Source organism: Lathyrus oleraceus, chromosome 4 (genome assembly GCF_024323335.1).
Source record: "Lathyrus oleraceus cultivar Zhongwan6 chromosome 4, CAAS_Psat_ZW6_1.0, whole genome shotgun sequence".
NCBI lineage: Eukaryota > Viridiplantae > Streptophyta > Magnoliopsida > Fabales > Fabaceae > Lathyrus > Lathyrus oleraceus.
Window position 1 is genome coordinate 161,353,110 of NC_066582.1, and position 72,089 is coordinate 161,425,198.

A 72,089-nucleotide genomic window follows, 5' to 3' on the forward strand; every position below is an offset into this window, starting at 1 on the left:
ACCATTCGGAATTCCAAACTTGACTCCTGCGGCCTGTCCTTTACGCCTTCTTCCCGGGTTAATGAAGCTCATAACTTTCTTGTCTTTCTTCTTTTCGAGCAAAAGAGCTTTCAGTTCCTCCTGCCCTTTGGATAAGCTCAAGATCAACTCCTGGAATTGAGCATTCTGAGTTTGGAGATCTTTGACAGTTTGTTCGAGGTCCATTTTTCTGTTGCCAATGAAGACCGTGAGAACATTGAACTTGTAGAATACCTGTTATGCAGTGTTATGCTATGCGATGTATGAAATGTTTTCAAGGACTTTTGGAATTTAACTTTGCGTAAATCACCAATAAGAGAGAAATGTTTATTTCTAATTTCTTTGATCAATGTTCATTACAAAAGGAATAATAATAAAAATACAATGAAAGCTCAAGTCTCCCAGGGGCGACTTCTTTTTGGGCGAAGATATGTATTGAGTCTTCGTTCCTCATTAAGCTAACTGGTAAGTTCTAATACTTTCTTCCTTTCTGCAACGAACTGAGTCTCAAAAGTATCCCTTTCTTCTCTCAACTGGATCCAGGATCTCTTTAGTTCTTCAACATTGGTAGGCATATCTGGATAAGGAATGATCTGAGGAGTACCTCCTTCGGCTTCGGGTTCGACAATCTGCGGTCCGATTGCAAGATATGGCATGACAAGTTCACGAGCTCTGGCGCGTACCCATCTGAGATAAGGTTCCATAGGAATAGAGTTTTTCTGTCCTAAAGTGCTTCTTTTCACCATGTCCCAAGCTCGTACAAACCTTTGGCGGAGACCTTGGGGATCGTTGTCATAGTCAAACACAGTACCTTGAATAATTCTTTCATGTGGACCGTCTCTTCGAGCATAACCAAACTGGCGTAGGGCTAAAGCTGGGTTATAAGTAATACCTCCTCTTATCCCCAAGAGCGGTACATTAGAGAATTCTCCACAACGGTCGATGAGGATAACATCTTCTTGGAGATGAGGACACCAACGGATGTCTGAATGGGAGAGCGACATTATCCTTTGAGACCATTTCAAATTTTGCTCATTCTTCAAGACTGATTGAGGAAGGTGCGAAATAAACCACCTAGACAATAAAGGTATGCAGCACATGAGAGTCCCTTGCCTTTTCATAGTACGAGTGTGAAGGGAATGCAAAATGTCTCCCAGCAAGGTAGGCACAGGGTTATGAGTGAGGAATATCTTAATAGCATTCATATCTACGAATTGGTCTGGATTAGGAAATAACACCAAACCATAGATCAGTAATGCTAGAACGTCTTCGAAAGCATGGACATTCATAACCTTTAAGAATTCTCGGGCCTTATTTATCATAAACTTGGCAAGTAAACCCTTAACTCCACTTCTCGTTACCCAATCGGTTTCGATGTCTGACTTTGTCATGTGCAAAGCTGCGGCAACTTCTTCAGACTTCGGAATCTTTTCTAAACTACTGAAAGGTGTTTGATCAAGAATAGGTATCCCAAGCAGCCTGGAAAATTCTTCTAATGTGGGTACCAACTGATAATCTGGGAATGTGAAGCAACGATGTTTAGGATCGAAGAACTGGAATAGGACCCTCATCATATCCTCTCTGAAACCAGTGGAAACCAAATTGAGGAGAGAACCATGTTTCTTGATGAACTGAGTCTGATCAGGAAGTTCTGACACTAAATCCCTGAGTTGAGGAGAGATCGCTACAAGATTAATCCGGATGGTCTTCCTGGAAGCCATAGCCTTACGAAACAGAGCAAAGTTAAATCCCTAAGTCCTTGAAATGGTTATAATGTTATGATGTTATGATGTTATGATGTTATGATGTTATGATGTTATGTAAGCAAACACAAACAAGTCACACAACAATCATCCCTAAGTTTTAAGGCTTGCATGAGTTCCATAGGTAAGTACCCTCCCCACTGAAGTTTGGTTGGTTCAACCTGTCCTAGAATAGTAACCGGGTTCTAGAAGGATCTCCAATCATTGACCTTCCCTTAAGTCCACTTCAGTGCAACGCCAAGTGGTTGACCAAAGCTTCCCTAAAGTCCAATCTCAAAGAGTGTAGTATCGAGTATCAACCAACCCCAGTCGAAACCGAAGTCAGTTATCTCACTACTTTCTAATGGCTAGGATGAGTCAATTAGGGTTCTAAAGGTCTGGTTAATGCTTTGATGACACCACGCGGAAGCCAAATTTTTCCTCAAGTAAACATGAGGAACATCAGGACATCCAAAGTGTCACATTAACCGTAACCATCATTTTAACCACTCCAGTATACGCCGGATAGTCGCGATGATCTATTGCTACTTACCTAAGGTACACTAGATCCGGGTGTAGGATCTTTCACTCAAAAATACCCAAGCAATCCCTTAAAAGTAAATCAGACAATTTGGAATAAGTGATCTTGTTTTTATGGTAACCTCTCTTTTTAAGGGTCCCCAGCAGAGTCGCCAGTTCTGTCATACGGTGAACTGACTTGGGGTGTTTTGCTTTTAATCGCAATGTCGCGGATAACAAGAGTCGCCACCGACTTTTCTTTTATCCAATAAGGAAAGGTGGAAAAGAACAGAAAAGACCTTAATAGATTTTGGGTTCGGGAGATACATTATACAAAGGGAAGGTATTAGCACCCTTTGTATCCATGGTTATCCATGGGCTCTTAATTGCTGGACCACTTAGGTTTGTCTGAAAAAAAGTGTTTGTGAATTGCTTAAAAATGTTTTTGAAAAGAGAGTTTAACTTTGTAATGATTCTTGTACGAATGTATACAAAGTGTTTATCTCGTTTAATTTTGAAAGCGGTTTAGAAAAATATAACTCAGTAATGATTCTAGTATGAATGTATACCAAGTGGTGATTTTCTAGTATTTGTGAAGTGTGAAAAGTATTCTTAAATTGTGAGTAAGCAATTAAGAGTTATACCTACCCAAGGTCTTTATGGGTATTTCCTATCCTTATGAGGGTAAAATTGTCCTTACCATTGAGGAGTAAGTAGTCTTATCCTTTGGATGTAAAAGGGTCATCGTAGGGTCATCGATTGGTCCTTGAAGGCAACACTTGTAAGGATACCTTAGCATTCGAAGGGACGATCATCATTTAACCGTAGGCTACACCGAAGGGTCATCGAGGGACAAAATCATATATTCGAAGGCAACATCCGAGGGACTATGATTTATTTTATGATGATTTAATCGAAGGGTCTTTGCTAAGTATATCCCCACATTCGCGGGACATGACCGTAATACCGTAATATCGTAGGGTAACAAAGAGAGGTCCAAGATCACTTATTTAAAGGCAAAGTTTTAAAGTTAATTAGGTAATTAGGATGAATCTCCACATTAAAATCAATACATTAAAAATAATACATTAAAATTACTACATTAAAATTAATTAAGCAATTTAGGGTAGATCTTCACAAGGGTATCCCACAAATAAAGTGGAAGACCTACACAACAATCTTTTCCTGGGGTGTGTGAACCTTTGCAACATTCAGCAAACGGGTTAGAATACCAAATCAGGGTGCAATCGAGGATCACACCGCAAAACGAACACAGCAGTATGCATGTCAAGCAAACAACGCAGAATTAACATAGAATAGATCAGATAAGCATAGGACATAACAACCAAAATATTAGCGACTGTCACGTTCGCCTCTGCCTCGCCTAGCGAAGGCCTAGCGAATATTCGCTACATGCTCGCTTAGCGATGTGCTAGCGAGCGGCTGCGGGTTTTGAATTTCAGAACAGTATAATCTCAGCATGCTGCAAGCCTTATGGTATTCAATTACAAAAATAATATGGTCAAACATTCAGGATAGGCAGGCATACTTAAACTCACATGCAAAATCTAACTACATATCCAAAAATTCGATTATGATGCATTATGTATTTAGAGATTACGACTTGGAAGCATAAAACAATAGTGATGCGCAAACCTGTTGCAGCGGAATTGTAACACTGAACTGGCCGATCGCTTTTGGTATCGGGTGGAGTTGGACGGCGGTAACTTCGGTGCGGATGAGCGACCGTCAGGGTTTCTTTACTTCGACCTCTCTGGACTAGTCTTTAGGGTTTCTATGCCAGGGTTTCCGTCCGTCGTCGTCCGTTTTTGTTCTCCTTTTTTCTGACTGAAGCTTGGCTATTTATAATGCTCTTGTTGTGACCATATGGGCTCAGGATGAAGCCCGAAAATTCTGTTATTCGCAAGCTTCGCTAGGCGAGCTGTATAGCGAAGGGTTCGCTAGGCGAAGGAATTGCTCGCCTAGCGAGCAAGCTAGTTTGGGCCTTTTCTGGATTGGGCCTGTTGTGAGCTGGGCTTTGTTCCTTTAAGGTCAATGCCTTGAAAAATAAGTTGGAGTGCCTAAGAGATGCCTTGTAATATTAATAGGAAAATTTTGGGCTATGACAGAGGCCTATACTTTTTTAAGTATTTTCCATTTACCCTCAAGATTCGCCTATCTAGTGCCAACTCTTCGACCTCGTAGGCGTTATTAGAGAAAATTTGCAAAACCTTAAACGGTCCTTCCCAATTTGGGGACCATTTGCCCAAAACTCTATAATTTCTATCCATAGGCAAGATCACTCTCCAAACTAAATCGTCGACAGCGAACATTTTGCCTTTCACCTTCTTATTGTAGGCTCTGACGACTTTTTCTTTCTGCCTTTGTAGTGAATCCAAGGCTAACATTCTCTCCTCATCCAAATCGACCAGTTCGTCTGCCATCATGCTCCAATAATCTTCAGAAGGTATTTCGTATTGCCTCTGGATTCTGACTGCATGAACCTGAATCTCGACTGGTAACACTGCGTCGTGCCCATATACCAGTCAAAATGGAGTTGTTCCGGTTGCTTCTTTTGGCGACGTTCGACATGCCCACAAAGCTTGATCTAACGTCTTATGACAATTTCTTGGCTTCTTGCCTACATGTTTCTTTATTAAGCTAATGATCACTTTATTGGCCGCTTCGACTTGGCCATTTGCCTGTGCGTAATAAGGGGTAGAAGTCAATAATTTGATTCCCATCTCTTTTGTAAAATCTTTCACTTTTCGACTAGTAAAGACTGACCCTTGGTCGGTTGTAATTGTTTCTGGGATACCAAATCTGCAGATGATGTGACTTTGGATAAAGTCTATCACAACCTCTTGATCCACATTTGTCAATGCTACGGCTTCGACCCATTTTGTGAAATAGTCGATACCGACCAAACGTACCTTTGTTGTTTCAACGAAGCTGGTTTTATTTCTCCAATCACATCCAATGCCCACCCTCGAAAAGGCCAGGGCTTCACAATTGTATGCAACTCGCTTGCAGGCACATGCTGTATGCCCCCATGCAATTGGCATTCCTGACAGCTTTTAGCAAATTCAATGCAATCTTTCAACATTGAAGGCCAATAAACTCCTGAGCGCATCAAAATCCATTTCATCTTCAGTCCCGCTTGATGCGCCCCACACGCTCCATTATGTACATTAGACACAACCACATATGCCTCACTTTCTCCCAGGCATTTTAGCAAAACTCCTTCAGCTGTCTTTTTGAATAATTCATCATTCACCAGGACATAGCTGAGGGGCCTATATTTTACCTTTCGATCTGTCGACCCTATAGGATTACGTAAATAATCGACTAACAGTTTACGCCAATCATTTTCTCCCTCGTCGTCGACGGTCAGAATTTCAAAATGATATCTATATACAACTCCTAACTTTATAATCGACAAATCTGATGGTGATAACAATGTCGCTCGTACCTTCTCTCTTACTCGGACCTCTTCTTCATCCTGGTCTTTCGACGCTTTGTACCCTGAAGCTTCCTGCGCCAAATCATTTGCTCTCTGGTTCTCTTTCCATGGTATATGCTGGAGGCTTACTTACTCAAACCTCTTGAGTAATCTGATGGTGATCACCAAATACATGATTAAATTTTCTTTGACACACCTGTATTCTTTTGATACCTGTTTAATTACTAACTCAAAATCTCCCATAATTTCGACATTCCGTGCCCCCAATTCCAGCAGAAGTTCAAGTCCTGTGATCAACGATTCATATTCTGCTTCATTGTTTGTGCATACTCCTTCAATTCTGTATTTGAACTCTGCTGGAATTCAATCTGGAAAAATTATGACTCCCTCCATCCCAGATCCGTTCTTATGCCTTGAACCGTCGAAGTAAAATCTCCATGGCACTATGTCTACATAACTTTGAGCCATTTCGACCATTGAATGGTCGACAAGGAAATCTGCCACCACTTGCCCTTTCATCGCTTTTAAAGGCACGTACGTCAGAGAATACTCAGTTAATGCTAAAACCCATTTACCAATTCGACTATGCAAAATTGGTTTAGACAACATGTGCTTAATGATATCAAAGTGAGAAGATACATACACATCAACAGGCTTAATATATTGCTTTAGTTTCATACAAGAAAAATACAGGCATATACATAGTTTTTCTAAATCATTATACCTAGTTTCAGGATCATTAAACATTCGACAAAGGTAATACACAGGTCTTTCGACACATTTTTCATCCTCTTGGACTAACATACTTCCTATAGTCGATTCTGAAGCTACAATATACAACCTCATTGGCATATTCCTAACAGGAGGGGCCAGTACTGGAGTCTTAGTCAAATATTCTTTAATTTTGTCGAAAGCCTCTTGGTGCTCTTCTTGCCACTTAAAATCCTCATTCTTCAGTTGAAGGAGTGGTGAAAAGGCTTTAGTTTTACCACTTAAATTTGATATAAATCTTCTAAGAAAATTTATTTTGCCCAACAAAGATTGCAGTTCCTTTTTGGTCGACGGAGGCTTGACGTCCATAATGACTTTTGTTTTGCTTTGGTTTACTTCAATACCTTTTTTATGCACCACAAAGCCAAGGAAATCACCCGCCTGCACACAAAAAGCACACTTTAATGGATTCATTTTCAATCCATATTTCCTCATCCTTAAAAAGGCCTTTCAGAGATGTTCGACATGAGTAAGTCGACCATTTGACTTTATCACAATATCATCAATGTATACTTGCATGAAATATTCAATAAAATCACGCAACATTGAGTTCATTACCCTCTGATACGTCGCTCCGGCATTTTTCAGGCCGAATGGCATGACAACCCACTCATATGTACCTAAGGCTCATGGGCATCGAAACGCCGTCTTCGGCACATCTTCCTCTGCAATAAAAATTTGGTTATATCCAGAATAACCATCTAACATACTTAAATATTCAAAACCAGTGGCAGAATCGACCAACATTTCTGCTATGGGCATGGCATACTCATCTTTGGGGGTAACAACATTTAGATCTCTAAAGTCAATACATACTCTTAAAGACCCTTTTTTTTAATTACTGGAACAATATGGGTCAACCATTCAACATACTTTGCAGTTTGTATAAACTTGCTTTTGAGGAGCCTTTCTATCTCAACTTTTATCTTTGCCACGATCTCTGGTGCGAAACGCCTAGGCGTCTGCTTTACTGGCTTTCTTCCAGCGTTTATTGGCAGTTTTAGCTCTACCAAATCCCTACTTAAACCAAACATTTCGTTATAATCCCAAGCAAAACAATCCTTAAATTCTTTAAGTAGAGATATTACCTCAGATTTTAACTCTTTGTCGATGCTGGCACTAATGTATGTTGGCCTTGTGTCGCCATTTTCGCCAAGGTCGACTTCTTCTAAGGGGTCTTTTGGTCGCATCTTTTCTGGCGCCTTTGGATCTTTTTCAAACCCTAAAGGTTCATCGTCATAAATGCAGTCCAAATGCTGCATGTTGACGTTTCCTTTAGCCAAAACTGGCTTATCTGGAGGCCATGGCTCAATATCCAAATTTCCTTCTTTCTTTAACACATAGGCTTCAACAACCATGTTTTCTTCAGCCTCTAGGGCCGGTTTCATTTTGTTCTCGGCAACGTATGCCGAAATCCTTTTTAGAGCCTCTAGCTCAGTCATCATCAATGACATCCCCCCAGCCTGTCGGCCGGATATCTGCATAGGGTGGATCATCTAAATGTTCCACATCCCAAATGAAGCCATGAGTCTCGTGCAAAGTTAGAGAAACAAAAGCTTCACTCAGATTAGCATACACATCTTCAGCTGGAAAACAAGGAGAAATATTGGTCAACTTTCTCTCGAATTCCTTCTTGCCGACATTGTTCACGTCAGCCATGAAGTAACCTTGATCAGCTTCGATATTTTCGACCACTCCATCTTCTCTCCAAATCACCCATCTTTGATGTGCTGAAGATGGTACAACTCTGACACCATGGAGCCATTCTCCGCCGACTAGCAAATTGTAACTTGGCTTGGCATCTATTACCATAAACAATGTCTGCCTAGTTATTGAACCAACAGTGATATTTACCATTATCACACCCATGGTGCTTTTTGTTTTGCCCCCATAGTCAGACAAGACCACGTTGTTGGATCTAACATCAGTATCATGCTTGCCAATCTTCCTCAGAATATGGTGTGGCATGATGTTAACAGTGGCGCCACAATCTACCAACACTTTGTTGATAGTCACACCTTCCACTTTGGCCCTAATCAACAAAGGTTTCAAATGACTTTTCATAATCATCGTGGGCCTCTCAAAAACTGCTTCTTAGCTCTCGGCAGAACCATCATTCAACACAAAGTAGCATCTTGGCTGGTGTAAAGCCATTTCTTCAGCGTCGACATCATCTACCGACTCTTCTACCTCAGTAGCGCAATTATATTCTTGTGGTAAAATTGACACCACGTTGACTAAGATGTCCAAACTTGCTTCTGATTCTGAATTGAAGTCATCACTAACCTCATCAGAACATTTTTCAATTGGTCGACAGACATACTCCCTGATCCGTTCTTTTGCTGTCGTGTCGACCTTCACAACAACTTTCTTTCTAGAATTCGCCCCACTAGCCATGCCTTTTCCAGCTATTCCCCTAGCAGTCTCTCTTTCAGCCTGCTTGCGACGCTGAAAACGTCTCCATTGAGTTCTGGACATGGGGTTCTTCCCCAAATAATTTTCAGAAACATGAGTCCTTTTCTCAGACTTGAACTCACGTCTGTAGTTAATTGCTAGACCTCCTCTGGCAGCAACAACACCTTGTGGGGTGTCTTGTTTTCCATGAGGCTTAATCCAGGTGCCTCTAGGAGCACTTGTCGATGGTACGAAGCTCCTAGGCCTCGCTTGAGCATTTTCCACAGCCTTCTTTGGGACTCTTTCATTCTGAAGCTCTATGTTCAGCCCACTTCTTTTGCTTTTACCCAATTGTAGCTTCTGGAAATTCTCAAAAGCTACTTTGTCGGTGAAAGAACCACATTGTAAGACCCTAATTTTGACCCTACGGTTCCCCATGGCATCATAACATTGCTCACTTGCATTTGCCTCAAGGATCATAGCATCTTAGCTCCTTAACCCTTGGGTTGAGACTTGTGTGAGTTGGTTTGAGACCACCAAGCATGCTTGAATTGTATATTATTGCTTTTTTTATTTTGTTTACTAACCAAAAGCACAAAATATGTCACTAACTTGTTTGTTTTGAAGCTCAAGCAGTCATGTGATCCAAGGCTCCTAGGAGGCCCCTATGCTCAAAGAAATGGCCAGATGAAGATGAAAGCAAGCATGACAATGGTTCCCAAAGCTCTCAATCATCATATATGCCTCTCAAGGAAACCCTAATTCAACTCTGCATTGATTGTGCCTTGCTCATGAAGCAACCTCAACCTATGGTCAAATAAAATAAAGGGAAGTTATTTCATTCATCATTTTATGCATATATGAGCCTATGTGAGTATCCTCAATCATCAATTCATCAAGTTTTGAAGTTTGGACTTGAGAAGTTGATCAGTCAATTCATCTGACTATTTTGAAATCCACTGAGACCTAACTTTTGATGTGTTTTTCAAATGAAGATGAACCCAAGAGAAAAATGTTCTTAAGAACAATATGAACAACTTTCATGTTCATACAAAATTCATTTGAAACTTTGAAGGTCATCATTCATTTCAAAACATTATAGGTCATTTTGACTGAAACCCTAATTTTAGGTCAACTTCCCAAGGACCTAACTCCTTCATTGTTTATGATTTGGAGGTGAGACCAATTTCATTGGAAATTTTAAGATGTCTACTTCAATTTTTATGTTGGACAAACTTTGATAATCCTAAAAGAAGTACATGTGATAATACAAAACATTATAGGTCACTTTGGACCAAAGCCATTGAATCTTGAAAAAGTACAACTTCAACTGCCAATAACTTTCTCATTAAAAATCCAAATGATGCAAATTTAAGTCCAAATTTATTTTCTTTAAAATATCTACAACTTTTATGTTGTAGGTGTTTCCATTTAAGGCTTGCATAATTGAAACAGAAGGGCTTGAAGTTAGTCATTTTTGGCAAATTTTTCAAATACATGTTTTGTACCTTGAACTTCATGGCCAGTTTTCACAATTTTCCAAACTCCAAATAGATTTTTGTTCAACAAAGATTTTGTTCCTTATGTCAAGACCTTTCCAACCATTACTCACATGCCTATGTTTGGATTTTCCAAATGGGACTTTCGAAGAGATGAACAATTGTGACCATTTGTGCATTTCATGTTAAATCTTGATACACAAGCTATTGCCTTGCAAACTGCACATCCAATTCAAATTGGTTGATGTTCAACATTCATTTGCAATTGATTTTGGGCCTCACATGCGCCTGTACAGGCCCATGCATGGAGGACCCAATTTCATGTACACGGTTTTCATCACACATTCCTTGCAGCTGTGGCTATAAATAGAATGCTTGCCTCACTCAAATCACAACTTGAAGGCGCCTGAATCCCCACTAAATTCATTTCCCAACCTCTCACCAAAGGAATTCTGAAATTTCACTTCTCTTTTCAAGCTTGATTTGCAACTTCCCTGATTGATCTTCAGCTTCTAATTCCTAAGCCTTGCTTCATTGTCACTTCAAGACCAAGTTACAATCAAGAATTGGATTGGATTTTGCTCATAAAAGCTGCACTACAAAGGTTTATACCTCCACTATTTTGCTTCGAATCTCACTGAATATTGTGCATAGCTTGTGTTGGTTTGCATTTCTGAAGTCCTCATGTGAGAGGCAAGCCAATGGTGGCTTTAATTTTGTGAATTGGTTAATTTCAGATTGAACACCTAATTTTTCAACCTCAGATTTCTTCTTCCATAAGGATCTTTAGTGAAAACTAAGGTTACAGGGGTGATGTACATCACCCCAGCTTTAATTTGGTGTATGGATCGTGAGTTTTGGTTGAGGTTGTAAAACCTGCAACTAGTGGCCGGATTATTGAGATCGCCGGAGAAGACGGTGGTTTCCACCACCGTCCCTTACGTGGAAGCTTCATGTCCATTGGATCCATTAGTTATGATCTAATCTTGGCCACGTGTTTTGCTTACTTTTTTTAATTCAATGTGTGGTGATATTGACCAAGGAACATAATGCACGCGCGTCTCATGACCTTTTGATCAGCCACGTCAATTAATGAGCTCTGATCAGACGCCTGTGATTTTTTCTAATTTCTCAATTTCTGTTTTAATTTCTTTTATTCCATTTATTTTCAAAAATTCATAACTTCTTTATTTGGAATCACAAAAATATGGGACCAATTGCAAAAAAAAATCTCTTAAATTCTAGTTTCATAAAATGATTTTTAATTATTTTTGTGATTCCATTTAATAATTTTTGTGAATTTATTCATTTCTGTTTGTTTTTAATTCATTTAAAATACCATTTGATATTCAAAAATGCCAAAAATATTTTCTTAACATCCTTGGATGATGATGAATCTATGAAAAATATTCTCATCAATTTTTTATTGATTTGAGATTTATTTGAGATTTTAGTCCAATTATGTTATTTTTCTTCATTTTTAATTGTTTAAAATTAGTTTCTGTTTTCAAAAAATGTTGAGAAAATTTGTCAAACCTTGTTTGACCATGTTAGACTTATGATGATCCAATTGGACTTATCCAAGTTGATTTGAATTGGATTTGAAGTTTGACCTTTATTTGTTCATTTTATTTTATGCATTATTTTAATTCCAAAAAATACCAAAAATATGTTTAACCTCTCTTGACTTCTAATCTTCATTTCACTTCTGTTTACCATTGATTGATGTTGATTCCATTCATGTTTGATCAATGTGTTTTGGTTATGTCATTTGAATTTCCATTTTGTACATTCTATCTTCATCTTCTCTCTTCATCTTTTTCTTTTGACCAATGAGTTAATGATTTGTGGTTAGCCTTGATGTATGAGAGGCTTAACCTTCTTTGATCCAAGTCAAATTCATCTTGATCAAAGATCAAGTGAATTGCTTTGTGTCCAAGATAGGTTGCTTCTTGGTCAAGCAAAGAACCTGAAATCCATACAAGGTCATTCTTCTTTTCTTTTGGCATGACAAGTTGTAGGAGCTTGGCTTACTAGTCATGATCTTTAACTTGTGTTTATTTGCCTATAGTTTTATTGACCGGCCTCAGATAGGTGTGACTACTACATTAGTCCACTTACGATTGCTTAAAATAGCGCTAAATTGCCTTATGGCACACTAACACTAACTACTAATTACTAACTTTTAATTCAAGCATTTAATTCTTGCAATTTACTTTAATGCAATTTAATTTCTCACTCATTTATTCATATTACCTTTTTCTTTTGCTCACTTGAGCTCATGTTTATGTTTATGCCATTTGCCTTTTGCTCACTTGAGCACATTATTGTGTGAATATACTTTTGCCTTGTGTTTGTTTTGTTTTTGTTTGTGTGAACCAATGCAAAAAGGAGAAAGGACTTATGAAATTCTGGTATCAGATATAAGATGTCGAAGGTAATGTTACGACACTAATATCTGAGAACATAAACAGGATAAAGATGCAGAATGGTAAAACAAATGACACAAGCAATTGTTAACCCAGTTCGGTGCAACTCACCTACGTCTGGGGGCTACCAAGCCAGGAAGGAAATTCACTAAAATAGAATCAGTTCAAAGACTCTCCGTACACTTCAATAAGTTACAGTCTTTCTCACCTAATCACTACCCGTGCAATTTCTACCTAAGGACTCTTAGATATGAGAACCCATTCACTTCCCTACAATCACACCTGTGATCTTAAACAACAATCCCTTGAGAAAAGAAAACACTTTTCAATAACACACTCTTGATTTTACTTCATAGTTTCAATCAAGAAGACACACACTTGATCTTGCTTCACAACTTTGATCAAGTAGACATACAATTGATCTTGCTTCATAGCTTTGATCAAGTAGACACACACTCTTGCTTAACAATTTTAGAGTGACAAATTACAACCACAAATCAGTCCAATTCAATCATCAAAAGATGACTTGAATGGCTTACAAGTCTTATAACTAAACAAGACACAAACCCTAGCTCTCTCTCTATATTTCGCTCAGCATTGGTTGTGTTGTTAAACAGGTTTTCCAAGTCCCTTTTTATAGAAACTTTGAGCTGGGCTTGGACATCTTGAAAACCCTAAATCTATTTTCTAATTAAATCTTTTCATAACAGCTGGTTAGATCTCCTTGGAAAATAAGTAAATTAGGTTGTAATCCATGATTGAATGCGCCTGCAAATCAGATCTTCAATCATACATAGATTGCCATTAATTGTGCAATCATTCACACTGAATGTTCTGTGTACAGGATGTCATGACATCAGGTCTGACATCCTGGAAAAATCCTGCATAATTCCATAATTCCTTTTATAACTTCCAGCAGGTACACAAACATCAGATGCCATGACATCGTGTATGACATCCTGATACACTCCTGCATAATTATGTTTTTCCATTTCAACTCCAGCAGGAACACATTATCAAAAGCCATGACATTGTGTATGACATTCTGAAACAATCCTACATGGTCATGTTCTTGAACTCCAACAGGTACATAGGATATCTTATGTTAAGACATCACACATAATATCTTGTGAACTCTCTTTGTTTTACCAAAATTGCTGCCAACACTTAGAAACAACAAACTCCCCCTTTGGCAAATTTTGGCTAAAACATATATCTGTCCTTTTTGTTCACAAGAAAACTATCAGCAGTTAAACAACAGTTTAAACAGCAGCAGAAGCAACACAATTACTAACTATAGCTACTAGTAATACACACATGCACAAGGGTACTTCTCCTCCCCCTAAATTTGTGCAACAGAAATAGAATTACTAGTTATGGATGCAACTAGTAAGACACACAAATGCACAAGTACTCCTTCTCCCCCTAAATCTGTGCATACACCAAACATCTTCCATAAAAATAACAACACCTGTAACCATAACACCTGTAACAGTCAGAACAACATTCTGACATCTGCTTCAACATCAACATCAACACCTGTGCACCACCACATCAGACATCTTCTTTGACATCTGTAAACAGAACAACATTCTGTTTTACAACAAGCACATCTCTTTCAATAATAGTTGTCAATCTATTCAGCTACATACATCTCCTCATAGCTCCACTGCTTCCACATCTACACTTCTCCCCCTTTTTAGTCAAAATTGACCAAAGGTGACCAATTAGACAAAATAAATGTCAATTAGCCTAGCAGAGAATGTCAGATCAGATGTTATAACATTATAATTGTTCAGGAGATACAAACCATCATCATACACAGCTGTAATAGCTGAGATAATGAACAAATCCATGGAACTCATTAAGAGCCCAAAATATTACAAACATGCATAAATAAGAACTGCCACAAATTACACATTTAAACAGAAAACAATAAAAACTTCAGCTTCCAAACGTCTGCCACAACAGCCACACCAAGAACGTTCTTCAAACACAGCACACCTCACACAGTCAGAAATATCCTCTGGGATATTAACCACAAACTCCTTTGCTTGCTATAGGTTCTCATGAACACAGATCCCCAACTTCCCCCTTAAACATTCAAATTGATTGGCATCCAAAGCTTTAGTGAAAATGTCAGCTAATTGCTTTTCAGTAGTAACATGCTCCAGAGCTATGATCTTCTCTTCTACAGGTTCTCTAATGAAGTGATGACGAATGTCAATGTGCTTTATCCTGCTATGCTGAATAGGATTTTTGGAAATATTTATAGCACTCAGGTTGTCACAGTATAATGTCATGACTTCTTGTGTGACATTGTATTTAGACAACATTTGCTTCATCCAGACCAGTTGAGAACAGCTACTCCCAGCTGCTATGTAGTCAGCTTCAGCAGTGGATAGAGATACACAGTTTTGTTTCTTGCTGAACCATGAAATCAGATTGTTCCCCAAAAAGAAACATCCTCAAGATGTGCTCTCCCTATCATCAGCACTTCCAGCCCAGTCAGCATCACAGTAACCAGTCAGCATAGATCCAGATCCATGAGTATACAACATCCCATAGTCACTGGTGCCATTGACATATTTCATTATTCTCTTCACTTGGTTTATGTGACTGACATTTGGTTCAGCTTGATACCTAGCACAAACACCTACAACAAATGCAATGTCAGGTTTGCTTGCTGTGATATATAGCAGAATACCTATCATGCTTCTGTATAGACTCTGATCTACACTGACACCACTTTCATCTTTGGAGATTTTCACATGAGTAGGAGCAGGTGTCCTTTTATGGCTTGCATTTTCCATGCCAAACTTCTTCACAATGTTCTTGGCATACTTGCTTTGAGATAGAAAGATAGAGTCTTCCATCTGTTTGACTTGTAGCCCAAGAAAGTAGGTCAGTTCTCCAACAAGGCTCATCTCAAACTCAGATTGCATTTGTCTAACAAAATGTTCAACCATCTGATCTGATATCCCACCAAATACAATGTCATCTACATATATTTGTGCCACCATGAGCTTCCCTCATTCATTCTTCACAAATAGAGTTTTGTCAATACCTCCTTTCCTGTATCCATTGTCAGTGAGGAACACTGTGAGTCTCTCATACCAAGCCTTGGGAGCTTGCTTCAACCCATAAAGGGCTTTCTTCAATCTGTACACATGTTGTGGAAGATTTGGATCTGTGAATCCTTTAGGTTGTTCAACATATACTTCTTCATTTAAGTAGCCATTCATGAAGGCACTTTTTACATCCATTTGAAACAGTTTGAATTTCAGAATACATGTCACTCCAAGCAACAATCTAATGGACTCAAGGCGAGCTACAGGAGCAAATGTTTCATCAAAGTCTACTCCTTCAACTTGAGTATATCCTTGAGCTACTAATCTAGCTTTGTTTTTAGTAACAACCCCCTGTTCATCAGATTTATTCTTATATACCCACTTTGTACCTATGACATTTACTCCTTCAGGTCTAGGAACCAATTCCCATACTTCATTCCTCTTGAATTTTCCTAACTCCTCCTGCATGGAGTTGATCCAGAACTCACCAGTCAAGGCTTCCTTGACATTTCTGGGTTCAATCTTTGACACAAAGCAGCCATGTGAGATCATTTCCCTTGATCTAGTAGTGACTCCTTTATCTGGATCTCCTATGATAAGATCTTTGGGATGATCCTTCTGAATTCTGATAGAGGGTCCCTTGTTGATTTTGTCATCTTCAGGTTCAGCTTGAGGAGGTTCTCCTTCCTTATTTTTGTCTGAGAAGTCAGTTGGAGAATCATTCAGAGATGTGTCAACATCGTCTGTGACATCAGTCTGTTGGTCATCAACCACAACATTAATGGATTCCATCAATACATTAGTTATGGAATTAAAGACCCCATAAGCTCTGTTGTTTGTTGAATAACCCAGAAATATTCCCTCATCACTTTTCGGATCCATCTTCCTTCTTTGCTCACGATCAGCAAAGATATAGCATTTGCTACCAAATACCTGGAAGTATTTGACTGTAGGTCTTCTTCCTTTCCAGAATTCATATAGGGTTGGGGGAGTCCCTTCTTCAATGTCACTCTGTTGTGAACAGAACAAGCTGTGTTCATGGCTTCAGCCCAAAAATGGTAGGGCAATTTCTTAGCATGAATCATAGCTCTGGCTGATTCTTGAAGAGTCCTATTTTTTCTTTCCACCACACCATTTTGCTGGGGAGTGATGGCAGATGAGAACTCATGATGAATTCCTTCTGAAGAGCAGAATTCAGCAAATTTGTTGTTCTCAAATTCCTTCCCATGATCACTTCTAATTTTGATAACAGGACTTTCTTTTTCTCTTTGAAGTTTTAGATAAAGCTCCTTAAAGACTTCAAAAACATTAGATTTTTCTCTTATAAAATTGATCCAGGTGTATCTGGAGAAATCATCCACCACCACATATGCATACTTCTTCCCACCAAGGCTTTCTACTTGCATGGTGTCGCAACCTGAAAAATACAGTGCGCAAAAAAACAACCGGCGAAAGAAAAAAGACAGAAGAGTCGCCACCGTGCGTTATTCATCCCAAAGGAGGGAAAGGAAACGCTCGAAGTAAACCTGAAAAAGGAAAGGACAAGACGGGGTCTCGCAACCAAATCCTGGGTTCGGGAGTCGGTTATGCGAAGGGAAGGTATTAGCACCCCTACGCATCCGTAGTACTCTACGGGATCCACTTTTGTAGTTTTCGTCTAAAGGGTGTGAGTTTATCTTGTGCTGTTTACAAAAAAAAAGGGTTAAATGAAAATGACTCGCGCGGATGTCGCATCCACTGCATACGTATCTCATCTGAATATGAGAATCAGAGTCTTCGTAGCTCGGCTGACCTATGGGTTGGGGGATGTGTGCTCGCTAAGACATCGCGTCTTATGCCTACGTATCTCATCTGGAATGAGAATCAGAGCAAGCCGTAGTTCGGCTAACTACGGGGTTATGGATTGGGTTTTGGACGAACAACGTCACTACGCAATCTACCGGATGCTCGACCTTTGGAGACTTACTCTCCTGTAGTAGAAGGAGTAAACGTGTGTTATGGAGAAGAAAAATCAATGGAGGGTTTGTTTGCATTGTAGGAACGCGCATGCAAAAGGGTAATGAGGATAAGACCTCATAGCTCTTAACCCTGGACAAAGGAACCTGCATAAAGTAAACACAAAAAAATTGCCTCCTATCGAGGTCTTCCAGCTAGGAAAGCAGTAAAATGCGGGAAAAATGTAAAAGTACCACGCAGATAAAGATCCGAAGTAACAACAATTAGAGGAATGGGAAACCCTGAGATCCTTCCAAGCTAACATCATCAAAGAAAGTGGGTCAGTACAGGTAATCGGAATGAACCTCCAGGGGTTATCCCACAAATAAAGTGGGAAACCACGCAAGTTATCCCTGCAAAAGTCATGTGAGCCCTCACAAAAACTCAACAAAAGGGTTAGTGAAACACCATAAGCATTTTTTTCATGGATAACAGTATGGTTTCAGAAACCTCAAACCCTGTGGCATACACTTCAGAAATCATGTGATTAAACATTCAAGGCATAGGTTTCACCCATTCATAATACATCACACATTTAAAACATTCAAATTGAAGGCGTAAAATAATGGGAATAGGGCAAACCTGATTGGAGAGCTTGATTGAAATTGAGTTGCACCCGTGAGGCCCTTCAGGGTTTGGAGGCTGCTCTGAATTCTCTGTCAGGTTTCTCTTCAGGTTTTATCCAGGGTTTTGTTCCAAGGAAACCTCAGAGTATTTTGCTTCTCTCCCTTTTTCTCAAGTGAAGCCTTGGTATTTATAGACTGAATTTCATGGTTTTGTGGGCTCAAATGAGAGAGACCCAAGTCCAATTTTTTTTATTATATATATATATATATATATATATATTTTTTATTATTATTTTTTTTTTTCGGATCTAATTCTAATTGACATGATGAAATGCAATATGAAATGCTAAATGAATGCATGAATGAGGAGGGCAAATTTTGGGGTGTTACAGCTGCCCCTATTCAATCATCAGCTAAACCGAGTAGGATGAAAGCGAACAGCTTATCAGACAAACGGGGTGAGCTGTGATTGAATACCAAAGACAGACCGAAAATTTGCGCTCCGAGAACACCACAAAAACGTGGAAATACACCGTGCTATTTATTTTTCTTCCGATCCTCTAGCTTAATCTGGAGTTTCGATCCTCTGGCTGAACCTATACTCAATTTAGTCCTCTGGTTGGATATTAATTTTGATCCTCGGGCTGGATATGATTTTGATCTTCTGGCTAGATCTTCTTCGATCTTCTGGCTAGATCTCCTCCGTTTCGATTCTCTGGCTGAATCTATTTCCTTTGATTCTCTGGCTGAATCTACTTCGATCTTCTGGCTAGATCTGAATTGTTGCGATTTTCGATCTTCTGGCTAGATCTTCTTTGTTTCGATTCTCTGGCTGAATCTACTTCGATCTTCTGGCTAGATCTGGATTGTTTTGATGATAAATTCCCGTCATTAGGATCCCGCATCTGAGGCATGCGCTGATTGACCCTCTTTTGAAATCTACACCCAACCTTCATATTAGATATGCAGCTTCGAGAATATTCCACTTTTGGGCTTCGTACATATTCTTCGGGCTAGAACATGTTGTAACACTCCTCAATTAGACTTGGGCTTGCTGGGGAAATAAAGCTTGTAGGCGACTTCACTGGGGAATCTTTAAATTGAGCCTTAGGCTGGCTTACTGGAACACGATTCTCAGGCTGAATCTTCGAAATGACCCTCAGGCTGGATCACTGGAACACGATTCTCAGGCTGAATCTTTGAAATGACCCTCAGGCTGGATCACTGGAACACGATTCTCAGGCTGAATCTTCGAAATGGACCCTCAGGCTGGATCACTAGAACACGATTCTCAGGCTGAATCTTCAAAATGACCCTCAGGCTGGATCACTGGAAAACGATTCTCAGGCTGAATCTTCAAAACGACCCTCAGGCTGGATCACTCACGCTTGATCCTCTGGCTGGATCTCATGACCTTGGTTGTAAAGTAATTCTTCAGTCTGCTTGGAAGAACCTGTTTATCAGCTTATGTGTATGCTTGATATAATATGCATGCAAATGCAAATGTTATACATGGTGTAAAAAGAAATCTGCTTGGGGAAGCAAACTCCGGTAGGGAACAGATCGTTGTATCAATCCTTGAATGCTCTGTGGGGAATGATCCGTCTGCAGGGACCAATGAGCCACCAAAAATAAATTGGCTGCTTGAAAAGTTGACCTTGCGGGGGGAGTATCAACTATGGAAACTTTGTTCGGCGAGGCTCTGTGAGGAGAGTCTGTGGGGAAAACACTTCTTGGGGAAATGTCGTAGGAAACGGCCTTTGCTGGGGATATGAACTTGCTAATCGCCCTCAAGCTGGGGATTAACAAATCTGTTAAAAATAATCTGCTGGGGAATGAGATGAACACTGGGAACGCCACCCTCTCATCTGTTGGTTATGCAACCACTCCGCTGTTGCTAGGAAGATACAGTCTGACACTGTCAACTCCACTGGGGATATATAGTCTGGATACTGTCAACTCTACTGGGGATAGACAGTCTGGATACTGTCAACTCTGTTGGGGAACATGCTCTGCTGAGGAGAGACTTTGTCAACCGCTTGGGGATGAGGATTCATGACTTGGCATCCGGTTCCTGTGACCTGCAACCAAAAATACACGTATGCCTCGGGGGAATTACTCGGTTTGAATTCACCGTCCGGGATTAACCACATTCAAAGCAATTTTAAATGTTTTCCTGTGCAAATCATCTGCAAAAGCCACCATTATGTTCATATGCAATATGTTTTATCAAAAATTCGGACATTTTTGCAAACAAACTGATAAATGAAAAATAAAGAGGCTCTTTAACTGAATTATTCGACTCTTAATGGGGAGAAAATTTTTGCCAGGAATAGGCGAGGGTATCAGGAAGCTGATCCCTGAAAAGAGGTGATCGCTATAAAAAAGAGAACTATCCTAATGACAACGGGGATACGGGGTCCCACTGAGTTTCGACTCTGCTATGACTCGTATGTCCTCAAGACGCTCTGCTCATCTTGCTTTCTGAAGTGGATGATTAGTCGATCTTTAACCTTCGAAGATTTCCGGATTGAATGAAACGGTGATATAACACTGATGAACTCAGATCACAATCATTCGCTTATTCCCTAACTTTTGCCTGGATCGCCCCCTTTTCGGGTTTTCAATCCACCGGGATACCCATTTTTGCCTGAGCCGCCCTTTTGGGTTTTCGACTCACCGGGTGTACTCTTTTTTTATATCCCTAATTTTTGCCCGAACCTCTTTATTCTTTTTTTTTTGGTTCGTCGGGATGCCCTTTTTTTTTGCCTGGACTATTCTTTTTATCGTCCAGCGGGTCTATTTTATGCGAAGTATTTTTTTTAACTGCGTCTGAGTTAATAGGGGACGGGAATCCTTCGCCATCCATGGTTGTTAGCATCAAAGCTCCGCCATAGAAAATCCTTTTAACCACGTACGGACCCTCATAGTTCGGTGTCCATTTGCCCCTATGATCTGTGTTGGGAGGAAGAAATATTTTGAGTACCAATTCACCGACTTGATACCCCCGAGGGTGCACTTTCTGACCAAATGCTTTCTTCATTCGTCTCTGACCGAGATACGTCAATTCTGGGTACGCAGTTCCAGCATAGCACCATTTCCCGTTGGTTCGATTGATGACCAAAGCTGAATCCCCGTATACATCCAGGGTTTTAATCTATATATTGACGGCTTCCTCAAGTCTTAGGATACAAGCTTCGTATTCGGCTTCATTGTTGGTGCAGAGAAAAGTTATTCTGGCACCAAATGGCATATGAACCCCCTTCCGGTGTGATCAACACTATACCAACTCCGCGACCATTGACGTGGACCGCCCCATCAAACATCATAACCCATTTGGATTCAGGGTCAGGCCCCTCCTCCGGGAGTGGTTCCTCTCAATCTTTCGATTTGAGAAACATGATGTCCTCATCAGGAAAGTCAAACCTCATAGGTTGGTAATCATCAATCGGTTGCTCTGCAAGATAGTCTGACAAGACACTTCCCTTGATGGCTTTTTGTGAAGTGTATTGGATGTCATACTCTGTCAGTATCATTTGTCACCTAGTAACCTTTCCGGTAAGTGATGGCTTTTCAAAAATATACTTGACTGGATCCATTTTTGATATCAATAGAGTCGTGTGAGTCAACATATACTGTCTTAGTCGGCGAGCAGCCCATGCCAAAGCGCAGCAAGTTTTCTCGAGCAATGAGTATCTTTGTTCACAGTCGGTAAACTTTTGCTAAGGTAGTATATTGCATGCTCTTTTCGACCTGACTCGTCATGCTGACCGAGCACACAACCCATTAACCTTTCTAACACAGTCAAGTACATGATCAACGGTCTTTCCTCTCGGCCTGTAGACTGGCCCCGATCTTGATCTCTTTCTTGTCGTCTTCGGTACCAACGTTGATGGTCTCAACCACCTCCTGATAAGGTGTAATAGCTCGGTCCTCCTGTTTCAACAATCTGGCTAACCCTTCAGGCAATTCACAATCTTCCTCAGCCCCTTCTTCGGCTTGATAGATAGGATTGTCGAAGTCATACTTGGCCATAGCAGTGTCGTTAGCAGTGAGATCCGAGTGGTCGGCTCTGCATGATGGAGGATCATGCTTTACCTTAGAATGAGAGATTTTTTTTTGAAAGAAAGGAAAAACGAAAAAAGAAACATTGCCATTTTTTTTGTAAAAAGTAAAAAAATTGAAAGAAAGAGAACACAAAATTGTTTGCAAAAGCCGTCCTTTATTGATGATAAAAATAATTGCGAAACGTAACTAAATGGATGGCCCTACAAATGAGGTGTTACACCTTGGGCAAAGTGTAAGACTTTATTATGCATGTAATAAAGGAAAACAATAAAAATCACTCTTTCAGCAGAGTAACCCGGACGATTTTTTCAGACGACCAATTGTCGAGCTTTTCTCCCGGGACACACGGGCGAATCCAGCTATCTAAGTCACAGTCGCTGTCAACCTTGTCTTCATCTGCAGCATTGACGATGTGGGGGGAAACCAAACCCCCGCTGGAGAGAGTACCGGTTTCATTCTTCTGAGATCCCGGAGCATACCCCAATCCAAACTTGTCTTCTTTGATGACTGGCTCCACAAATTTGCCCCAGCCTTGGGCATTACCAGCTTTAACCACTTCGACAGCTTGCTTGTATGAAGAGATAGAAGTCCCGACCTTCTCAAACTCAGGTGAAAAGACAGCTTCGGGCGCGACCTCATTGATGTCTGTAGTTTCGAAGCCCTGACACAGCATCTCATGCATCTAGCCATCCATCTCTACATACTTAAATGTAGACAGGTGGCTAACAAAAATATCCTCTTCACCACATACAGTGACGACCTGACCTTCTAGTTCATATTTGAGCTTCTGGTGGAGGGTAGAAGTAACAGCACCGGCAGTATGAATCCAAGGCCGACCTAGCAGACAGCTGTAGGCAGGCTGGATATCCATCACATAAAAGGTGCTCTTGAACACCTGCGGTCCAATCTTAACTGGCAACTCAACTTCGCCAAAAACAGCTCTCTTAGAGCCATCAAAAGCCCTCATAACTAAGTTACTTGGCCTCAGGGTGGCGTCATCGCAATCCAACTTCGTTAAGGCTTTCTTTGGGAGAACATTCAGAGAAGAGCCTGTATCAACCAAAACATGGGAAATTACCACCCCTTTGCACTCCATTGTGATATGCAAGGCTTTGTTGTGATTCCTGCCCTCAGGTGTCAGGTCATTATCGGTGAAACCTAGCCCCCGGCTAGCGTTTACATTGGAAACTACCGACTCCAGCTGGTTAACAGTTATCTCCGGTGGAACATAGGCCATATTCAGTACTTTCAACAAGGCTGCTCTGTGCGCCTCAGAGCACAGCAATAGTGAGAGAATGGAGATCTTTGAGGGTGTCTGATTTAGCTGGTCGACTACCTTGTAGTCACTTTTCTTGATAATCCTCATAAACTCATCCACTTCCTTCTCGAATGCGGTCTTAGGAGGATTTTCCTCAGTAGTAACCTCTTCGGTGGATACCTGTTTTCCTTTAGCCTTGGCAGCTGCCTCGGCTTCAGTATTCGTGCGCAACGTTGATGGTGCAAATAGGCGTCCACTGCGAGTGAAGCCACCAACCCCTCCAACATTGTCTACAGCGGAGCTACCAATGTCAATGTCTTCTTCGTTAACTTTCTGCCCCTGGCAGTAGATATCAGCCCCATAGTGCCACGGGATAGCACTGTCTTTCTCATACGGAACAGGTCCTGGTACCGTGATGGTGATTGGACCAACCAAAGTCGGTTGAGGGCTGTCAGAGTAAATTGCGACTGGTGCTGAACTTTCGATGTTCACCGCTGCTGGTTCTGTACTTTCTGGGAAATATATTATTGTCGGAGCGAGTCTCTCGGGAACATATATTTCTTCAGGAGTGAAATAAAACGTCACCGTCGATACATCATTCTTCACCGGACGGGCCTGATCGAACTGAAGACAAGCTTCATCTATCAGCTGCTGAATACCCCTTCTCAAACTGTCACATCCGTTTTCGGCAGCTTGACAATTTCTGCATTCTTCCCCACAGCCCGGGAAAATCTGTCCTTTCAGAAGTCGGTCTTTAACCACCGATAGCGAATTCTTCACCTTAGTCACATCAGAAACCAAATTCAAAGTTTCCCCACTATCAACAGCATTAATCCTCTGCCCGCCGTGAGCCGGCATCGGGTTCTGGATAATATTAGGCACCAGAGCAAAATTGATAGCCTGGGCATCTCTCAAATCTTGTACCTTTAACTGGAGAGCCTTGCAATTATCTGTAGTATGGCCAGGTGCGTTGGAGTGAAAAGCGCATCTGGCGTTGACATCATAACCTCTAGGCAAATTATTGGGATCGATTGGTGGGGCCAGAGTTCTCAATGTAACCAGATTCATGTCAATCAGCTTGGGAAGTAATACTGAATAAGGCATTGGGATTGGCTCGATGACCCGGTCCGTCTGCCTTGGACGTTGTTGATAATGTCTCTGCTGACCCGGATTACCTCCTTGTTGTTGATTGTTGTACCTGGGTTGTTGTTGCGGATGATATTGCGGTTGAGGAACAAGTGTTGGAATAGTGACTGCGGCCACTTGATCTTGATAATAATTAGGGCGTCCTTTACTCCTGCCTCTGCCGGCATACACAACGCTTGCCTCACCTTCTTTTCTTCGCTGACCGTTACCAGCAAACGGTCTCTTGGGACCTGATGAGTTGGAAACACTATTGTCTTGAATTCGGCCCATCTTCAACAGACTCTCGATTCTTTCTCCAGCAATTACTATCTCTGCAAAGCTGATTGATGGGCAAGCAGCCAATCTCTCAATATAATTGCCTTGAAGAGTGTTCATGAACATGTCCGCCATCTCCCTTTCAGACATAGGGGGTTGGACGGACGCACCAATCTGTCTCCAACGCTGAGCATATTCTCTAAAGGTCTCCTTGGCAGTCTGGGACATACCTTACAACAAGGTCCGATTTGGAGCCATGTCCAAGTTGTATTGATATTGCTTGACAAAAGCCTCTGCCAAGTCTTTCCAGCTCTTGATGGTAGTACGAGACAAATGAGAATACCATTCACGAGAAGCTCCAGTTAGACTGTCTTCAAAATAGTACATCCACAGCTTTTCATCTTCCGTGTGAGCTCCCAACCTTCCCAAATAAGATTGGAGATGAGTGCGTGGGCAAGAAGCCCCGTTGTATTTCTCAAAAGTAAGGGGTTTGAACTTGTGAGGATTCCTTACTCCCTGAACCAGACCAAGATTTGTGACATCAAAGACTAAGGAATTTTGAGACTCCAAAGATTTGAGCTTCTCAGCAAGCTCATCCATACGGCGAGTGGTCTCGAGGGCCTCGTCATGCAAAGAAAATTGATCATACTGATAATCTTCAGTAACGGGGTGCCCGTTAATCCGAATTCCTTGATTCACATTGTACCTTCCGCCAATACCATTTCCAACATTCCCTGTGTTGCCAACATTACCCGGGTTTCCATCAGCATTTGCGTTACCCGCGTTACCAGTGTTCACAGGGTTATCAGCGTTCCCAGGGTTACCAGGGTTTCCCTCAGCATTTGGTATCTCCACCTCTGGATCGGGTCTCGGTTGCTCAACCAATTCCCTCAGCTTTTCCTGGCCTTCTGCCATACCAGTCATCAATGCCATGAACTGGTCCATCCTTTCACGCATATCAGCCAGCTCTTTCTGTACTTGGTCCATCGCTAGTCGTGGACGGTTTTCCTTTGTCGGGTATCTGTGAACTCGCTTGGGACCAATAACTGCCTGATATAGGGAACAAACATTAGACACTGCGGTGACACCTGCAAAACAGACAAGGGTTAATATGCATGGTATGCGATGCACTGCTTGTTCAGTTTTAAGGCACCTCCGTTTTGAAAGGGAATACCCTGCAAATGAATAAGCATGAGATGTTGGATGCAAATATGCAGATGATGTTATGCAATGCAAAGGCATGTCAATCAGAATTGATGGATCCGCTTGAACATCTGTCAGGTTGCACTTCCTAGAGAGAAATTCACTGAGGAATATAATACAAGACCAAAACTTTGCTCCAGAAAACCGGGTTGGTTGGAGGTTAAGGTTTCCTGAATTTAGCCCACCTCTCACTGGTAGGTTCTAAGAACAGAAGTTCGTCAGCTTCAGCCCTTCAGTCGCGAATAATATGTTTACCACTGAAGGTTTGGCATTATTACGGGATAAAAGACCTCCACTGACTCCCCTCAACAGGACATCCTAAAGCAAGTTCCCAGTCTCGGGGTCCTCGGATTGATCAGCGAGAATGCGCCCACCAGAGCTAACATAATCACGTCTCGGAGGAGAGGCCTCGACTGAGTTCTCGAGAAATGGTCACCAGAGTCGATGATTTCTAAAGGAACATCATGTCGTTACGGAACATCCGTAGGACATAATATATCCAAGAGAAACCTCGTCTGGGTGTGGTTCTTCACGAACGACTTAACGTAGCAACATGCCACGCAAGCCTCATGATCATCCACTCTAAAACCTGTGTGTACACTCAAGCCTGGGTAATGGGCTTATCTCTCGTAGAACATCCCATCCCAACAAACAAACAACAGCTCCAACAGATACAGCAGATGAATGCAAGCAAGTAAGTAAATAAATGTACAAAAGCATGAACACCCAATAAACAAGAAAATCACACAAGCTAGGAGGGACTCGCTTAGGGAAGATGGACCAGCAAGAGGTCAACTTCTTGGTCCCCAGTGGAGTCGCCAGCTGTCGCAACCTGAAAAATACAGTGCGCAAAAAAACAACCGGCGAAAGAAAAAAGACAGAAGAGTCGCCACCGTGCGTTATTCATCCCAAAGGAGGGAAAGGAAACGCTCGAAGTAAACCTGAAAAAGGAAAGGACAAGACGGGGTCTCGCAACCAAATCTTGGGTTTGGGAGTCGGTTATGCAAAGGGAAGGTATTAGCACCCCTACGCATCCGTAGTACTCTACGGGATCCACTTTTGTAGTTTTTGTCTAAAGGGTGTGAGTTTATCTTGTGCTGTTTACCCAAAAAAAAAGGGTTAAATGAAAATGACTCGCGCGGATGTCGCATCCACTGCATACGTATCTCATCTGAATATGAGAATCAGAGTCTTCGTAGCTCGGCTGACCTATGGGTTGGGGGATGTGTGCTCGCTAAGACATCGCGTCTTATGCCTACGTATCTCATCTGGAATGAGAATCAGAGCAAGCCGTAGTTCGGCTAACTACGGGGTTATGGATTGGGTTTTGGACGAACAACGTCACTACGCAATCTACCGGATGCTCGACCTTTGGAGACTTACTCTCCTGTAGTAGAAGGAGTAAACGTGTGTTATGGAGAAGAAAAATCAATGGAGGGTTTGTTTGCATTGTAGGAACGCGCATGCAAAAGGGTAATGAGGATAAGACCTCATAGCTCTTAACCCTGGACAAAGGAACCTGCATAAAGTAAACACAAAAACATTGCCTCCTATCGAGGTCTTCCAGCTAGGAAAGCAGTAAAATGCGGGATAAATGTAAAAGTACCACGCGGATAAAGATCCGAAGTAACAGCAATTAGAGGAATGGGAAACCCTGAGATCCTTCCAAGCTAACATCATCAAAGAAAGTGGGTCAGTACAGGTAATCGGAATGAACCTCCAGGGGTTATCCCACAAATAAAGTGGGAAACCACGCAAGTTATCCCTGCAAAAGTCATGTGAGCCCTCACAAAAACTCAACAAAAGGGTTAGTGAAACACCATAAGCATTTTTTTCATGGATAACAGTATGGTTTCAGAAACCTCAAACCCTGTGGCATACACTTCAGAAATCATGTGATTAAACATTCAAGGCATAGGTTTCACCCATTCATAATACATCACACATTTAAAACATTCAAATTGAAGGCGTAAAATAATGGAAATAGGGCAAACCTGATTGGAGAGCTTGATTGAAATTGAGTTGCACCCGTGAGGCCCTTCAGGGTTTGGAGGCTGCTATGAATTCTCTGTCAGGTTTCTCTTCAGGTTTTGTCCAGGGTTTTGTTCTAAGGAAACCTCAGAGTATTTTGCTTCTCTCCCTTTTTCTCAAGTGAAGCCTTGGTATTTATAGACTGAATTTCATGGTTTTGTGGGCTCAAATGAGAGAGACCCAAGTCCAAATTTTTTTTATTATATATATATATATATTTTTTTTTTATTATTATTTTTATTTATTTATTTTTGTAAAAAATTATTTTATTTTTTTTCGTTTTATTTTTCATTTTTTTTTTCGGATCTAATTCTGATTGACATGATGAAATGCAATATGAAATGCTAAATGAATGCATGAATGAGGAGGGCAAATTTTGGGGTGTTACACATGGGTCCCATCAAATCCATATGAAGGAGTTCCAGAACTTTGGTAGTGGTGTCATGTCTGAGCTTCTGGTGTGACATCCTTGTTTGTTTTCCAATCTGACACTCTCCACAGATTTTTCCCTCATCAATCTTTAAGTTGGGAATTCCTATAACAGCTTCAACAGATATGATCCTCTCCATACCTTTAAGGTGTAGGTGGCCCAATCTTTGATGCCATATCTTCACTTCTTCCTCTTTGGCTAAGGTACACATTGAAGAGTATTCAGTTTCTTGAGAACTCCACATGTAGCAGTTGTCTTTGGACCTAACTCCCTTCATGATCACTTCATTTTCCTTGTTAGTAATCAGCCATTCAGTTCTAGTGAAGTTTACATTCAGACCTTAATCACACAGTTGACTGATGCTTATAAGATTAGCAGTTAATCCCTTAACAAGTTGGACATTCTCAAGGTCAGGAACTCCAGGGCAATCCATCTTACCCATTCCCTTGATTCCACCCTTTGCTCCATCACCAAAGGTAACATAACTCATGGCATGAGGATGAAGTTCAGTTAGCAGATTTTTGTTCCCAGTCATATGTCTGGAGCAACCACTGTTAAAATACCAATCTTCTTTGGCTGAAACTCTGAAGGAAGTGTGAGCTATTAGACTTGTAACCTTTGTCTTAGGAACCCATTGCTTTTTGTTGACAATCCTGTGATGCTTGGATCTTGATTGATATTGAGACTGAACAGGGCTAGGATAACCACATAGCTTATAACAGAAGGGCTTCAGGTGGCCAAATTTTCCATAGTATTGGCATCTCCATCTTTGATGTTTCCCTTTCTGCTATTGTGACATCTGATGTGACATCTCAGGTTTGCTTTTAACATGGCTGCACTTAGGTTTGGATTTTGGTTTGCAACCAGATTTGTTTCCCGTTATTTGGCCAGTCTGGAGAATCTTGTCTAAGATGGCAGATCCATTGTTAAGAATTCTTACATACTTGGTCATCTCATCTAGTTTGGAATTCAATAGTACATCTTCAGTCTTCAATTTTGAGATGGTTTCCACATACTCTTTCTTTTCATTTTCTAGTTGAGCTATCACTTTCTTCTAGCTTTCAGCTTGTCTGCACACTCCTGCACTTTTGTGGCACAACTCTTTGTAGGTATTGGCCATCTCTTCAAAGGTTCTTTCATCATCAATTGACTCTTCATCATACCCCCATCTTCCTGTCAATGCAGTCACATGGTTTTTAGCTTCTTCTGTTTCACTTCCATTAGACCAAGAGGCAACAAGACTCCTCTTTTGTTTCTTGAGGTAGGTCCCACATTCAGTTTTAATATGACCGTACCCATTACACTCATAGCACTGAACTTATTTGTGCTTTTCTTTAGACTTTGTTTTCCTACCAAAGCTGTTGGATTTACTGATGTCAGATGCGATATTCTTGACATTTCCCTTTGCTCTCACATCTACCTTTTTCATCAGTCTGTTGAACTGTCTTCCCAGCATTGCTATCTCATTTTCCAGATCTTCATCAATATCTTAACCACCTTCCTCATCTTCCTCTTCAGTGTTTGAAATGAATGATATGCTCTTGACTTTCTTTTCAGCTCCATCACATATTCCCATCTCAAATGTTTGGAGGGATCCAATTAGCTTATCAACTCTCATATTTGAGATGTCTTGAGATTCTTCTATGGCTGTTACTTTCATAGAAAATCTCTTGGGGAGTGATCTGAGTATTTTTCTTACTAACTTTTCATCTGACATCTTCTCTCCCAAAGCTCCAGAGGCATTGGCAATTTCAAGGATACTCATGTGAAATTCATGAATATTTTCATCTTCTTTCATCCTTAAGTTTTCAAACTTGGTGGTGAGCAGCTGTAGTCTAGACATTTTCACTCTAAAGGTGCCTTCATGAGTGGTTTTGAGAATGTCCCAAGCATCTTTAGCTACTTCACAGTTGTTCACTAATCTGAAGATGTTCTTGTCTACTCCATTGAATATGGCATTCAATGCTTTAGAATTTCCAAGGGCTAGATCATCCTCCTCCTTGGACCATTGTTCTTCAGGCTTTTTCTCAGTAATGGCTTCTCCTTCTTTAGTAACTACAGGGTGCACCCAGCCTGTTAACACAGCCTCCCAAGCCTTGTTATCAAGAGATTTTAGAAAGGCTACCATTCGAGGTTTCCAATAGTCGTAGTTAGAACCATCCAAAATTGGTGGTCTGTGAACAGATCCTCTATCTCTCTCCATTGTACCAGAAAGTGTTGTCTCTAGATCTCACCCAGAACCAGAGCAGAATGCCTGCTCTGATACCAATTGAAATTCTGGTATCAGATATAAGATGTCAAAGATAATGTTACGACACTAATATCTGAGAACACAAACAGGATAAAGATACAGAATGGTAAAGCAAATGACACAAGCAATTGTTAACCCAGTTCGGTGCAACTCACCTACGTCTGGGGGCTACCAAGCCAGGAAGGAAATTCACTAAAATAGAATCAGTTCAAAGACTCTCCGTACACTTCAACAAGTTACAGTCTTTCTCACCTAATCTTTACCCGTGCAATTTCTACCTAAGAACTCTTAGATATGAGAACCCACTCACTTCCCTACAATCACACCTGTGATCTTAAACAACAATCCCTTGAGAAAAGAAAACACTTTTCAATAACACACTCTTGATTTTACTTCACAGTTTCAATCAAGAAGACACACACTTGATCTTGCTTCACAGCTTTGATCAAGTAGACACACACTTGATCTTGCTTCACAAATTTGATCAAGTAGACACACACTTGATCTTGCTTCACAGCTTTGATCAAGTAGACACACACTCTTGCTTAACAGCTTTAGAGTGACAAATTACAACCACAAATCAGTCTAATTCAATCATCAAAAAATGACTTGAATGGCTTACAAGTCTTACGACTAAACAAGACACAAACCCTAGCTCTCTCTCTCTATATTTCGCTTAGTATTGGTTGTGTTGTTAAACAGGTTTTCCAAGTCCCTTTTTATAGAAGCTTTCAGCTGGGCTTGGACATCTTGAAAACCCTAAATCTATTTTCCAATTAAATCTTTTCATAACAGCTGGTTAGATCTCCTTGGAAAATAAGTAAATCAGGTTGTAATCCATGATTGAATGTGCCTGCAAATCAGATCTTCAATCATACATAGGTTGCCATTAATTGTGCAATCACAAAACACCAAACATTCATACTAAATGTTCTGTGTACAGGATGTCATGACATCGGGTCTGACATCCTAGAAAAATCCTGCATAATTCCATAATTCCTTTTATAACTTCCAGCAGGTACACAAACACCAGATGTCATGACATCGTGTATGACATCCTGATACACTCCTGCATAATTATGTTTTTCCATTTCAACTCCAGTAGGAACACATTATCAGAATCCATGACATTGTGTATGACATTCTGAAACAATCCTGCATGATCATGTTCTTGAACTCCAGCACGTACATAGGATATCTTATGTTAAGACATCACACATAACATCTTGTGAACTCTCTTTGTTTTACCAAAATTGCTGCCAACACTTAGAACCAACAACTTAGAATTAGGACCTCACCTATGCTTAATGAAGTTCAAGAGCAACTAGGCCTCATGCCTTTAGAATGCTAAATTTGTTGAAGAGCAACTAGGCCTCGTGCCTTTAGAATGCTTAATCTTGAAGATGACTTGAAAGGACCCCTAATTTAAACTCTCTCTTTGTCCATTCTTTCTATTGCACTGTGAACTTTTTATTGTTTGTTCTTGTGTGATAGGGATCCCAAACTTGAGCTAGTTAGAAGGACCATTGTCATGAACATCCAAGTTAAGAGAGACAAGCCAATTGGAAGATCCTAGGAGCTTGATTGAATATTTTTTTTATTGCTTAAGTTAATTGCTAAGTCCAAAGGAAAGGAGCAACTTGGATCATCTTTATGATCTCAAGGAAGGAACTCCAGGGGTTTTATTTCTCTTCTCTCATCTTTTCATGTTTAGGACTAGCCCTTCTCTTCTTCTCTCCACTCTAACCCAAGCCAAACTCATTTTGTGCAAACATTGACATTGTTTTCAAAACTAGAAACCTAGGCACTATGCCTTTGATTTTTCAAACTTCTTTTCATAATACTTATTTTGAATTGAACCTTAAGTCAACTTTGACTTTATTTTGTGAATACTTCTAATTTGTAAATACAACTTACTCAAATTTGTTTTATGGTTCCAATGGCCACCTTTGCCAAACTTTTTCATAAACATTAGCTATTAGGTTCGGGTTATCATAGTGGTTGATATAAACCTCACCTGTATCCTTAGTGATTGGACTATAAGTCTTCCATACTTATTATAGGGTGGATCCCTCACTAGTATGTTGAAGCTCTCCTCACATGGTGGATTGTGGTTTTTAGGTTGAGTTTTCTCCCTTTGATAACAAAAGACCTTAAGGCTTTTGACCAATCAATTCACAAATTTATTTTTAGATTTTTACCCCGAACTACGAGGTTTTGATCCTACGTTTTATGATGGTACGTAGGCAATGGGTTCATCCATTCAAACACAAAAACTGTAAATAATTTGTATATTTTTTTCTCATCTCCCCAATCATGTTTGCACAAATATTTTCACAAATACCAATCTACCATACAACATTTGCAAAAAGGGCTCCCTTAGAGTACTAAGGATGTTTTGGGTGCTTAAAACCTTCCCATTGCATAAACAACCCCCTTACCCAGATCTCTGACATTTTCATTAGTTTTTGATTTGATAAAACTTCTCGGTTTTTGTTCGCTTTCTAACCTTTCCTTTGGATAAATAGAAGTGCGGTGGCGACTCGAATTGTATGATTTACTTTTGATTTAGTCAATAAATCTAAAGGGAACGAATACCCCGCTACGCACATCTAGGGCATAAGCAGACTTGTGAACCCTTATTCTTACAGCGATACAGGAAATCTACCAAATCTTCATCAGCCCTTGGGTAGACTTCAGCTATGTCGACATCTGGGCTTTCACCAGTTTGCTCTAGCATGTCGGCCTCATCATATCCAGTAATCTCGACCATGTTGATCTCGACTGGCTCAACGAATAGAGCTTCCTCCTGGTGGAGAGGGTCAGCGTCGATCTTCATTTTGCGGCCAGCAAATCTCAGCCTGCCTTCTTGAATTGCTTTCTGAACCAGATCCCTGAAAAGATAACAATTAGAGGTATTATGACCAAGATAATTACGATACTTACAAAATCCTCTTTTCTGTCTTTGTTCTAATGGTGGTATTTTAGTACCAGGTGGCACCACCATTTGACCATCTTTAACTAACAAATCAAAAATTTCCTCACACTTTGTCACATCAAATGTATAAGTTTTCGAAGGGAATTTTGGATTGTTTTCGACAGGATTTTTCCCTTGCGTAGGAAGTAATGATCGACACTCATAAGCAGATCCTGGATTTAACTCAGCCACGTCAATTTCTAATTCGATATATGAGGCATAATCAGCCTCATATATTGGATCTGTCGCGTCATAGTCGACGAACGCTACTTTTTCTTTCTTAGCCTTATTGTGTCTAACCTTAGCCGTTCGAGATGTCGAACTCTATCAGCCAATTGTGACATACTCTTTACAAAGGTTGGGTCTATTTTCTTCCTAATGGAATAATCTAACCCCCCAGCAGCCATTTGAACAAGTTCATGTTCTGGTACTTGCGTAAAGCACCTGACCTTTAGTGATCTAAATCTATTCAGAAAATCATCAATACTCTCAGCAAACCTTCTCTTAATGCTAGACAATTCTGCCAAACTAATTTTAGAGTGTCCTTCATAAAATTGTTCATGGAACTTCTTTTCTAACTTGGCCCACGAATCAATCGAACTTGGGGCCAAAGAAGTAAACCATGTGAAGGCAACCTTAGTCAGAGAGGAAGGAAAGTTTTTTACTCTCAAACACTCATTATGAGCCAAATCTCCTTACTCTGTTAAATATCTGGCAATATGTTCTATTGTCGACTCACCAGACTCTCCCCCAAACTTAGTGTATTTAGGCACTTTCATTCCTCTAGGTGCCTCGGTTTGGAGAATAAATTCCGCCAATATGGAAGCATATAATGGCCTTTGCAATGTGGCACTCATACCATTCCTAGCCATAATACTTTCGACAATAGTTGTCAAATTATTTTCTACTGCTAAGTCTTCTTGTCGATGTTGATCAACAATTTGATCAGCATCATGGTGTCGGTTAACCAACACCATCTGGTTACGTCCTGCTACTCCTGATTCAACGCCTTGATTTTGTTGGGGTCTAAGGATTTGTCCCTCATGGACTGTCTCATCTTCTGCTGCCCCTATCTCCATTTGAACAGGAACGGTTTGCCTGACCACTTGGGCCATCTGTCGAGCCGGTGCCCCTAGGAAGTTACACAAGCGCGTTAATTGATTAGCCATCTGCCTATTTGTTTCAGCGGATTCCTGTATCACAGGATTAAAAATTGTACCCATTTTATTAGTTAACATATTAACCAACTCATGATTACTATCATCCATTTTCTGTCTCAACACCGCTATTGAAGTGTTCGACAACGGCGTGGTTCTATTCTGAGTATTATTCCTATTTTGAGCATTGCCCCCTTGCGTTGATCCTTATAAGGAGGGATTCGTATTTTGAGCATTTTCTGAAAACAATTGTGCACTTGATGTCGATTGATATCCTGGAATTAAGGAATACGACATTCCATAAAGAGGATCTGTGGTGCCAAAGTGAGGCACATAAGGTCTGAACGTCGTTATCGTTGATCCTGAACCTCCCGTTGGAGGTAAAGGAATTGATGCTCCAACCACACCCATAGTCGACATCGTTGAGGTTGCACTTGTCATCGGAGGAAAAGTTGCAACCTGTGAGATTACTGTTTCCGTAGTGGATAAAGTCCCTTGTGGCACTTCATCTGTATTGGAGTTTGACATTTTCGCAGTTTCTTGTGGCCTACTATATAGTTTGCCACTTCTAAGTTTCATTCAATTGCGTAGCTACACTAGCACGGGTCCTACTAGGCGTTCCATTTTGTTTACTGTGGAAATTGGTAAACAACCGTTGGTCCTCCCTAGGCCTTAAAACTAAGGGTTACCTGCAGGATCGACCAGTTGATCCTAAGACATGTGTTAGTGTGAAAGGGTGACTTATTCAATTCGACAGATAATTAACTTTGTGAGAAACGACTTCTGCTAAAGTATTGAATAAGCACAGGTTTTTTTCCACACGAAATGATGATGATGCTATAGTCTATGTGTGACTCGTGACCGACAACACTACAACATTCAAAAGACGTACACGACGAACACGCTTTTGGTGAACTCTATTATCGTAATAGAATTAGTGTCGACAACGTAGACGATAATGTAAAATGATAACTCAAACGTAAATGAAATTAAAATAAAGTGTTCAACGCGAACAATTGAAAAGTAAGGAAATTGCATTGAAATAAATGTGGTGATTCACGTACATAGCACTCTTAAAAACTTTTGCTTCCTCGCGCTGGGAATGAGAAGTTTTTTACAAGTGATTTTGGTACAAAGTGAACACCCCGAGTCCTCTGTGGGATCTCCTATTTATAATAAACTATAGAAACTACCTACAGGCAAACTTCTAAAAATAACAGACGTCGTGCCACACGATCTACAAACTGCTCCATACACGATCTACAAACTGCTCCATAACCTGGCACTTATTCTCCCTATAACTGCTAGTCATTTTGAAGTTCAAAACTTCTCCCGCTCAGGTATTTAAGTCGACACTGTCTCCTATGTGTTTGACACAACCAAGAATTTCTTAAATCCCAATCTTCAATTCAGTCGACATAATGGATTTCGACCAAACATGATTCTTCTGTCGGTTGCATCTTCTAGTAACTTGTGGTTTTCTCAGCTCTTGTTTATCTTTGGGCTTTCAAACCTCCCCTTGGTTAAATCTATAAGGCACTTTCATTGATTACGCCTTCAACATGTCCTATCAATTTCTTATGGTAACAATATCACAACGGTTATAATAAACTCATTGTGTATATCTCAACGGTTGTTTAGTCGCCATTGGAGAAATAATCATTCCACGTAATTTATAATAAGCTCACTGTATATATCACACCAGTTGTTTATACCAACAATTGTTAAATATTATACAATAAAGAATATGACAACGGTCGTATAAACTAACCGTTGTGGTAGGTAGTGTGTTACATAACTTATAATCACGGTCGCACGACCATGGTGAAAAACATCATACATACAATCACATCTTACCTTACAACGGTTGGTCCAGCGTGGTGGTATCCCTTTTCCATCCATTATGATAGGTATTTTCCGTAGTAGTGAAGCTATTCTAATTTCAATTCTTGATAGAATATAATCAATAACATGATTATTTAGAAATCAAATTCTAATCAAACCAAGTCATATATAAATTAAGACTATGAATACATCAAACCTACAAAGCATGCAAGTATAGACTAATTGATAAATCTAACAGCTAATGCAAGCATGTGTGTATGTGTGCGCGTTCGTGATATATATATATATATATATATATATATATATATATATACATATATATATATATATATATATATATATATATATATATATATATATATATATATATATATATATATATATATATATATATATATATATATATATATATATATATATATATATATATATATATATATATATATATATATATATATATATATGTAGCGGTGTATTCGTCACTTTATGATTTGTTGACTAAATCAAAAGCAAAGCATACAAGGTAGAGTCGCCACCGCACTTCTATTTATCCAAAGGAATGGCTAGAAAGCGAACAAAAGCCTAAGAAGTTTTACAAAGAAAACTAATAAAAGGGTACAGAGATCTGGGTAACAGGGTAATTATGTTGTGGGAAGGTGTTAGGCACCCACAACATCCTAGGTACTCCTAGGGAACCTCTTTTCACAACTTGTTGTAAAATTATTTGTTTATGAAATATTTTTGTGCAAACACGATTGAAAGGATGAGAAAAGAATGTACAAGTTAGTTATTTTTGCGTTTGGATGGATGAACCCATTGCCTACGTACCTTTTCATGAAAGATAAGGATCAAAACGCCGTAGTTTGGCTAAAAGATTTCCAAAAAAAGTGAGTGGATTGATTTTAAACAAAAGCCTTAAGGTCTTTCATTATCAACGGGAGAAAACTCAACCTGAACCAACAATCCACCATGTGAGAATAGCTTCAACATGCTAGTGAGGGGTTAACCCTATAATAAGCATGGAAGTCTTACAATTCAATCACTAAGGATGCGGTGAGATTTACATCCACCACTAAGATAATTCAGATCTATGGCTAATGCATGAAAACTTGATTAAGAGAGTGGACAAGGGCCACAAAAGCAATTGAGTGAGTGAAATTAGCCAATTAGAAGTATTCACAAAAACAAGTCAAAGTTGACATTCAAGTTCGATTCAGAAGAAGTATTGTGAAAAATGAAGTTTGAAAATCAAAGGCCTAATGCCTAGGTTTCTAGTTTTGAAAACTAGTGAAAACGTTTGCACAAAAGTTTTCTGGTTTGGGTTATGGATCAAGGTTAAGCATGCAAAAGAGGGTGAAGGTTAAGGGACAAAGCCACAGGCAGGATTGCTTTCTCAAAATCATAGAAATGATTCAAGGAAGTTCCTTTGGAATTAGGCAACACAAAGCAATAAGCAAATAAGCAGGCTCAAAGGAGCAACAAAACTGGAAATGGATTGCCAATAAATGGTCTTACATCCAACTCCGAAAAGAGATGGGAAACGGAGTGCCAATCAATGGTCTTATATCCAACTCCACAAAAGAAATAAAACGGGAAACAGATAGCCAATCAATGGTCTTACATCTGACTCCACAAAGAAACAAACACAGGAAACAGATAGCCAATCAATGGTCTTATATCTGACTCCACAAAGAAACAAACACAGGAAACATATAGCCAATCAATGGTCTTACATCTGACTCCACAAAACAAAACAAATAGGAAATGGAGTGCCAATCAATGGTCTTATATCCAGCTCCCCAAAAGGAATAGGAAACAGATAGCCAATCAATGGTCTTACATTTGACTCCACAAAAGAAACAAAGATGCATGCAAAGCAAAAATATGAAAGATGCACAAATAAGCAAACAAGCAATCAATTATCACACGCTATACACAACCAAGAGGCTCAAGCAAAGTTGGGCTTTAGTCAAGGGGTCATATCAACCTTGACAAACAAGCCAATACTGTTATGGGTGTTCAGGCTCTTAACCACTGACATTGACCGTCAGGGTGAGCAGATGAAATGGGAGATGAGGGTTAGACCTCATAGCTCTTAACCCTGGCCTGGGTGAGCTTGAATCAAAGAAGGTGTGGGAATCCAGAATGAGGAACTCTATTCCACATGACTGACTCGATATACAATGATCTTGGGTGTTTATTCAAATGCATCAGCACGTAGTGCGAGCAAGATGAAAGACTCAACTGAATAGCAGGGGATTGATTGCAAATCCCTTCTATCTGCCAATCGCCTCTTCACTTAGGAGGACTTGAAGTACATGGCACAAATATAAACAATCACAGACATTGCCTCTTAAGGAGGACTTCAGCCAAATGCCTGCCAAACAGAAATGACAGGGCTTCCAGACTACATGGAGTTAGAGAAATTAACTAAGTGGTATGCCAACCACAAGCAAAGCAAAGCTCAAATAATGAGCTAAAGCGGCTAAAGTACCTCTTGAAGAGCAGAATGAGGAAACAAGCGATTCAAGCTCCAAAAGTGTCCAGATCTCCTTCTATATTGATGAATTGAACCTTTATGTGTGAAGTGAAGCTTGGAAATGCTTGGATCTAGCTCAAATGGTAGTTTCCATCTTCATGTTCTTGAGCTTGCACAACTTGATTTCTGCTCGAATTCTTCAAATCAAGGCTTGATCTGCACTCAATTACACTCCATAATCCAGAATATGCAAGAAAATTGCTATGTTATGTGGAGAATTTTGAAGTTTGAGATGGGAGAAAATTTTGGAGGGAACTTGAATCTAGATCTAGAATGAGCAAAAACTGTGAAATTCTGTTATGATTTGGCATTTATACTCTCTACTAATCACATTGCTAATCCACATTTGCATTGGTTAATTGAGATTAAGAAAAATAAGGTGCATGACCAAAATTGAAAAAGTGTGCGGTGCATGGCAAATTTGAACGTGAACAGTACCGCATGAGGGCTCAAATTCACTTAAAATTATCTCATGCACACAATGGCAATGGTATTTAGCTCATGTAATGCACCAAATTTGAATTTGTCATTTTCCCTCCAAAATGAATATGCATGGACAAATGATCATATGAATAAATTTCATGCAATGCGATGATGGATTTCGAAAATATATGTCATGAGAAGCAATATGCAAAAAGAGGCACTCAATTTGGAGCTTTGGATCAAAAGTTATGGCTTGTTGAACTTCCATGCACACATTGCAATCATTTGGCCATATCTCATCAACCATTCATCAGATGCTCATGATCTTGGACTTTTTGGAAATTGGAGGGAGAGATCTTCAACTTTCATGTTGGACAAAAATTCATTTGAAGCTTCTTTGATGTTGGAAAGTCAAGTTGAATTTGGTCTAAAAACTTGCTATTTCTGGAAACTTGAAATTATATGTCACTTTCCATTTTTGGAAACTTTTGCACTGGCTTCAAATTCTTCAAGGTAGAGGTTTGACATGATGAATAAGCCTTGTTTGAACATGAATGGGATGAACAAATTCAATTCTCAAACTCAAAGCCCTCAGTTGACTTTCAGTTGACTTGCATTGGTCCTTAGATGACCTGAAATTGCCTGATGAACTTGGGCCTCAACCACTTGATGAATTTGCTTCAAGATGAACCTCTAGCTCATGTAGGCTCAAGATAATGGCATGTGGTCCTCATACCAAGAGAATACCATCACCTCCTGTACAAAGGAAAACCTTGAATTGCCTTGCTTGATGACTGCTTAAACTGCAAAAACAAATGTTAGATGACTTATTTTTGGTGCTTTTGGTTAGTGATTAAACAAGGAAGGCAATGATATACAATGCAAGCAATGCTTGGTGATCTAGAACCACTCTCAAAAGGATCCCACCCACAGGGAAAGAAGGCAAGATGCTCACAGATCCTTGAGGCTTATGCAATGCTATGATATGATGCCATGAGGGATCTTAGGGACAAAATTGAGGTCTTACAGATGCCCCTATTTAAGATCATTCTAGCCGGAGAAGTGAAGGTTAAAATCTTCGTCTCGACGCGATAGAATGGGCTTAAATAACAATAATGAGACAAATTTTGGTCCCTGAGAGACCTCATGATGCAAATGTATGTATGCAAAACAAACTATCTCTGTGGGAACATGGGTCCACAAAGAAGAAAAGAAAATCAGGAGAAATGCAATCCATCGGAGTAATACACTCACTAGGAACACAGACTCAAACGGGGACTCTCATGGGGATAAGAAAGAGAAAAGAATGCGTGAGCAGGACACGACTTGAAACTGGAGACTATTACTGGGGAGTAAAGGACTGACACTGGGGAAAAGAGTTCCAAAGGAAGACAAATCCGATGGAAAGACTCAAGCTGACTCAAAGATGCGTATACTGGGAAAACGCCAACACAGCAAGACTATCCACAAAGGATACCTCAGATGAAAACCCGGACTCAGAATGGGGAAAGAGCTGACAAGACAACTCTGCCGGGAAAATGCATGTACTGGGGAGTTATGCCAATACAGCAAAAGCGAATCACAACAACTACTCCGCTGGGGAAATCTGAAAAGACTATCCAGGGAAAGCAAAGGGATGAGATGTTACCGGTTAGTGAGTAACAAATTCGGGAAGAATGAATATCTAAGACCTGTGTACGGGTGAGAGATATCAATCGACCAAATCATCTGAGGAAGACCTGAAAAAGGTATATTTCGACTCAGGAAAATCTAACTCCGCAGGGGACCAAGGTCATAATAGGGAGTAGATAGGAAGGAACACCAAGGATACCGGGTTGTAGGCATATAACAGGTGACCGACCAAGGCGTGAATTGGTGTGTGTTCCAAAACACTCATCATCCTGAAGAAAGCTAGAAAAGCAGACTTGTTTATAGGATGGACATTCGATTCTGTAAAGAATGCGAATCTTACTCAATTGGGGAAACAAACAAAGGATTCAACCAAAGAGTGCATGAGATATATTATCTATAGCCGTCAAAACGTAGATAATATACTCGCATGGAAGATTATCCATAACCGGGTCGTAGGTTGTTAAAAGACAAATCATCCGAAATCGTGAATTGGTTTGTGTTCCAAAACACTCATCATCCTGAAGAAAGCTAGAAAAGCAGACTTATTTATAGGATGGACATTCGATTCCACAAGGAATACGAATCTTACTTAACTGGGAAGAACGAGACTTCGACTGGAGAGCGCATGAGATATATTATCTATAGCCGTCAAAACGTAGATAATATACTCGCATGGAAGATTATCCATAACCGGGTAGTAGGTTATTAAAGGATAAATCAACCGAAAAAGAGAAACAATCGTTACCAACAACAAAAGGGTAGACGAGAGATGACTTACTAGGGATAAATTGCAAGCAAGGCAATCACCAGAACAAAAGGGGTAGAATATTCGACTCCACAAAAGGGACAACGAATCTTACTCGACTGGGGAAACACGGAAGGCTTCGACTGAAGAGTGCATGAGATATATTATCTATAGCCGTCAAAACGTAGATAATATACTCGCATGGAAGATTATCCATAACCGGGTTGTAGGTTGTTAAAGGATAAATCAACTGAAAAGAAAGGTATCGGGATACCAAACTAGGTATGTAATGATGACCACAAACATTACCGGCAAACGGTGAATGAAAGAGGACCCGCTAAGGATAAAATTGCTTACTCGGAGCAATTATCCACACGGAAGGGGAAAACCCGCTGGGGATAAAATTGCTTAATCAAATCAAATATCCAAAAGGGGAAAGGAAAATCAATACCGAAAACTAGGTAATGATAACCGCAAAGAGGGGATTACATCTACCGGTTAGTAGGCAGAAAACCACGGAAAAGTAACCGTCATCGGTTGGGATGAGCAAATGAGGTTAACTCTGCAAGGAGAGAAAATAGGGTTTACAACTACCGAGATGATGGGTAAAAGACCAAAGATTCTGCTGAGGAACAAAGCGAGAAAATAGGATTTACAACCACCGGTTAGTAGGTAGAAGACCACAAAATCCGCCATCAACCAGAATGAACCACAAAGGTTACCTCTGCTAGGGGAAAAAAGTAGGATTTATAACTACCGATTAGTAGGCAGTAAACCACACAGATATGACTTACGACTACCGTTTAGTAGGCAGAAGGCCACAAGTTCCAATGAGGGTAAGATGAATGAGTGCCGGTTAGTAAGCAACTATTCATTTATGCCACAGGGAAGCACAAGAGACAGCCACAAAGAAGCCAATTTAGGAACGATCCAAAAAGGCAAACTGAATCAAGACTCATCCTAATGAGGAAAGAACTCAAAAGGGAAAACCCATCCCATTATGTGTGTTGGGAGGGAACGGAAACAACCGTCATCCACGAGGATATAACTCAGTGGGGAAATGCAGAAGGAAAGGACAGACACTTTCTGCTTAAGGGGCTGACTCTAAATTGAGAGATTAGACACCCGACATCTGCTTGGGGAGATCTACTGGAGAGATCTATATCACCAATTAGCAGGAGACAACAATCAAAAGATATATGGCAAAAAAATGCAACATGAATATCTGAATGTTGAAAGTATGCATGAATATGCTTGATTTATGTTTGATGAATGCTGACAAAACAGACATATTTAACACAAACAGGTCCAGGAATCAAACGCCCGGTACTACACCACAGGAGAGAAAGCCAGGATCACCGGAGAATAAACAATCTACCGGGATCAAAGACAACAAGGATCATCTGCAAGGATGGATCATCAATCTCAACTGGGAAAGAGAGCTCGTTGCACAGGCAAGAACTGCCACGAAAGCAACTCCAAGCAACTCACTGGGGAAGACCCACTGAGGGAGAAAAAGATCACACAAGTAGATCCTGCCACACAAGCAACTCTACTGGGGATCAGAGGTATCAAGAAACCACCAAATCTATGCAGGGATTGAAGGCCTCAAGAGGTTTCCGGAGAGATCGTCAGTCACAACCGGAGAAAAGAGTTCAATGCACAGGCAGAAACGCCACAACAGCAACTCACGCTAGGGATCAGAGATACCAGGAAGCAACCAGATCTCTGATGGGGATAGATAACATCGATAAAGTTCACCATGCCAACAACTCCGCTGGGGATCTATCCGAGGAAATGACGAAGTACTGGGATGTCAACCCACTAAATACCGAATCTTCCAAAGAAAAGCACCAATGCTGGGGAGAGAATAATGCTGGAGAGGAAAGTTGAAGTCTTCAACAAACACTCTGCTTGGGACTGACCCACAAAAGTGTTCAAACAACACTCTACTGGGGATGAAAACCACAATAGGGCTAAAACATCACTCCATTGGGGATAAAACCACCATAGGGCTAGTAGAGGCTAGGAGGAAGAATGTTGTGCTGCCGGGGAAATGAAGTTGAACAACTTCAACCAACACTGCACTGAGCAACCTCGCTGAGGAGAAACCAAAAAGGTTCTACAGGAAAAAGATACAGTTATCTCGAGATATGAACAAATGTCCTACCCTGTTGGAAATCATACCACCCTTGGGAGAGCACTGAGAATCTACTGAGTATCCTTTGATCATTATGAATGTTCACTTTGTTTAAAAGCTGTTTTGTGAAAGATTTGTTTATTTTGAAAACAATGATATTTTTATCAATTAAAACATGCAAAACATTTGTTGAGTAGAAATAAATAAGAGTGCAAATAATTGGATAAAAGCTCAAATTTATTTGATGGAATGGTAGTCTGCAAATGGCAGGACTCCATAGATCTGTACAAGTTTGAAATCGGTGATATATATTGGAAGAGGGTTACATTGAACATAATGACCATTTCTCCACCAATTCCGAATTTGATGTATTCGAAGCTTCGGTTGACGACGAATCGAGAATCTCTGGCGGATGACAGATGTAGAAACAGAAAGTCTTGTCAAGATGCAGTTACTTGTCAAATCCCTAATTTTTGCCTAGATTTCCCCAGGGTGAGGTACTCAATCTAGCGGGATGCAAAATTCATTTTTTATGTCTCTAATTTTTGCCTGGATCACCCTTTCGGGTTTTCCACCGAGACGCTCATTTTTGCCTAAGCCGCCCTTTCGGGTTTTCAACTTAGCGAGCTATTCTGTTTTTGTTTTTAGGCGAAGTATTTCTTGACTGCATCTGAATTCACAGGACGAGTGAAATCCTCCCCATCCATTGTTGTAAGCATCAAAGCACCGCCTGAAAAGGCTCTCTTGACAACAGATGGACCCTCATAGTTTGGAGTCCACTTGCCCCTGGAATCGGGCGTGAAAGATAAAACTTTCTTGAGCACAAGGTCACCTTCTCGGAACACACGAGGCTTGACCTTCTTATCGAATGCTTTCTTCATCCTTTGCTGATATAACTGACCATGGCACATGGCAGTCAATCGTTTCTCTTCAATCAGATTCAACTGGTCATAACGACTCTGGATCCATTCAGCATCAGTCAATTTGGGGTTGAGGGTGCCATTTTTTCTTTTATTTTTCTTTGATTTGATTTTTTGATTTTGATTTTTTTTATTTGATTTTGATTTTTTATTTTGTTTTTCACCCTTTTTTTTACTGCCCCAGTTTGACTGTTCTGCCGATTCTCAAGATGCAGCTGACTGATCTTCTTTTCGTGCTCAAGAAGACGGGTAATCTCGTCAGGAATCCCTTCATCATCATCTTCCTCTGCCTCGAATACAGGGAATTCAAAATTGGGAGATGGCGTTGGATCATTATGTTCAATGGGTTTAAGAATCAACCTGCATAATGATTTTGAATATGAAAGCTTTTTAGAAATCAAACAAGGCAATCATTATGCAGATGAAAAGATTGCTTTTATTCTTGTTTTTAGGGTTTTTTGTGATCACCAATTTCATGCAAAAAGCAAAAAGTGAAAACAAATGGAAAAACAAACATTTAACATGCATTTATTGAATGAAAATATCATTGTATAAATGTTGCCAACAATGTCATCACTTCTCCTTTTGGCATGGGAGAAGGGTTTTTAAACAAAGTAAATCATTACTTTGATCTATGAATGACTGTAGGAACATCTACAGCGACCCAATTGTGGCAGATCCCGCCAGGGATGACAAAGTTGTCAGTACCCTCAGCATCTTCTTCTAGAACAGCAGCAGCTTCTTTACTCTGATCGGCGTGGATGAAACCTCCACTCTTGAACAGCCCTTTGTCGTTGAAGACCCCGGAAGAATAGCCAATGCCATCCCGGGACTTGTTATCTTCAAGTTCGATCATTTTTCCTAGACCAGCAACTGCACCACATTCAATGGCCAGTTTCGCATCTCGATAGGAAGCAAATAAAGGAGACCTCTTCTCAACAGGCTCGGCTATAGATAAAGCTTGGAAAGGAGTTCCAACTTCATCCTCGGCATCAATATATGAGAAAGAAGACAAGTGGCTAACCAGGAGAGCCTTTTCTCCCCCTACCACAACCAGTTTCTTATTCTTGACGAATTTCAGCTTCTGGTGTAGGGTGGATGTCACGGCGCCAGCCTCGTGAATCCATGGTCTACCAAGGAGACAGCTATAAGATGGGTGGATATCCATAACCTGAAAGGTGATCTGGAAATCACTTGGTCCAATCTTGATTGGGAGATCAACTTCCCCAATTACAGTCTTACGCGACCCATCAAAAGCTTTCACAACAACTCCACTCTGCCTCATGGGAGGCCATTGAAATGACAATCTGGAGAGAGTGGATTTCGGCAATGCATTCAGGGATGACCTAGTGTCCACCAGTACGTTGGACATGGCGTCGTTCTTGCAATTCATGGATATATGTAAAGCCATGTTGTGGTCTTTTCCCTCCTCCGGGAGATCAGAGTCACAGAAACTCAAAGTGTTGCAAGCAGTAATGTTTGCAACAATACTGTCAAACTGTTCAATTGTGACATCATGATCAACATAAGCCAAATCCAAGACTTTCTGCAGAGCCTCTCTGTGTGGTTCTGAATTCAGAAGCAACGATAACACGGAGATCTTGGATGGTGTTTGTAGAAGCTGGTCTACAACACTGTACTCACTCTTCTTGATGAGCCTTAGCATCTCATCACAATCTTCATTCACAAGCCATTAGGGCCAACAGAAGAAGCATGAGTCTTTTGTACAGAGGAGGGTTTAGCAACAGGTGCCGGGTTCGGAGAATTAACCGCATTCCCAACCGGACGCTCAACAAAGTCAGTAACAGCCTGAGGCTTCGGAGGTGAAAACACGCGACCACTACGGGTCAAACCACTGACATCAGCAATATTCACAACAGATGGAGAAGGAAAGGGCACTTCTTTCCCATCTTCAACAGCAACAGCGTTATAGCGGAATGGAATTGCCTTATCAGAAGAATAAGGCACAGGGCCTGCAGGCTTGATAATCAGCGAAGGAGAAACCTTCTGCTTGCTACCATCATATCGAATGACAACAGGCTCAGGGATCCTGAACACCGGAGAAATCATGTTAACTTCTGGTTCGTCTTCGTCAACATTCCTGTTTTGAAGAATCTCAATGGTCCCATCGTCCAACAATTCCTGAAGATCTTTCCGCACTTGGCGACAACCTAGACGGTTAATAGAGCAGATACGGCATTTGTCATGATCATGCTCCAAATGACTGTACTGACACAGCAGACGGTGCAACTCGACCAATGACTGTCGAATATGGCTAACATATTTGATCTTGTATTTTCCAGGGCAACCCTGGACCATGTTAACTGACTTCCCATGCTCGGGCAATGGGTTCTTCTTAACATTAGGACTTGCGTCCTCGAAGCTCAGAATGCCGCATCTCATAAGGTCTTGAACCTTAGTCTTCAGCTGAAAGCAGTTCTCTACATCATGACTGGGAGCACCCGAATGATAGACACAGCGTAAATCAGGCTTGTACCACCACTGAGGGTTAGCAGGTATAGCTGGCGGGTCCCTCAGCGTAATCAATTTCCGCTTTATCAAAGAGGGATATAGCTCTGCGTATGACACAGGAATCGGACCGAAAGTGATATTCTTCCTTTCATAACTCGTACTAGCTGGATTACTGTTGCGAGGCTGGTAGGCCTGTTGTTGAGGACGATGTTGTTGTTGATATTGTTGAGACGGTTGTTGATTATTGTTGTGCTGATGATGATATTGTTGGTTGTCTCTGAAGACAGGTGCTATATGAGCCACCTGATGCTGGTTGCTGGCTGAACGCACAGACTTCCTCTTCACAGAGGGTCTTCTGGGTTTCACATGGGATTGCACAGCATGTGCCTCTCCATCTTTCTTCTTCGTAAATGCCCCATATCGTTTAGCAGAAGAGCCTTCATCTTTGGATAGCCGTCCCTCACGGACTCCTTCCTCTAGTCGCATCCCCATGTTCACCATCTCGGTGAAGTCAAAAGGAGCACTAGCAATCATCCGCTCATAATAAAAGGAGCTCAAGGTCTTCAGAAAGATCTTGGTCATTTCCTTCTCTTCCAGCGGAGGCACAATCTGAGCTGCCAGCTCTCGCCACCTCTGGGCGTACTCTTTGAATGTCTCTTTGTCCTTCTGGGACATGGCTCTGAGCTGATCCCGATCGGGAGCCATATCCACGTTGTATTTGTATTGCTTGACGAAAGCTTCGCCAAGATCATTGAAGGAACGGATGTTTGCACTGTCCAAACTCATATACCATCGCAGTGCAGCACCGGACAAACTGTCCTGGAAATAATGAATGAGTAGCTGATCATTATCCGTTTGAGTAGACATTTTCCTGGCATACATAACCAGGTGGCTGAGCGGGCAAGTGTTCCCCTTGTACTTCTCAAAGTCTGGGACCTTTAATTTGACAGGAATTTTGACACCGGGAACTAAACACAGCTCGGCAGCAGACTTGCCAAACAAATCCTTTCCTCGAAGATTCTTCAATTCCTTGCGGAGTTCAAGAAATTGGTCATTCATCGCATCCATCTTCTCATGAACATCTGGGCCCTCAGACGGCTCAGAATGATAGATGGTGTCGTCTACCCTAGGAACGGTATGCACGACAGGAGGAGGAACAGCAAGGACCGGGCTAGATGTCGGCATGGAAGCAAAAGTTGGAGCAGGAATATCAGGCATAAAGTCGGGAGGCATCCCCCACGGAAACCCGGACGGCATGGTTGTTGGCACGAAGTGGGCACTGGAAGCTGGCACTGTAGAGGAGACAATCTCAGAAATGACATTCCTCTGGGGAGGAGTTGCAGGTGTTGGAGACGGCTGATTCTGAGCTGCCAGGAAAGACTCCATCAAAGCGCTCAGTCTGGCGACTTCCTCTTTTAGCTCACAGTTTTCTTGCTCGAGATGATCCATCAATCTAGAAGAGTTGGCTCTGGTGTAGTACCGATGAGTCAGCTTGTCTTCAAAATAAATGAAGAGCACAGAGTTAGGCCACAGACAAGAAGCTGGAATAAACACCTGCTTATGCAAATGATGCATGCAATGCTCGTGCATATGATTTGTTTTTATTTTCGAAGGAATTTTTAGGGTATTATTTGCAAATTTTGAATATTAAGCATTTGATCGCATATGGAAAATATTTCATCAAATATATTTGAGGAAAGAAGTACAGCATTGTCAAATCATTACAAGAGAAAAGGAAAATAAACATCCTATGGATCCCTAGAAGCTCGGGATGCCGGAAGATAAGATGCACGAAGCCTCTTAACCTCTCTCTTATATGCTGCTTCCATATCCGCCTTCTCTTTAGCGAGTCTGCCATACCTCCTTTTCCAGAACTTGGAAGACTGAGGAAGTAAAGAAGTCCAGGCATCATTCAGATCATCAATGACCTGATGGTCGAGGAACTCGATCAGAGCGTCCTTCTCCTTAAGCTGTTGAAGCAACTCTTCTCTTTCACGGATCCAGGCACGTGAAAGGTCTTCGTCTCTCAACTCCTCTACGCCTTGGTTAGGGAGGGTTGAAGGCCCAGCCACAGCCAAAGGTGTAGGTCTCGGATAGTCATAAGGCATGAGATACTCGGATGCTCTCTTCCTCACCCAAGTAGTATACGGCTCGAAAGCAATACAATTCTTCGGACCCAACTCACTTCTACCCTTCTTGTGAATCTTGCGCCACGCGCGGACCATTCTGGCTTTCAAGCCTTGAGGATCTTTACCCTCCTGAAAGAACACACCTTCTAACAGAATGTTATTAGGTTTATCCTTTAGGGGGAACCCAAGCTGACGTCGTGCAAAGATAGGGTTGTAGCTAATCCCACCACATGTACCAAGAAGAGGCACATTGGAGAATTCACCACAAGAGTCAATAATCTGCACAGTGTCATATACACGATCATACCAAGAGATATCGTCATTAGTGAGAGACATGAGTCTCGTAGACCACCGTAGACATCCTTTGTTCTCCTTGAAAACGACCGTCTGAGGTAAGTGAGAAATAAACCACTTATACAACAGAGGCAAACAGCACACAATAGCGCCACCACCCTTTGCATTCCTCAGGTGCAAAGAGAAATAGGTATCACCCAACAGAGTCGGAACGAGATTAAGAAGAGAGAAGATCCTAATAGCGTTCACATCCACAAATTTGTCGGTGTTGGGGAATAATACCAATCCATAGATAAGAAGCACGAATATGGCTTCAAAGGCATCCTCACTCATGGCCTTCCCATAAACGGTAGCTTGAGCAATGAGGAATTCAGAAGGGAGACCTTGAATTCCACCTTTGGAAGTCATGTGAGCTTTAACCAAGGATTCATCCATGTGCAACAAGTCAGCTATCTCTTGAGAAGTAGGAATACTCTCCAAGCCACTGAACGGCAACTGATCCAGAATAGGAATACCCACAAGATGAGCATACTCCTAAAGGGTAGGCAATAGCTGAAAGTCTGGAAAAGTGAAGCAGTGATACAGAGGATCATAGAACTGCACCAAAGTACCCATCAATCCTTCGTCAACCTGAGTAGTCAGAAGAGGCAGAAGCTTCCCATAACGAGCTTTGAAACCCAAGGGATCTAATACATAGGATGTCAGATTCCTCAACTCTTTCAGATCGGGTTGTCTGAAGCTGTACTTCTTTGTATGCCTTTTTTGTCTTTCCATATCTGAAAATTTGGCAAATAAACCCCTTAAGTTCCTTGATTTTTTTTTGATGATATGGATGCAGATGAATGCATGAATGCATGAATGCATGAATGCAACAATCACACTCAAGGATCAAGCAAAGCACACCAGACAAAGGTCATGGGATGGTTCATATTATCCTTAATATCAATCATCCATTTTGGTGGATTATGGTTTTCACCTTATCGACACCCAAGTTCCATTGATATTAAGGATGTGTGAACGGATCAACCATGAATCACGGGTTTGTTGTGAGTCACGAGCATGAAGTCTCGGTTAAGAACCACCCAAAGGGAGTGTACTATGGTTTAAACCTGCCGAACATGTTCTACCAGAGGTTCCCATAGTCATCATCCCATCTTTCGAATATTATCGGAGGAACGAATACTCGTATTCCAAAAATATTCCCAAGAGAGACTCTTATGAGTGTAGTATCGCGTAACAATTGCATCAGATATTACATCTGAACGACCTCCGCACTACGTCCTAAAAATAGGCCAAGATGGGCTTGGTAAACTAAGGTCCTTGGCTTCTACGGCACATATTGAAAGAATAATGCCTAACCACAAATGACTTGTGTGACATCATTGATCCAACATGACCTCCACCAAGTGAATGGACTCGCAAGTCAACTTGCTAAGGAATAACTCCACACAAGTCGACGAGACTACGCCATTCTCCTATCATAGGGTGCACTCGAGTTCGGGTATAGAACTCATCTCACAGAGATCACCAAGCAAGCAAGCAATTGATATATCAAGCAATTCAAGCATTACAAACAATACAGTAACCCCAAATAGCACCAAAAATATGTCATAAACAATAGACAAATATGACACAACAAAGTGTGAAAAGTAGGCAAACCTGTAACACCCCTTTTTCCACCCCAAATTATTTAGCATATAATCAGAGTAAATAACCACGCATATAAAGAAAAGGGCGTCACATCGACGTTTTCGAAACTTAAAACTTTCAAAAACCAACAATACACCTGGCCATTTGAAGTAACACATTTTACTCATCATGAATATTCAAGCAATATGCGTTCGCAACGGAAAATAAAGAATACTCATGTATTTCATAAAATGATTCATGTCCCATACCATGATCATCCCTCAGTAATCACTTCCAATAAAATAAAACAATTAATGACATAAAACATATCAAAATAAGATATGAGTTCAATACCACTAATCTACCCAGTGTTACATGACCAGAGCATTGACTCATTACCTAATTTCAAACTAAATACGGAAACTCTCCAGCTATTCTTGAGTGAGCTACCGTCCACCTACTCCAGCAATACTACTCTGTAGTATCTGCACGATACCCATGTAAAGGTAACATTCAAACAGAAAGGGTGAGAATTCCAATCATTATGAAATAGCATAATAAAGCACAATGAATTAAAACACAATTTAAGAATTCATCACACTTGGTATAATCACGTCAATAATATTAACCAACAATCATCTCACATATTTCAAACGTACATCGCATCCACATCAATACATGCATTCAATGATCACATAACTATAGACGACTCCATGCAAGACAATGTGACTCTATGCATGTGGTACCTCAATGTGAACTCAAAGTTTCACCGCTTTCCGATTCAATATCTAGAATCCAAGCCACGCTTCCGATCCGGACAAGACCAAAGCCCTACGTCTATTTCCAATGAAGGATCACCGCTTAATACTACGCCTAATCCCAATTAAGGATTAACGTCTGCTACGTCTGTTTCCAATGAAGGATCACCGCTTAAATACTACGCCTAATCCCAATTAAGGATTAACGTCTGCTACGTCTGTTTCCAATGAAGGATCACCGCTTAAATACTACGTCTAATCCTAATTAAGGATTAACGTCTGCTACGTCTGTTTCCAATGAAGGATCACCGCTTAACCACTTCCACAATGAAGTCGACCATGCTATGAATGAATGCACACATACCAACACATATGCAATTAAGACCATCTATATACCGTCTTAACATCGCACATATCACCATGACTCACAATTGGTACATATACACATTCATTACAACACATCAATTACGATTACATATACACATCCATAACCATAAATCATTCACAAATTAGTACTGGTATACATACACATTCGTACAATATATTATTCACCAATATAGGCCAATCATCAAACATGTACACATAAATTTCATTCTAAAACGCACACAACATTTAAATATCAATTTTTCACTTTTCAAACAGTGTTAACCGGTTAACGCCCTGGGTTAATCAGTTAACGTAAAATAGAATGCACTTCTTGGCAATTTTTAACAGTGTTAACCGGTTAACGCCCTGGGTTAACCGGTTAACGCAAGACAGAATGTAATTTTTTTAATATCGTAACAATGTTAACCGGTTAACGCCCTGGGTTAACCGGTTAACGTAAAACAGAAAGTTGTTCCTGCGCTAACACGAAACAGATCGCAGATTTCCCCGCATTTTTCATCGTTGGAGGACTTCCGGACCTCCGATTTCGATTCCGTAAAAAGCTACACGTTTAGAAAATTATGACTCATCCAAATATATATTCATTCACAGTTTTAGCATAATTTAATCATCACAATTCAAGAGTATTTATCAAGACCTAATAATTCCAAACCATGCCAATTAAGGATTTCAACCTAAAACATGTTCCTACCCATTGACCCAATCATACTAACCCATAATAATAAGGATTTCCCCCCTTACCTTGTCAATTTGATGGAAACCTTGACTCCTCTCGCTTTTCCTCTCCTCTTTCTCTATTGCCTTCAGTGCTCAAGTGAATTCTAATTCTCACTTCCTTCACTCTTACTATTTATAATAGTATTCTAGTTGGGCTTAAATCGTCTAATTTAATCCCTAGGCCCAATAATACCTAATATTTAAATACCTCTATTTAAATTCAAATAATTAACCACTCACTATGCACACTAGGTTAATTAATAATTATTTAATTATATCTCATATCACTAAATAATTAATTCCCACACTAATTAAGTTAATTAATCCATTATTATACTACCTCACAACCCCTTAATTACTTAACACTCCAAATAATTAAATATAATATAATAAAATAATATAATAATTAATTCCTAAAAATTGGGTTGTTACAAAACCCACTAGGAAGACGTTTCGCCTTATCCCCAGCAGAGTCGCCACTTTTCTGTAGCGGTGTATTCGTCACTTTATGATTTATTGACTAAATCAAAAGCAAAGCATACAAGGTAGAGTCGCCACCGCACTTCTATTTATCCAAAGGAATGACTAGAAAGCGAACAAAAGCCTAAGAAGTTTTACAAAGAAAACTAATAAAAGGGTACAGAGATCTGGGTAAGGGGGTAATTATGTTGTGGGAAGGTGTTAGGCACCCGCAACATCCTAGGTACTCCTAGGGAACCTCTTTTCACAACTTGTTGTAAAATTATTTGTTTATGAAATATTTTTGTGCAAACACGATTGAAAGGATGAGAAAAGAATGTACAAGTTAGTTATTTTTGTGTTTGGATGGATGAACCCATTGCCTACGTACCTTTTCATGAAAGATAAGGATCAAAACGCCGTAGTTCGGCTAAAAGATTTCCAAAAAAAGTGAGTGGATTGATTTTAAACAAAAGCCTTAAGGTCTTTCATTATCAACGGGAGAAAACTCAACCTGAACCAACAATCCACCATGTGAGAATAGCTTCAACATGCTAGTGAGGGGTTAACCCTATAATAAGCATGGAAGTCTTACAATTCAATCACTAAGGATGCCGTGAGATTTACATCCACCACTAAGATAATTTAGATCTATGGCTAATGCATGAAAACGTGATTAAGAGAGTGGACAAGGGCCACAAAAGCAATTGAGTGAGTGAAATTAGCCAATTAGAAGTATTCACAAAAACAAGTCAAAGTTGACATTAAAGTTCGATTCAGAAGAAGTATTGTGAAAAATGAAGTTTGAAAATCAAAGGCCTAAGGCCTAGGTTTCTAGTTTTGAAAACTAGTGAGAACGTTTGCACAAAAGTTTTCTGGTTTGAGTTATGGATCAAGGTTAAGCATGCAAAAGAGGGTGAAGGTTAAGGGACAAAGCCACAGGCAGGATTGCTTTCTCAAAATCATAGAAATGATTCAAGGAAGTTCCTTTGGAATTAGGCAACACAAAGCAATAAGCAAATAAACAAGCTCAAAGGAGCAACAAAACTGGAAATGGATTGCCAATAAATGGTCTTACATCCAACTCCAAAAATAGATGGGAAACGGAGTGCCAATCAATGGTCTTACATCCAACTCCACAAAAGAAATAAAACGGGAAACAGACAGTCAATCAATGGTCTTACATCTGACTCCATAAAGAAACAAACACAGGAAACAGATAGCCAATCAATGGTCTTATATCTGACTCCACAAAGAAACAAACACAGGAAACAGATAGCCAATCAATGGTCTTACATCTGACTCCACAAAACAAAACAAATAGGAAATGGAGTGCCAATCAATGGTCTTATATCCAGCTCCCCAAAAGGAATAGGAAACAGATAGCCAATCAATGGTCTTACATCTGACTCCACAAAAGAAACAAAGATGCATGCAAAGCAAAAATATGAAAGATGCACAAATAAGTAAACAAGCAATCAATTATCACACGCTATACACAATCAAGAGGCTCAAGCAAAGTTGGGCTTTAGTCAAGGGGTCATATCAACCTTGACAAACAAGCCAATACTGTTATGGGTGTTCAGGCTCTTAACCACTGACATTGACCGTCAGGGTGAGCAGATGAAATGGGAGATGAGGGTTAGACCTCATAGCTCTTAACCCTGGCCTGGGTGAGCTTGAATCAAAGAAGGTGTGGGAGTCCAGAATGAGGAACTCTATTCCACATGACTGACTCGATATACAATGATCTTGGGTGTTTATTCAAATGCATCAGCACGTAGTGCGAGCAAGATGAAAGACTCAACTGAATAGCAGGGGATTGATTGCAAATCCCTTCTATCTGCCAATCGCCTCTTCACTTAGGAGGACTTGAAGTACATGGCACAAGTATAAACAATCACAGACATTGCCTCTTAAGGAGGACTTCAGCCAAATGCCTGCCAAACAGAAACGACAGGGCTTCCAGACTACATGGAGTTAGAGAAATTACCTAAGTGGTATGCCAACCACAAGCAAAGCAAAGCTCAAATAATGAGCTAAAGCGGCTAAAGTACCTCTTGAAGAGCAGAATGAGGAAACAAGCGATTCAAGCTCCAAAAGTGTCTAGATCTCCTTCTATATTGATGACTTGAAGCTTTATGTGTGAATTGAAGCTTGGAAATACTTAGATCTAGCTCAAATGGTAGTTTCCATCTTCATGTTCTTGAGCTTGCACAACTTGATTTCTGCTCGAATTCTTCAAATCAAGGCTTGATTTGCACTCAATTACACTCCATAATCCAGAATATGCAAGAAAATTGCTATGTTATGTGGAGAATTTTGAAGTTTGAGATGGGAGAAAATTTTGGAGGGAACTTGAATCTAGATCTAGAATGAGCAAAAACTGTGAAATTCTGTTATAATTTGGCATTTATACTCTCTACTAATCACATTGTTAATCCACATTTGCATTGGTTAATTGAGATTAAGAAAAATAAGGTGCATGACCAAAATTGAAAAAGTGTGTGGTGCATGGCAAATTTGAACGTGAACAGTACCACATGAGGGCTCTGTCATACGGTGAACTGACTTTAATGTGTTTTTAATCGCAATGTCGCGGTTAGCAAGAGTCGCCACCGACTTTTCTTTTATCCAATAAGGAAAGGTGGAAAAGAACAGGAAAGACCTTAATTTAGATTCTTAAGTTCGGGAGGTACATTATACAAAGGGAAGGTGTTAGCACCCTTTGTATCCATGGTTATCCATGGGCTCTTAATTGCTCAATCATTTATGTTTTTCTAGTTTGAAAAAGTGTTTGGAGAAATGTATAGGAAATGTTTTGAAAAGGAGAATTTAACTTTGTAATGATTCTTGTATGAATGTATACAAAGTGGTTATCTCATTTAGTTTTGAAAATAGTTTAGAAAAATAGTTTGGAAATGTGTGAGGTGTGAAAAGTGTTTTAGGTTATGACTGAGCAATTAAGGGTTATACCTGTCCGAGGTCTTTCCGGACATTTCATATCCTTATGAGGGTAAAACTGTCCTTACTATTGAGAAGTAAGTAGTTTTATCCTTTGGATGTGAAAGGGTCATCGTAGGGTCATAGATTGGTCATTGAAGGCAACAGTTGTAAGGATACCTTAGCATTCGAAGGGACGATCATCATTTAACCGTAGGCTATACCGAAGGGTCATCGAGGGACGAAATCACATATTCGAAGGCAACATCCGAGGGACTATGATTTATTTTATGATGATTTAACCGAAGGGCCATTGCTAAGTGTATCCCCACATTCGCGGGACATGACCGTAATACCATAATCGTAGGGTAACAAAGAGAGGTCCAAGATCACTTATTTAAAGGCCATATTTTAAAGTCAATTAGGTAATTAGGATGAGCCTCCATATTAAAATCAACACATTAAAATTAATACATTAAAATTAATACATTAAAATTAACACATTAAAATTAATTAAGCAATTTAGGGTGAGTCTCCACAAGGGTATCCCACAAATAAAGTGGAAGACCAAAACGACGATCTTTTTTCTGGGACATATGAACCTTTGCAAAATTCAACAAACGGGTTAGCATACCAAATCAGGGTGCAATCGAGGATTACACCGCAAAAGAAACACAGCAGCAAAATGTCATGCAAAACAACGTAAGATGATAAGGGAACAGATCAGAGAAGCATAGCACAGAACAAACGAAATATAAGCAACTGTCCCATTCGCCTCTGCCTCGCCTAGCGAAGGCCTAGCGAATACTCGCTACATGCTCGCTTAGCGATGTGCTAGCGAGCGGCTGCGGGTTTCGAATTTCAGGACAGTATGATCTCAGCATGCTGCATGCCTTATTGCATTCAATTACAGAAATAATATGGTCAAACATTCAGGGTATTAAGGCGTACGGGAATTCACATGCAAAGTCTAATTACATATCCAAAAATTCAATCATGATGCATTATGTATTTAGAGATTACAAATTGGAAGCATAAAACAATAATGATACGCAAACCTGTTTGCAATGGAGTGGTAATGCTGAATTGGCAAGTCACTTTTGGTATCGGGTTGGGTTGGGCGGCGGTAGCTTCGGAGCGGAGGAGCGGCCTTTAGGGTTTCTCCAGGGTTTCTGTGTCAGGGTTTCCGTCCGTCTTCCCTCTGTTTTTCGTCCTCTTTTCGTTCTGAAGGCTTGGCTATTTATAATGCTCTTGCTATAACCTAATGGGCTCAGAATGAAGCCCAGAAATTCTGACATTCGCAAGCTTCGCTAGGCGAAGGAGTTGCTCGCCTAGCGAGCAAGCTATTTTGGGCTTTTACTGGATCTGGTGCTTCGCTGGGGCGAGTGTCATGACGAAGTGTTCGCTAGGCGAAGGAATTGCTCGCCTAGCGAGCAAGCTAGTTTGGGCCTTTTCTTGGATTGGGCCTGTCGTGAGCTGGGCCTTTGTTCCTCTAAGATCAGTGCCTTGCAGAATAAGTCGGAGTGCCTTGAAAAATGCCTTGTAATATCAACGGGCAAATTTTGGGGTATGACAGCTGCCCCTGTTCAATATTCTTGACCCGAGAGAGTAGAATGGTATGTGCACCATTCGTGGTCTGGAGGTGGAAGATTATTGAACACTAAAATGCCCAAAAATTTGCGCTTGTCAATCAGGAGCTAGTCTTGATGGAGATGGGCTTAAAGATGCCATCCAGGGAATTTGATGATGAGAACTTAAGGGTGCGTCGTTCATTAGACGATATCTGAAGACATGGACGTCGTACCGAGTCATACGATAGACCTGATAGTGAGTCATCCATTATGCTGTCGCCTTCACTTCAGAGTGTGTTATACGCTGCTGGGGATAAAGAATCAGAATGGATCACACGCTAGACCGTATCTGAATACCAGAGTGAGTTGTTCATTAGGCGGATGACTTTGCTGGGGAGGAAAGATCAGAATGGATCGTACACTAGATCTTATCCAAGTTGCGGAATGAGCCGTTCGTTAGGCTGTGCTTGGGGATGAGAGGTCAGAATGGATCGTACGCTAGATCGCATACTAGGTAGCATATGAGGACTTGAAGGTCTAATTGGGTCGTACATTAGACTGTATGTGAGCAGAATGAGCCGTCCGTTAGGCTGGATCTGATGATGAAAAGGGGGTAGTCGTATGCTAGACTACACTTCAGAAATGTACCGTACACTAGGTAGCATCTGAGGAGATGAAGGTCTAACTGGGTCGTACATTAAACCGTATTTGAGCAGCATCTGATGACTTGAAGGTCTAACTTGGTCGTACATTAGACTGTATTTGAGCAGCATCTGATGACTTGAAGGTCTAACTTGGTCGTACATTAGACTGTATTTGAGCAGCATCTGATGACTTGAAGGTCTAACTTGGTCGTACATTAGACTGTATTTGAGCAGCATCTGGTCTAACTTGGTCGTACATTAGACTGTATTTGAGCAGTATCTGGTCTAACTTGGTCGTACATTAGACTGTATTCGAGCAGCATCTGGTCTAACTTGGTCGTACATTAGACTGTATTTGAGCCGCATCTGGTCTTGAAGGTCTAACTTGGTCGTACATTAGACTGTCACTGAGCAGAATCTGGTCTAACTTGGTCGTACATTAGACTGTATCTGGGCAGAATCCGAGGACTTGACGGTCTAACTTGGTCGTACATTAGACTGTCACTAAGCAGAATCTGGTCTAACTTGGTCGTACATTAGACTGTATCTGGGCAGAATCCGAGGACTTGACGGTCTAACTTGGTCGTACATTAGACTGTCACTGAGCAGAATCTGGTCTAACTTGGTCGTACATTAGACTGTATCTGGGCCGAATCCGAGGACTTGACGGTCTAACTTGGTCGTACATTAGACTGTCACTGAGCAGAATCTGGTCTAACTTGGTCGTACATTAGACTGTATCTGGGCAGAATCCGAGGACTTGACGGTCTAACTTGGTCGTACATTAGACTGTATTCGAGCAGAATCTGGTCTAACTTGGTCGTACATTAGACTGTATCTGTGCAGAATCCGAGGACTTCAAGGTCTAACTTGGTCGTACATTAGACTGTCACTGAGCAGAATCTGGTCTAACTTGGTCGTACATTAGACTGTATCTGGGCAGAATCCGAGGACTTGACGGTCTAACTTGGTCGTACATTAGACTGTCACTGAGCAGAATCTGGTCTAACTTGGTCGTACATTAGACTGTATCTGAGCAGAATCCGAGGACTTGACGGTCTAACTTGGTCGTACATTAGACTGTCACTGAGCAGAATCTGGTCTAACTTGGTCGTACATTAGACTGTATTTGATGACTGGAAGGTCTAACTTGGTCGTACATTAGACTGTATTTGATGACTGGAAGGTCTAACTTGGTCGTACATTAGACTGTATTTGATGACTGGAAGGTCTAACTTGGTCGTACATTAGACTGTATTTGCAGAATCTGACTTGAAGGTCTAACTTGGTCGTACATTAGACTGTATTTGCAGAATCTGACTTGAAGGTCTAACTTGGTCGTACATTAGACTGTCTTTGAGTGGTTGAAGGTCAGAATGGATCGTACGCTAGATCGTATCTGAGTTGTTGAAGGTCAGAATGGATCGTACGCTAGATCGTATCTGAGTTGTTGAAGGTCAGAATGGATCGTACGCTAGATCGTATCTGAGTTGAAGGAGTCATATGTTGAGATGAATCAGGATGAACCGTACGCTAGGCTATATCTGATAGTATTTGTATATGCTGTATTTGCAATAAATGTCTGGGATGGGCTTATAGATGCCATCGTTAGGAGGATGTCAGAATGAATGTTGACATGGAGTATATCTGAAAGATGTAGTTGAAGAAGAAAGTAGTCGTACGCTAGACTACACCTCGGAATGTACCGTACGCTAGGCAGTATCTGAGGGATATAGTTGCATCTTGAATGTAATTGATAAAGATGTCCGTCTGAATGGACCTTTGTTTTGACTATGTCAGGAGGATAATTGACCTGAAAAATAAAGTTAGCTTCATGCCATGTCATGATGCATGAGATGCAAATGTTGTATGCATGCGTGTGCTGTGAAATGATGTAATGAGTGAATTATGCGTCTGGAATAAACGAGAGCATTGTATACATGTATATGTTATGAAATGATGTAATGTATATGATGCGGAATGAAAATTGTATGTAGGTATGTGATGTGAAATGATGTAATGAATGCACTATGTGTCTGAAACGTTCTTCCAGGGGACTCTACTGGGGAAGATAAATCTCAGTCTTCTGGTCGGAGATATTTGTATTGATGACCCTGTCTCAGCTAGGGGTATTTGACTTTTATCAGATGGCAGAGATATTCAACAGAGCCTGGCTGGGGGTAGAAGAGATGACCAGTCTAGTGATGCCCATTTCTTCTGGGGAATAACTGGCTTAGCCGGGGAATAGAATTGGCAACAGATTCATTGGAAAGCCTGGTTAGACCTTCTCCTCGATCCTGAAGTCCTTCAGTAATTGTCATTGTTATTTTATGCATGTATTTTGATAAACATTGATCATATTCAAATGCATATATCAATTCAAGTTAAATCAACGGACGTTTACGCAAACAAAACAGAGAAAGTAAAACAAAAGCATCTTTTTGGAAATAAAATTGTATTGATTTTGCAAGAGGGCCTATAAATAGGCAATTTGGGTACAAGGAGACAGAAATCCTAGTAAGAGGAAATTGTCAGGCAAACAAAGAGAAGCTATGAGGAAAAATCCTGTTGATTTTAACTCCACTACTGTCATTATGTCTTTAAGCATCTCATCTCCTGCTGTCGGATAGAAGTGATTGGCTTGTTCAGTCCCTTGAACTTGGTTGAAGCAGACAGAGAATGAGGCATAGTCATACGCTTTAATCCCTAATTTTTGCCTGGACCGCCTTTTCAGGTTTTCAGTCCACCGGGATACCCTTTTTTGCTCAAGCCGCCTTTTCAGGTTTTCGACTTGCCGGGTGTACGTCTTTATATGTTTATCCCTAATTTTTGCCCGAACCCTTTTGGTTCGCCGGGATGCCCTTACTTTTGCCTAGGTACGTCGACCTAGCGGGTCTCTTTTATGCGTAGTATTTTCTTGACTATGTCTGCGTTCACGGGATGCGGGAACTCTTCTCCATCCATTGTAGCAAGCATCATGGCTCCACTAGAGAATACCTTCTTAACTACAAATGGCCCTTCGTATGTGGGAGTCCATTTGCCCCTGGGATCACCTTGTGGTAGAATGATACGCTTGATAACTAAGTTGTCGATTTGGTACACTCGTCTCTTGACCTTTTTGTTGAATGCCTGGGTCATGCGCTTCTGATATATCTGCCCATGACAAACAGCCGCAAGTCTCTTTTCATCAATCAGATTTATCTGATCGAGTCGAGTTTGAATCCACTCATCCTCATCTAAGCCTGCATCTTTCACAATTCTTAGAGAGGGAATCTGAACTTCCACTGGTAAAACGGCTTCCATTCCATAGACTAAAGAGAAAGGGGTTGCCCCTGTCGAAGTGCGGTAACCATGAAGAGCAAAAGGTAACATCTCATGCCAGTCTTTGTATGTTACTGTTATATTCTTGATATTGTTAGCAGCCTCCACGGCGTCGTTCGTCTTTGGCCGGTACGGAGAAGAGTTATGGTGTTTTATTTTGAACTGCATGCAGAGTTCAGTTTAGTACCATTATCAGTGATAACTCTCTCAGGAGACAGCAGGTTTCTCAAATAGATATTTGATAGAATCCATCTTAGAAGTCAATAAAGTGGTATGATTCAACATATATTGTCTTAGTCGGCGAGCAGCCCAAGCCAAAGCGCAGCAAGCTTTCTCGAGCTGTGAGTATCTTGTTTCACAGTCGGTACCTTTTGCTAAGGCAGTGTATGACATGCTCTTTTCGACCAGACTCGTCATGTTGCCCCAGCACCCCCCATTGAATTTTCTAACATGGTCAAATACATGATTAGAGGTCTTTCTTCAACTGGTGGTATCAGAATTGGAGGTTCTTGGAGATACTTCTTGATTTTGTCATTCATCATTCCATACCATCTCTTGATTTTTCCTTTTTAGTAATTTGAGGATGGGTTTGCAGGTAACAGTCAAGTGGGGAATGAATCGGGCAATGTAATTCAAGTGTCCCAAGAAACCTCTGACTTCTTTCTTGTCTATTTCAGTATCCAGATTTGCAATTTCAATTGATTCCTCTTGCGGCTGTATGGTCTTTTCCTTTTGTAGTACCAGTCTGGCAAGTTCTCCAGGGACTTCACAATCTTCCTCACTTCCATCCTCGGCTTGGTAGATCGGATTTTCAAAGTCATAATGAACAGTAGCAGAGTCATTACCAACAGGATCCAGAGTGGATATGGATCGGCAAATTGTTACGTGAGTGTGTGCAAGAAAACATAGCTTGTTTGAAAAATGACAGGAAAGATAAAGAGCGCAATATTTGAATGCAAAAAGTCCATTGATTTATCGAATATGAATATGCTTATGAAAATGACAAACCCTTAAAATTAGCTATTATGCCCCGGGTATAGACACAATGCTTTTGAAATACTAAAATAGCAATAACAATTACTCCTGACTAAAGGAAATCAGGATAGTGTCTTCAGCCTTCCAATTATCGAGTCTGTCACCAATTGTTGGGGAAATCCAGCTATCCAAGTCACAATCGTTATCAGTATCTTCCACGGCGTTGACAGTCTCGCCCTGATTAGGCAGAGGAGCAGTGATGACATTAGGAGTCTCAGGCGGATCAGATTCAAATTCTCCAGCGTCAATCATATCCTGAATTTTGTTCTTCAACGACCAACAATTGTTTGTATCATGCCCGGGGCTATCGGAGTGATATGCACACCTGGCATTGGGATTATAACGAGGAGAAGTAGTGTTGGGTTTTGCAGGAGGATCTCTGAGGGTAATTAAATTTGCTTTTAGCATACCCTGCAGTGCTTGTGCTAAAGTCATATTGATCTTCGTAAACTGCCTCCTTCCCGGGTTAATGTGCCTCACAGGTTTCTTGTCTTTCTTTTTCTCGAGCAAGAGAGTCTTCAGTTCCTCCTGCCCCTTGGATAAGTTCAAGATCATCTCCTGGAATTGAGCATTCTGGGCCTGGAGATCTTTGACAGTTTGTTCGAGGTCCATTTTTCTGTTTGCATGAAAACCGTGAGAACATTGATCCCTTTAGAACACCTGTTATGCAATGTTATGCTATGCAATGTATGAAATGTTTTCAAGGACTTTTGGAATTTAACTTTGCGTAAACCAACAAAAAAAAAGGAAACTCTTTTTTTTTTTTTTTTTTTTTTTTCAAAACAGAGCAAAGTTAAATCCCTAAGTCCTCGAAATGGTTAGTACAATGCCATGATGTTATGATGTTAAGTAAACAACAAGCACAAGCAAGTCACACAACCATCATTCCTAGGTTTTAAGGCTTGCATGAGTTCCATAGGTAAGTACCCTCCCCACTGAAGTTTGGTTGGTTCAACCTGTCCTAGAATAGTAACCGGGTTCTAGAAGGATCTCAAATCATTGACCTTTCTTTAAGTCCACTTCAGTGCAACACCAAGTGGTTGACCAAAGCTTCCCTAAAGTCCAATCTCAAAGAGTGTAGTATCGAGTCTCAAACAACCCCAGTCGGAACCGAAGTCAGTTATCTCACTACTTTCTAATGGCTAGGATGAGTCAATTAGGGTTCTAAAGGTCTGGTTAATGCTTTGATGACACCACGCGAATGCCAAATTTTTCCTCAAGTAAACATGAGGAACATCAGGACATCCAAAGCGTCACATTAACCGTAGCCATCATTTTAACCATTCCAGTATATGCCGGATAGTCGCGATGATCTATTGCTACTTACCTAAGGTACACTAGATTCGGGTGTAGGATCTTTCACTCAACAATACCCTTAAAAGAAGGAACAATTTGAAAACATAAATGATTTTTTAAGGTGAGCTCTCTTTGTAGTCCCCAGCAGAGTCGCCAGTTCTGTCATACGGTGAACTGACTTTAATGTGTTTTTAATCGCAATGTCGCGGTTAGCAAGAGTTGCCACCGACTTTTCTTTTATCCAATAAGGAAAGGTGGAAAAGAACAGGAAAGACCTTAATTTAGATTCTTAAGTTCGGGAGGTACATTATACAAAGGGAAGGTGTTAGCACCCTTTGTATCCATGGTTATCCATGGGCTCTTAATTGCTCAATCATTTATGTTTTTCTAGTTTGAAAAAGTGTTTGGAGAAATGTATAGGAAATGTTTTGAAAAGGAGAATTTAACTTTGTAATGATTCTTGTATGAATGTATACAAAGTGGTTATCTCATTTAGTTTTGAAAATAGTTTAGAAAAATAGTTTGGAAATGTGTGAGGTGTGAAAAGTGTTTTAGGTTATGACTGAGCAATTAAGGGTTATACCTGTCCGAGGTCTTTCCGGACATTTCATATCCTTATGAGGGTAAAACTGTCCTTACTATTGAGAAGTAAGTAGTTTTATCCTTTGGATGTGAAAGGGTCATCGTAGGGTCATAGATTGGTCATTGAAGGCAACAGTTGTAAGGATACCTTAGCATTCGAAGGGACGATCATCATTTAACCGTAGGCTATACCGAAGGGTCATCGAGGGACGAAATCACATATTCGAAGGCAACATCCGAGGGACTATGATTTATTTTATGATGATTTAACCGAAGGGCCATTGCTAAGTGTATCCCCACATTCGCGGGACATGACCGTAATACCATAATCGTAGGGTAACAAAGAGAGGTCCAAGATCACTTATTTAAAGGCCATATTTTAAAGTCAATTAGGTAATTAGGATGAGCCTCCATATTAAAATCAACACATTAAAATTAATACATTAAAATTAATACATTAAAATTAACACATTAAAATTAATTAAGCAATTTAGGGTGAGTCTCCACAAGGGTATCCCACAAATAAAGTGGAAGACCAAAACGACGATCTTTTTTCTGGGACATATGAACCTTTGCAAAATTCAACAAACGGGTTAGCATACCAAATCAGGGTGCAATCGAGGATTACACCGCAAAAGAAACACAGCAGCAAAATGTCATGCAAAACAACGTATGATGATAAGGGAACAGATCAGAGAAGCATAGCACAGAACAAACGAAATATAAGCGACTGTCCCATTCGCCTCTGCCTCGCCTAGCGAAGGCCTAGCGAATACTCGCTACATGCTCGCTTAGCGATGTGCTAGCGAGCGGCTGCGGGTTTCGAATTTCAGGACAGTATGATCTCAGCATGCTGCATGCCTTATTGCATTCAATTACAGAAATAATATGGTCAAACATTCAGGGTATTAAGGCGTACGGGAATTCACATGCAAAGTCTAATTACATATCCAAAAATTCAATCATGATGCATTATGTATTTAGAGATTACAAATTGGAAGCATAAAACAATAATGATACGCAAACCTGTTTGCAATGGAGTGGTAATGCTGAATTGGCAAGTCACTTTTGGTATCGGGTTGGGTTGGGCGGCGGTAGCTTCGGAGCGGAGGAGCGGCCTTTAGGGTTTCTCCAGGGTTTATGTGCCAGGGTTTCCGTCCGTCTTCCCTCTGTTTTTCGTCCTCTTTTCGTTCTGAAGGCTTGGCTATTTATAATGCTCTTGCTATGACCTAATGGGCTCAGAATGAAGCCCAGAAATTCTGACATTCGCAAGCTTCGCTAGGCGAAGGAGTTGCTCGCCTAGCGAGCAAGCTATTTTGGGCTTTTACTGGATCTGGTGCTTCGCTGGGGCGAGTGTCATGACGAAGTGTTCGCTAGGCGAAGGAATTGCTCGCCTAGCGAGCAAGCTAGTTTGGGCCTTTTCTTGGATTGGGCCTGTCGTGAGCTGGGCCTTTGTTCCTCTAAGATCAGTGCCTTGCAGAATAAGTCGGAGTGCCTTGAAAAATGCCTTGTAATATCAACGGGCAAATTTTGGGGTATGACAGGCTCAAATTCACTTAAAATTATCTCATGCACACAATGGCAATGGTATTTAGCTCATGTAACGCACAAATTTGAATTTGTCATTTTCCCTCCAAAATGAACATGCATGGACAAATGGTCATATGAATAAATTTCATGCAATGTCATGATGGATTTGGAAAATATATGTCATGAGAAGCAATATGCAAAAAGAGGCACTCAATTTGGAGCTTTGGATCAAAAGTTATGGCTTGTTGAACTTCCATGTGCACATTGCAATCATTTGGCCATATCTCCTCAACCATTCATCAGATGCTCATGATCTTGGACTTTTTGGAAATGGGAGAGAGAGATATTCAACTTTAATGTTGGACAAAAATTCATTTGAAGCTTCTTTGATATTGGAAAGTCAAGTTGAATTTGGTCCAAAAACTTGCTATTTTTGGAAACTTGAAATTATAGGTCACTTTCCATTTTTGGAAACTTTTGCACTGGCTTCAAATTCTTCAAGGTAGAGGTTTGACATGATGAATAAGCCTTGCTTGAACATGAATGGGATGAAGAAATTCAATTCTCACACTCAAAGCCCTCAGTTGACTTTCAGTTGACTTGCATTGGTCCTTAGATGACCTGAAATTGCCTGATGAACTTGGGCCTCAACCACTTGATGAATTGGCTTCAAGATGAACCTCTAGCTCATGTAGGTTCAAGATAATGACATGTGGTCCTCATACCAAGAGAATACCATCACCTCCTGTACAAAGGAAAACCTTGAATTGCCTGGCTTGATGACTGCTTAAATTGCAAAAACAAATGTTAGATGACATATTTTTGGTGCTTTTGGTTAGTGATTAAACAAGGAAGGCAATGATATACAATGCAAGCAATGCTTGGTGATCTAGAACCACTCTCAAAAGGATCCCACCCACAGGGAAAGAAGGCAAGATGCTCACAGATCCTTGAGGCTTATGCAATGCTATGATATGATGCCATGAGGGATCTTAGGGACAAAATTGGGGTCTTACAATATATATATATATATATATATATATATATATATATATATATATATATATATATATATATATATATATATATATATATATATATATATATATAGAGAGAGAGAGAGAGAGAGAGAGAGAGAGAGAGAGATAGATAGAGAGAGAGAGAGAGAGAGCATCAATCCAGACTTTGATGGTGAACCATCAAAAATAATTTCTTATATATTTGTAGATTTAGGTTTTGGTTATAACAATTTAATTGAAACGTAGATAAACTATAACAATCCAATTTATCTTCTTCTTGTTTGTTGATTTATCTTATCTCCAACGAGCTCCTCATCCACTTGTAATCTTCACTCGATCACCATCTTCAATCTTTGACAAACTTCAGCTTTGAATGTTCATTGATCTTCACTCAATCTCAATCTTCAAACCTTGAGTTCTTTCCTTCAGCATCGATAACTTGCTGATCTTCACTCGATCCTAAATTTCAAGCCTTGAGTACTTATTCTTCAACAGATTCACTCATGCCCAAAGAAAAACTCTATACCTATGGAGAAAAGATCCTTTCTTTTTTTCTTCAATGAAATTAACCTTTTGAATCTCCTCAAGATCAATCATCTGCTATGAAATCTACACATACTCCAAAATACACAATTAGAACACCAATGGCTTCTCACAATCCTTTATCATACACACAAATAACATGATAAGTCTCCATGAAAATGATAAAGATGAAGATTTGAGAGAGAAAATAAATTGTAGTTTCAAAGCTCTTTCTCACATAAAATTATTTGATCTTTCTCTCTTGATAAGAGCTTTCTCATCAAGTTGTGAATTTTTGAAATGAAAATAATAGTGACATGTGCATGGGATGATGCACAAAATGAGCTGAAAATAAACTAAATGACTATATTTAAATGCCCAATGAATCAATTCAAATGATGGAAAATGAATAGGATCAAAGCTAAAATGAATCAATTCATTTTCAATTTTTGAATAGGATCATTCTATCCATGTCTCCATTCATTTTGTCTTTGAATCAAATCAAGCAAAGATATGACTTGATTTTTACAAACAGAATGAAAATAGAGTTTAGAGGCACCTTAATGATTCGAGTAAAGGAGTGAATGAATCAAGTAATTTTAATTTTGAATTGAGTTAAATTGTGTATGACTCTATTCATTTTACTTTTGAATACAGTGAAGCATTTGAATTGAGTCAATTCCTTGAAACATAAGCAAAAGTGAATTTAGAGACACTTTTAGAATCGAGTCAAATTGTGAATGACTCGAGTCGTTTTGCTTTTGTACTTTGAATCGAGTAAAATTGTGAATGACTAGAGTCATTTTTCTTTTCCATTTTGAATCAAGTCATTTAAGCTTAGAATCGAGTCAAATAACTTTGAATTTTGCCAACTCTTCATTATATGCATTGAAAACTTATTATTTGTGTGTGTGTGTGATGAAAGATTCATTAAGGAACTAAAATATTATGATAAAACATGATACGTAAAGCATCAAAATAACTAAATAGTCGATAATGCGCTTAAGGGAAATTTCATAAGACATATGCTACTTCTACTCCAAATAGTAACATCTCTCTTGTCCCCACGACTATTCAACAACCTTATGCGATTGTCGACCATCTGCCTCATATACATCACCCATTTCCTTGTTATACCTCTTGTGACTATAAGTTTACTTAATCGGTTAATTTTTGTTTATTCCACTTACTCTCCTTATTGTGATTATTTTCTAACCTCTATTCACAGTTTGTCTGAATTGTCTTCTATGAAGAGGCTATTCTTGATCCTTTTTTGTACTAGGTTATGGCAGAAGATTTTTTTTCTTTATGCAAGATAAATACTTGAGAATTAGTACTTCCTCTTGGAAAATGTGCTATTGAATCATGTTGGCTTTACAAAATAAAAACTAATTATGATGGGTCATTTGAGCGCTACAAAGCATGTATTATCGCTAAAGGATTCTCTCAACACTATTCATACTCTTATTGCAGTTGCGTTTGTTTTCCAGTGGCATATCTCTCAAATAGATGTTAAAAATACTTCTCTCAATGGTGATATTCAAGAGGAAGTTTACCTCCATCATATGTTTATCATAATCACGGAGAAGTGTGTAAGTTTAACAAGACCTTTTATGGTCTAAAATAAGCTCCACGTGCTTAGTTTGAGTAATTTATTATTATGATTCTATCACTTGATTTATACTATAGTGATAATCATTTCCTCCTTAAATCTAATCCTACTATTTTACTAATTCACTAACTCCCCTTAATTCTCACTAATTCCACAATTTCCCTCAATTTTAATATAAGTTCTAATTTCCTCCCCAAAGCTCAATTTCTCAGTATTTCTATTAGTTAAATGATTAAATTAAATATAATTCTAATAAAATTATACCTAACCTCAACAATACCAATAAAATAAATATAGCACTCAAATAAATTAATATGAATCATTTTAACTCAATTAAAATAAAATTAATCAAACACGGGGTGTTACAAGTCTCCCCCACTTAAAGAACTTTTGCCCTCGAAAATTACCTAAAAGACACAACTCCAGATAAGACTCTCTCATCCGGATCTCTAGCTCCCATGTCACGCTTCCTCGAAAGTTCCTCCCCACACTACCTTTACCAAAACGATCTCTTTACGTCTTAAGTGTTTTGCTTATCGATCCTCAATCTGCAAGGGTGATGCCTCAGCAAACGAGTTCTCTCTCACTTGTGCTTCATCCAATTGGATCACATGGGACATATCAAGAATATACTTCTGAAGTTCAGACACATGAAATACATCATGAAGATTCGAAACATACAATGGTAATACAACTCTATAGGCCACTTCTTCTACTCTTTAAAGGATCTGATACAGACCAATAAAATAAGGTGTGAGCTTTCGAAGACTTCAACGCTCGACCAACATCAGTGACCAAAGTAACTCTCAATAATAAATGATCTCCCTCTCGGAACTCAAGTCTCTTCCGTCGCTTATCATGATAACCATTATATCTGCTTTGTGATGCCTTCATCTTCTCCTGAATCATCTTAACCTTATTAGTAGTATATTGAACAATCTCAGGTCCAAGCACAACACTTTCACCTGATTCGTACCAACACAAAGGTGTCATACACCTTTTACCATACAAATCTTCAAAAGGTACCATTCCAATACTAGAATGGAAATTATTATTATAGGTAAACTCAATCAATGACAAGTAACTATCACGGTTACCTCCTTGCTCTAAAACACAAGCCTTAACAAATCTTCCAAAGACTAGATAATCCTTTCTATCTGACCGTCTGTTTGCGGATGGTAAGCAAAAATCAACCTTAACTTAGTTCTAAGGCTTCTTTCAAACTCTCCCAAAAATTTGATGTGAACCTCAAATCTCTATCTAAAATAGTGCTAGAAGGAATACCATCCAGCTTCACAATCTCACTGATGTAGATCTCTACTAGCTTCTGTAATGGGTAACTGATTTGTATCAGAACAAAATGGTCTGACTTAGCCAATCTATCCATAACGACCCAGATTAAATCACCTCCTTTCGTGGTCCTTGGCAAACCCACATCAAAATACATAGAGATATTATCCCACTTCCACTTAGGAATGCTCAAAGGTTGCATCAATCTAGATGGCTTCTGATGCTCGATCTTCGACTTTTGACAAGTCAAACACGAATACATAAACTCAGAAACATCCTTATTCATAGATGGCCACCAAAATATCTTCTTAAGATCTTGATACATCTTCGTGGCTCTGGGATGAATACTCAAAATACTCTTATGACCTTCTTCAAGAATTCTCTTCTTAAGC